Below are 72,089 nucleotides of genomic sequence, written 5' to 3' on the forward strand. Positions count from 1 at the left end.
CTTATATTAACCAAACCAGACAGCACACATTTGTTATGTTATTTTTATTGACGGATAGCCAGGGGCACACGCCAACAGTCAGACATAATTTACAAACGAAGCATTTGTGTTTAGAGTCCGTCAGATCAGATGCAGTAGGGATGACCAGGGATGTTCTCTTGATAAGTGTGAAAATAGGACCATTTTCCTGTCAAAATGTAACGAGTACTTTTGGGTGTCAGGAAAAATGTATGGAGTAAAAGTACATTATTTTGTTTAGGAATGTAGTGAAGTAAAAGTTGCCAAAAATATCAATATTAAAGTAGAAATACAAAACAAAAACTACTTCAGTAGTACTTCAAAATATTTTTATTTAAATACTTTACAACACTGCCCAGAAGTGAGGAGTTTTGTATGGAGGTCAATGAGCATCTTATTTGGTAAAAAAAAATACAAATGTAATTGCTCATTTGCTACTTGAGGTTTATTTGATTTAATAGATGTTTGGAATGGTTAGTTTGTTATAAATGCACTGAGTGGCTGCCCATGCTGTCACAGACGCTATAACAACACCGATACAAATGAGTCCTCTATATATCTCTATGGCTCAGTCACCTTTTGGCAACTTACCCAAAAACAAACTTATCAGAGTTGTCATCAGCCTGTTGTCATTGAGACTAAATGACAGATAATGCATTTTAGCATGGACATTGCCAGAGGGCTTCCACCATTTTAAAGTAGTCAACTGGGTGGGGATTCCTGAGTTGAGCACAGTCAATGATGAAAATGGACTACTTTAAAATGGCCCTTGCAAATAGGTCCTAGACTTCCTGACACCGCACCCACCCCCCTCAACGGTCAATTACAATAACGGCTTACCGGGGCAGAGTGGGTTGGAACTGCCTTGTTCAGGGGCAGAATTACAGATTTTTACCTTGTCAACTCAGGGATTCGATCCAGCAACCTTGCGGTTACTTGCCCAACTCTCTAACCACTAGGCTACCTGCCGCCCCAGGGGATGTGAGGCATTTTGGTTAAATTGTGACTGAGCTACAAATAATTAATAGTTCTTTATGATGCAAGGCAATCTGTAGTTCAGTCAGTCGGCAATCACATAGGGCGGAGCACAATTGGCCCAGCATCGTCCGGGTTAGGGTGTGGCCGGTGTAGGCCATCCTTGTAAATAACAATGTTCTTAACAGACTTGCCTAGAAACATTTAAAAACTGATGTTTTATTTTTTTTTTTTTTTAAATCACCTGCAATGTTGAAATGCAAACATATCTAAAATGATACCAAGAAGCACATTTGACACATTAAAAAAAAAAAAAAGTGTATTTTTTCCTTTATTACGTTCATCAATATTTTACAAGCAAAAGAACTTAATAAAGGCCCAAATTAAATATCACACATTATACGAGGCAAAGACAAAGTACAAGGTTCCCAGAGAGTCCCAGAGAGACAACAGCAGCCCAGAGAGTCCCAGAGACAACAGCAGCCCAGAGAAAACTAGAGGAAAATAAAAAATTCTGTTAAACAGGCCTGGACATGTGTAAGCAATATTGCTGCATTTCCACCAGGCCTATCTAAGGGTAATATACACAATGGAGCATCACCATACTGCTTACACCTATCCAATCTTCTCAGATCTATACATTTAGTCTTCAATGGGTGAAGGACTATCTTTGGGCAAATTGACAGCAAATAAATATAACACATTTTCAGTGCGGCTCTTCAGACCTAGTTTGTTTTATGCTCTGACTATCTAGCTTTTATTTCAGTGATGATCAGCGAGCTGGACACAGTAAAAATAATAATTATAATTTCTACACCAGTTTCAATTCGGTTTTAGTTATTTTAAAGCATATTGAGTTTGTCCCCCCCCCCCCCCAAATACAAATATTATTTAAAATGACAAACAAAACGTGTGCCGATTAGACCCTCCGCGGGCTGAATGTTTGACACCCCTGGCCTAGTCCTGTAGGGGTTCATTTGGGATTCAGGGTATAAAGACTGTTATAAACTGGGTGGTTCGAATGCTGATTGGCTGACAGCCAGTATATCAGACCGTATACCACGGGTATGACAAAACATTTTCTATTTATTTTTGCTCCAATTATGTTGGTAACCAGTTTATAATAGCAATAAGGCACCTTGGGGGTTTGTGGTGTATGGCCAATATACCACACCCCCTCGGCCCTTATTGCTTAGACAGTGCATGTCCATTGGATACCTACCCATCTATACTTAGTCCATGCCAAGCTCTTCAGGTGTAGAGATACCAAGCTCATCTAGTGTTGGTCGCAGCTCCTGAATTAAGTATGGGTAGATTTTTTTGTGGGGGCCAGATTTGTCCTGGGGAAAGAACATAAACCAACTGCTTTAAGAAAAATGACAGGGAAGATGTGTGGCAAAACATGATATATAAAGAGGTGCTGCAGCTTTTATGTTTTGCTTATTTCGGAGCAGAATGATTACAAAAAATATATATAAAAAATAAATAAAAATGTCCAGAGTAAAAATACAGAAAGGGGATAGACTAGTGACTAGGCCAGTCAAAGGGGTCATGCTGAAACATTGCCATTCAACAGGTGTTCTTCTAGCACTGATCGTTATCATTTTAAATGTTCAGAGGAGCATCCTCCAACTCACCTTGACAGCCTCCAGGATACGGATGGCACTAGCCAGGTCATTTAACCTGCGGCAGGCTCGGAGGGCTGCTTCCAGGATCTTAGGCTCAGGCACCAGGTCGTACCCAATCAGCGTGTTCATCCCTGGACAAACAACGTCAGGTTAGTTACCACACAGCATGATGGAAAAGGTCTACTTTTAACAACAGTTGCTTATTTAAAACTAATGACGGCAAGTCACTTGGTCTGTGAGACTCCAAAAGGATAGATTTGTTTACTCAAATCATTCCTTTAAAGAAATATTACTCATCTAGGGTGCTGGTTCTGGCATACTACCATTACCCCCGGGGAAGACTCAGGGCAGAGGAAAATATGATTGGGGTTCAGTAACCAGAACAGGTTGAGCATAGGGCTGGCATGGTGACCATCTTACCACCACATCGGCAGTCACATGTCATGACCGTTGAGTCATGGCAACAAGGCTTCTTCAAAATGCTCGGATGTCGCTGATGGTCATTCACAGCCTACAAAAATGTGCTAATGGCCTGGTACTCAGTGCTCTATTGTCCCTCTTATCTCTGACATCAATGCTAATGCGATCGAAAAACAAATTAAAACACAGAGCCCTGGCATTGAGTTGGAGCGTAATAGGAACACCTGTTCAGCGAGAGCCAGCTCCTCACTGCTGGTTGATGATTTAAAATAACTTTCTATTAAAGCCATGTTGTACAACTTTTCTATAGGCTACGCATTTCAGTGAGAAAGTTGATGATCTTTTTAATACAGGCCATTTCAGCGTTCTATAGGCAAGGCCTATTTATTTATTTATCAACTTTGCTAATATTAATATCGCGTCGCTTCACGACAAGAGTAGCGTACCTGGCTGGCATGAAAATGAACTGCATGAAGGGAGTCCTCTATCTGCTATTCAAGTGCATACCTGTATTTTAGAAAAATGTTCCATCCCGAGAATAAATCATTTTACTCCTGGGTAACCCAGGAGTTCCCACCAAAACCATAAGTGTCATTCAAAACTATATAAATATGTCTGGATTTGATTATAGATTTGATATAAAATTCAAGCCTGATGCTACATATAGCTAGCTACATCTAGGGGCTTTTACTGTATATTTTTCTGTCGTTGTGTAATGTGCAGTAGCCTTTATCATATGTATTGGATAACGGCGCAATCATTTGGGCTTCCTTGAGCTCATTAAATGTATTTATTTGTATTTTTATGTAGTACTCCTAAAATGTATGGCTCGTTAGGCGCCTAACGAGCCATACATTAAATACATTTTAGGAGTACTACATAAAAAAATAAATAAAATACATTTAATGAGCTCAAGGAAGCCCAAATGATTGCGCCGTTATCCAATACATATGATAAAGGCTACTGCACATTACACAACGACAGAAAAATATACAGTAAAAGCCCATAGCTGTAGCTAGCTATATGCTCTCTTGGGTAAATCAATGAAACTAGTTCCAGTAGGCTAATCTTTTTTAGTGGGAACTGTATTACTATACTGTATTATACAGACTGGAATCATTTAAACCATGATAAAGCAAGTAGAAGCTAGCGAATTTGATTTTACATTTTGAAAAAAATAGGGCCTATTTGTATAACTTCTTATGGATGGTGGCAGTATTGAGTCGCTTGGATGACTGACGTGCCCAGAGTAAACTGCCTCCTACTCACTCCCAGAAACTAAGAAATCCATATTATTAGTAGATTTGGATAGAAAACACTCGGAAGTTTCTAAAACTGTTTGAATGATGTCTGAGTATAACAGAACTCATATGGCAGGCAAAAACCTGAGAAAAAAATCCAACCAGGGAGTGATTTGAAGTTTTTCTATCTAATCCCTGTTCAAACTACAGTGTCTGTGGGGTCATTTTGCACTTCCTAAGGCTTCCATTGGCTGTCAACAGCCTATAGAAACTTGTTTAATGCGTCTCCTGTTACTGGGCAGAGAATAGGAGCTCAGTCAATGAGTGGACTGCCTGGGAGCAGTGAGTTGTTTACTGCGCGGGCACGTTTGGCACGCCGCTCATTCTTTTTCTTCTGTAATGAATACGCTATCGTATGGTTGGAATATTATCTACGTTTTATGTTCAAAAGACCCTAAGGATTGATTGTAAACATCGTTTCACATGTTTCTACGAATGGTAATGGAACTATTTGGCTTTTTGTCTGTTATTTTACGCTCACGCGTTATGCCTTTGGATAGTGATCTGAACGCACGAACAAAACGGAGGTATTTGGATATAAATATGGAGTATTTCGAACAAAAAGAACATTTCTTGTGGAAGTAGGAGTCCTGGTAGTGCATTCCGACCAAGATCAGCAAAGGTAAGGGAAAATGTATAATACTAATTCTTTGTTTAGTTGACTCCAGAACTTGGCGGGTAACTGTATAGCTTGCTTTGATGGCTGAGCTGTGTACTCAGAATATTGAAAAATATGCTTTTGCCGAAAAGCTATTTTAAAATCTGACACAGCGGTTGCATTAAGGAGTAGTATATCTATAATTCTTTCTATAACTGTTGTACATTTTATCAATGTTTATGATGAGTATTTTTGTAAATTGATGTGCTCATTCACATCATAAACCCCATTTTACGCGCCAATGTAAAATGGGGTTTATGGATATAAATAAGAACAAAACATACATGTATTTTGTAACATTGAGTCCTGGGAGTGTCATCTGATGAAGATCATCAAAGGTTAGTAATTAATTTTAGCTGACTTTCTGGTTTTTGTGACACCTCTCCTTGCTTGGAAAATGGCTGTGTGGTTTTTCTTGTTTAGGTGCTGTCCTAACATAATCTAATGTTTTGCTTTCGCCGTAAAGCCTTTTTGAAATTGGACACTGTGGTTAGATTAAGGAGAATCTTATCTTTAAAATGTATGTTTGAGAAATTTTAATTATGAGATTTTTGTTGTTTTGAATTTGCCGCCGTGCACTTTCACTGGCTGTCGTCATATCGATCCCACTAACGGGATTCAAGCCATAAGAAGATAATTAGTAGGCTGACATGTTTACAGTGCATTCGGAAAGTAATCAGACGCCTTGACTTTTTACCCATATTGTTACATTACAGCCTTATTCTAAAATAAATTACATGCATTTCCCCCCCCTCTGTCTACACACAATACCCCCTAAATGACAAATCGAAAACAGGTTTAGAAATGTTTGCCCATTAATAAAAACTAAACAGACATATTTTATTTACTTAAGCATTCAGACCCTTTGCTATGAGACTCGAAATTGAGCTCAAGTGCATCCTGTTTCAATTGATCATCCTTGAGATATTTCTACAACTAGGAGTCCACCTGTGGTAAATTCAATTGATTAGACAATTTGGAAAGGCACACACCTGTCTATACAAGGTCCCACAGTTGACAGTGCATGTCAGAGCAAAAACCAAGCCACGAGGTCGAAGGAATTGTCCGTAGAGCACAGAGACAGGATTGTGTCGAGGCACAGATCTGGGGAAGGGTACCAACATTTCTGCAGCATCGAAGGTCCCCAAGAACACAGTGGCCTCCATCATTCTTAAATGGAAATTTGGAACCACCAAGACTCTTCCTAGAGCTGGCCGCCTGGCCAAACTGAGCAATCGGGAGAGAAGGGTCTTGGTCAGGGAGGTGACCAAGAACCCGATGGGCACTCTGACAGAGCTCCAGAGTTCCTCTGTGGAGATGGGAGAACATTTCAGAAGGACAACCATCTCTGCAGCACTCTACCCATCAGGACTTAATAGTAGTGGCCAGACAGAAGCCACACTTCAGTAAAAGGCTATGACAGCCCGCTTGGAATTTGCCGAAAGGCACCTAAAGGACTCTCAGACCATGAAACAAGATTCTCTGGTCTGATGAAACCAAGATGAACTATTTGGCCTGAATGCCAAGCATCACGCCTGGAGGAAACCTGGCACCATCCCTACGATGAAGCATGGTGGTGAAAGCATCATGCTGTAGGGATGTTTTCAGCGGCAGCGACTGGGAGACTAGTGTAGGATCGAGGGAAAGATGAATGGAGCAAGGTACAGAGAGATCCTTGATGAAAACCTCCAGAGCACTAAGGACCTCAGACTGGGGCAAGTCTCTGAATGTCCTTGAGTGGCCCAGCCAGAGCCTGGACTTGAACCCGATCAAACATCTCTGGAGACCTGAAAATAGCTGTGCAGCGAAGCTCCTCATCCAACTTGACAGAGCTTGAGAGTATCTGCAGAGAAGAAACTGGGAAAAACTCCAAATACAGGTGTGCCAAGCATGTAGTGTTATACCCAAGAAGACTCCAGGCTGTAATCGCTGCTTCAACAAAGTACTGAGTAAAGGGTCTGAATACTTATGTAAATGTATTATAAGTTTGTTAATAAATTAGCAAAAACGTCCAAAACAATTTTTTTTTTAATAAAAAATTCTGGTTATATGTAAATACCAAATTAAAAATGGAGAATAGTCTGATGGTGAGAATAATATCAAGTCCTTGTCACATTATGAATGAGAGACTGATTGTGTGTAGCCTGACCAATTAACTGAGCAGAGGTCATGCCTTTCATGCAACTTTTTTCAAAACATATTTAGTTGCATGTCATGCAGCCTTAGAATGTATTAGAAACCAAAACATATAGCCTAAGGTCTGTATCACAACTAAAGTTGCATATAAAAAATTAACTTTAAAATAAAGCACCTGTTTCAAATAATAATTTTGTTAACCGTTCAACTCCTCCGGAAATCATTTGGTGAAAATATATTTTATATTTTATTTCAGCCACGTTCAATTGTATTAGTCTTACTATAAAATAATCATAAGCAAATCTTGTCTGCTAAATGAATTAGTGTAGCCTACAGCCAATGGCATAACCAGATCAGGGCCCAACATAAGGACGACTCAGAAAACGGTATTCTGTTCTTCTGAAATAGACATTTTCACAATGCGTTTTTTTAAACCTTTCTTTAGTATGTCGGTCTGTAATAAAGCCCTTTTGTGGGGAAAAGCATATTCTGATTGGCTGAGCCTGGCTCCCCAGTGGGTGGGCCTATGCCCTCCCAGGCCCATCCATGGCTGTGCCCCTGCCCAGTCACGTGAAATCCATACATTAGGGCCTAATTCATTTATTTCAATTGACTGAACCTTATATGAACTGTAATTAAGCCAAATATTTTATATTGGTGGATTTTTATTTTTGTTCAGTATAAATTGATTTATTCGACTTTCAATTGTAGATGTTCCAAAGGTCCGCATCAGTGGCTTGCAGGCTATTTTTGTTAATTAACGGTCAATTACCATGAGACCAGCAGTTATTTGCATGACAGTTACCGGCTGACAAAATGCCATGACTGCCACAACCCTAGTTGAGAACTACTGATATCTAGTCAACTGTAAATCTCTCTCATTCATTCATTCATACATTCATACATATATATAAATAAAACACATACATACACTGTAAATCTCTCATATACACACCTCTCTTCCAAGTAATCAATGCAGCTGTGCACTATGCTCCTCATCATAATCGTAGGGCTGACCATGTGATTTCCTCGCCACTCACCTTTCCTCAGCTCCCATGCATCAATATCTGCCTTGTTAAAATAGGTTACCCAGCGGGCATCAAACTCCTCGTCCGATTCCAGCTTCCCACCATGGGAGTAACACCTCTGGGCCAGGGGAGCTGCAGGAAAAGATACATGGATTATTAAATAAAATGTCATCAGCACCTGTCTTATACCACCATGGATTTTGGGAGTCAGCCCCCCCCCCCTTTTCTTTGGGGAATAGAGAGCCTATAGTCTGACTAGAGCATCACCTCAGACTCTAGTCAGGGCCACAGAGCACTTTCATTATTCAGATCCCAGTTCAAAACATGGGAGGGGCTGAGTATCCATTGCAAAAACACTTTGGCTGCTCAGCTACTCGCTGTTTATTATCTATGCATAGTCACTTTACCCCTACCTACATGTACAAATTACCTCAACTTAACTGTACCCCCGCGCATTAACTCGGTACTCCCTGTATATCATTATAGTTATTTTATTGTTACTTTATTTGGTAGATATTTTCTTAACTCTATTTCTTGAACTGCATTGTTGGTTAAGGGCTTGTAAGTAAGCATTTCATGGTAAGATCTACACTGGTTGTAATTTGGCGCATATAACTAAAAAAAATTTTTTAACTACTCTAAACTCCGATAAAACGCGAACATTTTGTGAAATAATTTGTCTTATACTTGATGAGGTTGAAGCACTTCTGACACCATGTTATGATTTTAGACAGATATGACTTTACAAGCAGAGCGCTCTGCTTCAAAATGATCCATTTAGTGATAACCAAGCCCTGCCCGTACCCAAGTTATTGATGGGGATTTTTATTTTATTTTAAACAGGCCCTACCCAGCCCTAACCTGATGTATAATGTCAGGTAGCAGAGCCATCACTAGTAAAGTGTATTTAGCTACATCTACTAGGGCTGTAGATGTAAATAAGTAAAAACTGACATTTTTCCCATCAATTGGTATTTTGACCAATCACATCAGATCTTTCTGCAAGCTGATCAAAAGACCAATTAGTGAAAAAGATCAGAATAGGGCTGCTTGTGTAAATCCAGCCCTAGAGTACTTGGAAAGGTTGTGGAGTCCAGTTGGATTGTTGCCAGTGTACTTGCATGACCTAGCTAGATGGCAGTCATGGCACCATTACCACTTAAACTGTTCACAGTCCAACAGGACATTCAGGGTGAGGGAATGGAAGCCAGGTTTGACGGCGCAGTAAATTATAGCCTGACGACTGACTAAATTCTTCCGCCGCTCTGTCGTTCATCATTTGTGGTGATGAGGGGTGTTGTACAAAGTAATCAGCAATTGGATCGTCTAACCAATCAGAGTATCAAAGCCAATTATTCTGGTCCAACCAATCGGTTTCTGGACCAATCCGACAGCCCCAAATGTGGGAGCTTTCAGTGAAAGGTCAGGGAGGTACCCAGACTCATTGTGGAGAATATAATAACATCTGTTGGGCATGGTGTAGCGTTTATCCGGAGCTAGGGTAGCCAGGCAAAGTAGGTTATGCTTTCTAAGACCCAAACATATTCCAATATATGTTGAGAAAATATAGCTAACAAGTTATGCCAGTAATGGCATTTGCTATGGCTTGAGCTATGCAGTGCACTGCAGCACATAGCTCTAGAAAACCCTTGTTAATTTAACAATAGGGGTTTCATGGGTTAGCGTCGCTGTGTTAACGTTTAAAGTCAATAATCTTACTTGATAAATGGTTTTCAAACCATATACTGATATGCCCCTTATCTTTCATATCAGCGAGAAATAGTCTAAAAAAACACTTACATTTGCTCACATTGTATATAGACATATTTTTCTACTGTATGTTTGTTTTACTCCACGTGTAACTCTGTGTTGTTGTATGTGTCGAACTGCTTTGCTTTATCTTGACCAGGTCGCAATTGTAAATGAGAACTTGTTCTCAACTTGCCTACCTGGTTAAATAAAGGTTAAATTTAAAAAAATGTAAAACAATACTGTAGCAGCTTTGCACATATCCATAAAGTGAGTGCCTCCAGTTGAAGTGAACGACACTTCCTCCCCAGTTAATAAGGCGTCTGCATGCTTCCCAGCCGAAACAGTTGGTACATTTGACTTCGGTAAGGGGTTTTTCGGCTGTCCGGGCACAAATGATCGAGGCAAACGGAAGTACGGAGCCGAAGTCTACACCCCTTCATCGGTGATTGGTCAACAGTTGGGCTTCTTCAATAAAATTATTTGTTATTCAACGAGAGACTACTAGTTTATGACCATTTTCTCATTGAGAAATACTGCAACTAAGATATCTGCAAAAACAAATTATTGACCGATTTCAGTTCTTAGATGAATTCGGAATATTGAGGAAGTGGATACTGGCTTCAAATTTCTGAATGGACAAACAGTACTATTGGCGAAGGTATTTTAAGGGAGTAATATACACGGTTAGCTAAAGTCGGCTAGGCACCAGCCAAACCGGTGTTTGGAGCACGCTAGCTAGCACAGGTAGGCGCCCAGGTTCAGAACGAACTTCAGGGATCTTAAAATACCCCTGGCCATAATATACCATCATCAGTAGGCACCAAAGCAGTGAGCGTCTATTAATGGGTTATGCAGCATGCACTATTAACCAGCAGTTCTGAGCAGTAACGTTAGTTAGCCGAGCTGGTTTGCTAGCTAGAGTTGCTGCCTGTTAGTACTAGCCCTTCCTTTATAAGCACAATCTAGCATCTCGAGTTGAACAACCATTCCAGTCTATATGCACGTAAAGTAGTTAACTAGAACCTTTAACTAGCTAGACATGGCTGGCAAGACATCTGCTATCCAGTGCTAATTCGCTAGTTAGCATTAGACAAATACAGGCCATGGTTATGGCATTAGCTAGTTAACTTGCTAGCTAGTTACAGGCCTAAGCCTCACTCAAGCAGTCGGTCATTGCAAGGACATCAATAAAAACAAAGCCACTTGAATATTACAAAGCGCTTTTAAACATTACTTGTTTTAAGGATTGAAGTGATATAGCTCATCTAACACGTCTACCACTTGTAGTTAACCGAAAACGTGTATTTTGTCGTTATCAATCCGCAACTGATTGTGCTAGTAACAACATGCTAACGTTAGCTAGCCAGCCAATAACGACTGCCGACAGTGATTTCCGCATGAACGTCGCAAACTACGAAATTAGGTGATAACACAATAATACCTGTACGTCCGAGCTGCGGCCGTGTCAAACTCCGGGCACCGGACACTGAAAGTCGGACGGCGGCTCGAAACATGATGCAGGGACAGTCAGCTAACGTTACGGAGAAGCAGATATTGATGGGATCAGACTTTGACTCAAGGATGTTAGCTAGTAGCTCAATACCAAGCTCCCACGGCGCATGTGCAAGGTTATAAACGTAACTCCACTCACATTTGTAATACATAGTGCCTTCGGGAAGTATTCACACCCCTTGACTTTTTATTTTTTCCCCAACACTGGTTGTGTTACAGCCCGAATTTAAAGATTGATCAATTGATATTGTGCCACTGATCTACACAATAACCCACAATGTCAAAGGGGAATTTTGTTTAAATAATTTTAATTTGTAAAAATGTCTAAAGCTGAAAATGTTGAGTCAATAACTACTTGTAAGTGAGCGGATCAAGAGTAGCCAAGGGAGGTGATAGGTCAGAATGAGGATCCATCATTGTACAAAAACAATACTTGCAATTTATTAGAGATGCTGAATTTCAGGATACATGGCTTGTCACAGTTGTCCATAACAGCAACAGTCAGGAAAAGAAAATTCACAAAAATGACATAACTGTGTCTAAAGCACAGCCCCTCAATTGGGTTCCTGCTGCAGCTAAAACTTGGCCTAAATGCTAAACAGCATAACTAGGGATTACCCCTTTTCCAGTTCTAAACAAAGCCTAACTCTCCCCTTACTGGGACTAAAGAGAGTCTACAAGAACAGCCTAAAGCAGGGCTGCCCAACCCTCTTCCTGGAGATCTACAGTCCTGTTGGTTTTCAGTCCAACCCTGATTTAAAACACACCCGATTCTACTAATTAGCTGCTCAACAAGACCTTAACTAGCTGAATCAGATACATTTTTACATTTTAGTCATTTAGCAGACGCTCTTATCCAGAGCGACTTACAGTAGTGAATGCATACATTTCATACATTTTACTAAAAATTTATATTACTAAAAAACATTGCTGCCCTTTTTGGGGTTGATTTCATCCTCACGAGAGGCTGAGTTGGCTTCCTCGCTTTCCATTTTGGTGGAACTCTTACCGCCGCTACACTTCTCCAGCGTGGTTACAATTTGTGAAAGGCTGTCTAGGGTTGTGATTGGTGGGTAACCTCTGTGCATGTGTTGTCAAGCAATTGGGACATGATTCAACACTGGGCTGACAGAGAAGAGACAGTGAGATGCTGCATTTGTAAATCGTCACAACATTATAACAGAACCTCGATTCTTGCGATACAGGCATTTTCCATATCGCGCAAAACAAACTCGATTATATTGAAAAAACTCAATATAATCGCCCAGCTCTAATTGAAAGGGGATAGAATGTGGTAGGACCATCAGATAATTGGCATATACATTACTCTTACTGAATTTCCACGTGGGCGAGGATATTGGAAATTGAATAAAAGCCTATTGGATGATAACTTGTTTTTAACTAGGACAGAGGAATTTATAACTGAATTTTTCCCGACATAACATAGGTACAGCAAATCCGCTTATTGTATGGGACACTTTTAAATGTGCATTTAGAGGTCATGGAATTCAGTACTCATCTCTAAAACAAAAGCAAGTTAGGTCAAAGGAGTCCATACTTACAAAGGAAATAGAAGATCTAACAGAACAGATTGATAGCAATAAAAATTGTACCATAGAGGCTCAGAGTAAGTTAGAGGAAAAACCAAAAAAAATGGAGGAAAGATCGTAATTAATTTACCAGAATTATACACAATTATGACATAACATTGAAAGTTGTGCAATGTAACAGCAATATTTAGACTTAGGGTTGCCACCCGTTCGATAAAATACGGAACGATTCTGTATTTCACTCAAAAAGTAAGGAACTTGTCTGTCGGCCCTAGATTTTTGACGTACGGATTCCATGGCACATGGTTTATGAACTGATACGCAAAACGACGCCGGATTCAAAACGTAGAATTTTTCAATATCAATTATAATACGGAATTCCTGCAACCAACAGAACGTTATTTATATGGGGGATACAACCTTCCCAGCTCTGCAGATTTTGCTGCGAAGAGGCAGAAACATTAGATCATTTGTTTTGGTATTGTCCATATATAGCTTGTTTTTGGTCACAGGTCCAGGAATGGCTGAAGAATTGCAATATTTACCTGGAGCTAACCCTGCAGATAGCACTAATGGGCGATATAATACTTTTAGCAAAGAAAAATATTTTCAATTTACAATCTGTAGAAACAATGAGAATGGAAAGTTTCAGAGCTTCTGTGAAACATCACAGCACAGTTGAAAAACATGGCAAATAGAAATCCAATATGGATAGTGTTAAGAGATAGATGGGAGGGGTTGAATGAAGCTGAAGGTTGGGACTAATAACAACAAGATAACTAATGTGTACTGTGCCCGTAAAACGTATATAGGTTAGGAAATTGTTTGGCAAAAGGAAATCAAACCGGATGGACATCATAAATATATGGGAGAGGTTGAGGGTAGAGGAAGGACAAGAGTTAAAAACAAACAAAATAAAACTATTGTAAAATAGACTGTCCATAAAATGCATATAGTATGTATAAGCTGGAGGTAAAGGCCTAAAGCATTGTTGTTGACTAGTTTGCTCCAATTGGGGGAGGGTAGGTAGGGTAATATAGAAAATATATATTTTTTAAAGGTGTGTGTGTGTGTATATATATATAAATAAATAAAAAAAGAAACGTCCTCTCACTGTCACCTGTGTTAATTTTCAGCAAATTTAAAATGTGCAAATATTTTCATGAACATAAGATTCAACAACTGAGAAAACCTGAACAAGTTCCACAGACATGTGACTAACAGAAATGGAATGATGTGTCCCTGAACAAAGGTGGGGTCAAAATCAAAAGTAACAGTAAGTATCTGGTGTGGCCACCAGCTGCATTAAGTACTAAGTACTGCAGTGCATCCTCCTCATGGACTGCACCAGATTTGCCAGTTCTTGCTGTGAGATGTTACCCCACTCTTCCACCTGCAAGTTCCCGAACATTTCTGGGTGGAATGGCCCTAGCCCTCACCCCCCGATCCAACAGGTCCTAGACGTGCTCAATGTGGTTGAGATCCGGGCTCTGGTGCACTTCACAAAATATATGGCATCATGAGAAAGGAAAATGTAGATATATTGAAGCAACATCTCAAGACATCAGTCAGGAAGGTGATGCTTGGTCGCAAATAGGTCTTCCAAATTGACAATGACCCCAAGCATACTTCCAAAGTTGTGGCAAAATGGCTTAAGGACAACAAAGTCAAGGTATTGGAGTGGCCATCACAAAGCCCTGACCTCAATCCCATAGAACATTTGTGGGCAGAACTGAAAAAGCATGTGTGAGCAAGGAGGCCTACAAACCTGACTCAGTTACACCAGCTCTGTCAGGAGGAATGGGCCAAATTTCACCCAACTTATTATGGGAAGCTTGTGGAAGGATACCCTAAACATTTGACCCAGGTTAAACAATTTAAAGGCAATACACTCAATTAGTATTTGGTAGCATGCAACCTTTTGACCCATTGGGAATGTGATGAAAGATATTTAAAAAAATTAAATAAATCAGTCTCTCTACTATTAAATCAGGATATTTTCTGCCTGCAGGCTGTAATGTTTTTATTTGTTGGCTTTAATGTAGGCTATTTTTACATAGATGGCAATATAAGTTATTTTAGGTTTGAATCATTTTCATTTGGATCTAATTTTGATTAAACACTACCAGGGGCGGAAATCCCGGGGGGGACGGGGGGGACATGACCCCCCCATCCTGGGAAAAATATGATTTGTCCCCCCCAATATATCACTGAAACATAACTATGCAATTTAAATAATATTAATAATACGCAACGAAAGCAATTGTGCAGATTATAGACACTTAATAGCGCATTTTTAAGTTTCAAAAGATTGCAACCCCCCCACCCTTGCCTCACAATGGTTTGGTCCACTGCCAGTTCCTTAGCTTGCTCCGTAACAGAGAGGTCGTATCTACTGTCTGAAAGGCACTCAATGCACGTAACTGACGTGAGGTTAATCCAGTCAATCGCGCACACACACTAGCAGAATATGCAGAGCTAGCGCGCAAATATTAACTATTAAGCTAGCTAGTACCTATTCCATTTATGTGGCGTCGTCAAAAATGGAATCAGCATGCAGATGATGTAAGTTAGTGCTTCAAAGTCCCTGTGATAAGGTTAGCGATAAACTGAAATCCAAACTGAACAGAACTACACTCTCTTCTACCATTGTCTTAAATATATTTAATGGTCTCGTTGCAAAAGCTAAATTGTCGCAAGTGAACTTTTATTTATTTATTTTATTTCACCTTTATTTAACCCGGGTAGCAAAGATTATAGCAAACACCACTGAAACTGAATTGGTGCTCGCTAGCTTTGCAAATTCAGCTATTGTTGGAAGCCAGCCAATATGAAACAAACTATTAAAATTACAAAAGGTTGCAGCATATGTTGTGTAAATTGTGAACTCATACAGCTGTCAACTCTTGTCATTTTAATCCGTTTCACATTTGCTAGCTACCTTTTAGATCGAAGCCCAAATAGAATGATTGAAGATGATAGAAGCCCATCTCCTACTGTAAATAACCTACGCACTGTGTGTGTAGCCAGCCAGCCAGCCAGGTAGAAAAATGGCAGAAAAATAAAAGACGGACATCAGAGTATTTTTCAATACACCAAAACGCATAGTAAGAACCCTAGTAGCCTAATATCTCAAAGACTAGTTGATAAAATGTTCATAAGAAAGAAATTAAATTCTAATGGAAATGTTTCACAATGATATCATTAGGCAGAGCAGGCAACAGATGGCACATAGACAGCAGAGTTGGGGACAGATATGCAGGGACAGACTGGCAGAGACAGGGAGTCTCAGGTAAGTTTGTTGAGTCTTTGTTTGGCAACATTATGAAAGGTTCTCAATTTTTTTGACTTGTAAAATAGGAACATAATTGGAAAATGCCATGGATACCCCCACTCTCAACTTAAACTGGTGACTGAACTAAGATTTGTTAAAGGCAATGGTATTGCTGTTGTGATTAGTTGTGTAGTTTTGGGTACCGGTAGTTAGGAGTACGGCAAACACCTTATTTCTTTGGTTCCTCAATATACATTTACCATATTACAATGTAGGCTATGTTTTACAGCACTACTTTTGGTGTCCCCCTCAGGAATTGCTCTTGAGAAAATTTCATGTAATTGTCCCCTCCAAAGTTGATATCAGATTTTCGCCAATGAACACGACAATGATTTTGAGATACGAAGACGTCATTATAAAATAAACTGTTCCATGAAAATGTGCATATGAAAACCATAATTGGAACGCAGATCAGTGGAAATGGTAAGATACATTGGCATTCCATGTGAGAAAAAGTTGCCGACTACTCGTGTAGCTTATTACCAGCAACTTCAGGAGTGTAACGTTAGAAAGCCAGCAGGAGAAGGATGATTGGGTCAGGTTAAGGATTTTTTTTCTTCTGGTTATCTTGATCCCTGGCTCCCTCTTTTGAGTCATGTGTGTCTTATTTCATCACACAGTGCGCTTAAACCCTCAGACAAGCTCAATGCATATAGTTGAGTTTATTAAAGGTGTGTCTACATAAGGAAAAATACACCTTAGATTGGTCGAAAGAACAGACAACTTTCGGTCGACCAAGATCCAATTATTTTCCAGTGACAGCCCAACACTAAACATATTTTTTTTCTTCTCACCTTTATTTAACTAGGCAAGTCAGTTAAGAACAAATTCTTATTTACAATGACGGCCTACCCCAGCAAAACCTGGACGACGCTGGGCCAATTGTGCGACGCCCTATGGGACTCCCAATCACGGCCGGATGTGATACAGCCTGGATCGTAAAAGGGATACTTTGTGATTTTGGCAATTAGGCCATTTACAGTGGCAAGAAAAAGTATGTAAACCCTTTGGATTTCTGAAAGAAATTGTTCATGAAATTTGATCTGATCTTCATCTAGGTCACAACAACAGACAGTCTGCTTAAACTAATAACACATAAACAATTATACGTTTTCATGTCTTTATTAAATCACACAGTGTAAACACTTCCAGTGCAGAGTGGAAAAAGTATATGTGAACTCTTGGATTTAATAACTGGTTGACCCTCCTTTGGCAGCAATAACCTCAAGCAAACATTTTCTGTAGTTGCGGATCAGACCTGCACAACGGTCAGGAGGAATTTTTTGACCATTCCTCTATACAAAACAGTTTAGCAATATTCTTGGGATGTCTGGTGTGAATGGCTCTCAAGGTTATGCCACAGCATCTCAAATCGGGTTGAGGTCAGGACTACTGTGTTTTGGGTCATTGTCCTGTTGCATCACCCATCTGTCGAGCTTCAACTGGCGGACAGATATCAATACATTTTGCAGGAGAATGTTAGGATAAACATGGGAATTCATTTTTCCGTCGATGATAGCAAGCTGTCCAGGCCCTGGGGCAGCAAAGCAGACCAAACCATGATGTTCCCTCCACCATACTTTACAGTTGGGATGGGGTTTTAATGTTGGTGTGCTGTGCCTTTTTTCTCTCCACACATAGTATTGTGTGTTCCTTCCAAACAACTCAACTTTAGTTTAATCCGGCCACAGAATATTTTGCCAGTGGCACTGTAGAACATTCAGGTGCACTTTTGAAAACTTCAGATACACAGCAATGTTTTTTTTTTGAGAGCAGTGGCTTCTTCTGTGGTGTCCTCCCATGAACACCATTCTTGTTAAGTGTTTTACGAATCGTAGACTCGTCAACAGAGATGTTAGCATGTTCCAGAGATTTCTTTAAGTCTTTAGCTGACACTAGGATTCTTCTTAACCTCATTGAGCTTTTAGTCATACTTTTGTAACCCTTCCAAGCTTTATGCAAGTCAACAATTCTTAATCTTAGGTCTTCCGAGATCTCTTTTGTTTGAGGCATGGTTCACATCAGGCAATGCTTCTTGTGAATAGCAAACTCAGATTTTGTAAGTGTTTTTTATAGGGCAAGGCAGCTCTAACCAACATCTCCAATCTCGTCTCATTGATTAGACTCCAGGTTAGTTGACTCCTGACTCCAATTAGCTTTGAGAACTCATTAGCCTAGAGGTTCACATACTTTTTCCAACCTACACTGTGAATGTTTAAATTATGTAAATTATGTGTGTTATTTTAAGCACTCTAGGTTTGTCTATTGTTGTGACTTAGATGAAGATCAGATCAAATTTAACGACCAATTTATGCAGAAATCCAGGTAATTCCAAAGAGTTCACATACAGTGGCAAGAAAAAGTATCTACTACCCAAGTCAGAAAAACTCATACGCTATTAGGGTTGGACTGAAAACCTACAGGACAGAAGATCTCCAGGAAGAGGATTGGGCAGACCTGGCCTAAAGCAACTGTCTGTACATACAGGACACAACAAACTGCTATTGAGCACATTGTTAAAACCCTGAGCTGGATGAAAAGGACAGAATTTAACCCTTTTCTCCTCAACCCCAACCACACTTATTAACCAATGACAATAAGGATTTAATTAGAACAACTTTACTTTGCTAATTAGACCAGGTAACGCTATGCAGGGTTTCCCAAACTCTGTCATCAGGACCCCAAAGGGTGCAAGTTTTGCTTTTTGCCCCAGCACTACACAACTGATTCAAATAATCAACTAATCATCAAGCATTGATCATTTGAATCAGCATTGTAGTGTTAAGGCAAAAAACAACACATGCAACCTTTGGGGTCTTGAGGACCAAGTTTGGGAAACGCTGCACTATACTGTTTTACCCACTTCATGTATATACTGTATTCTATTCAAGGCCATCCTATTCAACTAATGCTGTACATGTACTATTCTATCCTACGTATTCTATAGATATACTACATGTTCTATCCACATACTGTCCATAATGTCTATACATCCCATCACACACACACATATATATATGCTCAAAAAAATAAAGGGAACACTAAAATAACACATCCTAGATCTGAATGAATGAAATAATCTTATTAAATACTTTTTTCTTTACATAGTTGAATGTGCTGACAACAAAATCACACAAAAATAATCAATGGAAATCCAATTTATCAACCCATGGAGGTCTGGATTTGGAGTCACACTCAAAATTAAAGTGGAAAACCACACTACAGGCTGATCCAACTTTGATGTAATGTCCTTAAAACAACTCAAAATGAGGCTCAGTAGTGTGTGTGGCCTCCACGTGCCTGTATGACCTCCCTACAACGCCTGGGCATGCTCCTGATGAGGTGGCGGATGGTCTCCTGAGGGATCTCCTCCCAGACCTGGACTAAAGCATCTGCCAACTCCTGGACAGTCTGTGGTGCAACGTGGCGTTGGTGGATGGAGCGAGACATGATGTCCCAGATGTGCTCAATTGGATTCAGGTCTGGGGAACAGGCGGGCCAGTCCATAGCATCAATGCCTTCCTCTTGCAGGAACTGCTGACACACTCCAGCCACATGAGGTCTAGCATTGTCTTGCATTAGGAGGAACCCAGGGCCAACCGCACCAGCATATGGTCTCACAACATTTACATTACATTTTAGTCATTTAGCAGACGCTCTTATCCAGAGCGACTTACAGTAGTGAATGCATACATTTCATACAATTTCATACATTTTTTTTTTGTCTGTGCTGGCACCCCGTGGGAATCGAACCCACAACCCAGACAAGGGGTCTGAGGGTCTCATCTCGGTACCTAATGGCAGTCAGGCTACCTCTGGCGAGCACATGGAGGGCTGTGCGGCCCCCCAAAGAAATGCCACCCCACACCATGACTGACCCACCGCCAAACCGGTCATGCTGGAGGATGTTGCAGGCAGCAGAACGTTCTCCACGGCGTCTCCAGAGTGTCACGTCTGTCACATGTGCTCAGTGTGAACCTGCTTTCATCTGTGAAGAGCACAGGGCACCAGTGGCGAATTTGCCAATCTTCTCTGGCAAATGCCAAACGTCCTGCACGGTGTTGGGCTGTAAGCACAACCCCCACCTGTGGACGTCGGGCCCTCATACCACCCTCATGGAGTCTGTTTCTGACCGTTTGAGCAGACACATGCACATTTGTGGCCTGCTGGAGGTCATTTTGCAGGGCTCTGGCAGTGCTCCTCCTGCTCCTCCTTGCCCAAAGGCGGAGGTAGCGGTCCTGCTGCTGGGTTGTTGCCCTCCTACGGCCTCCTCCACATCTCCTGATGTACTGGCCTGTCTCCTGGTAGCGCCTCCATGCTCTGGACACTACGCTGACAGACACAGCAAACCTTCTTGCCACAGCTCGCATTGATGTGCCATCCTGGATGAGCTGCACTACCTGAGCCACTTGTGTGAGTTGTAGACTCCGTCTCATGCTACCACTAGAGTGAAAGCACCGCCAGCATTCAAAAGTGACCAAAACATCAGCCAGGAAGCATAGATACTGAGAAGTGGTCTGTGGTTACCATCTGCAGAACCACTCCTTTATTGGGGGTGTCTTGCTAATTGCCTATAATTTCCACCTGTTGTCTATTCCATTTGCACAACAGCATGTGAAATTTATTGTCAATCAGTGTTGCTTCCTAAGTGGACAGTTTGATTTCACAGAAGTGTGATTGACTTGGATTTACATTGTGTTGTTTAAGTGTTCCCTTTATTTTTTTGAGCAGTATATATATATACACACACACACAGTGCCAGTCAAAAGTTTGGACACAACTTCTCATTTAAGGGTTTTTCTTTATTTTGACTATTTTCTACATTGTAGAAGACATCAAAACTATGAAATAATACATGTGGAATCATGTAGTAACCAAAAAAGTGTTAAACAAATCAAAATATATTTTATATTTGAGATTCTTCAAAGTAGCCCCCCTTTGCCTTGATGACAGCTTTGCACATTCTTGGCATTCTCTCAACCAGTTTCATGAGGTAGTCACCTGGAATGCATTTCAATTAACAGGCGTGCCTTGTTAAAAGTTAATTTATGGAAATGAATGCGTTTGAGCCAATCAGTTGTATTGTGACAAGGTAGGGTTGGTATACAGAAGATAGCCCTATTTAGTAAAAGACCAAGTCTATATTAGGTCAGGAACAGCTCAAATAAGCAAAGAGAAACGACAGTCCATCATTACTTTAAAACATGAAGGTAAGTCAATACGGAAAATTTCAATAACTTTTAAAGTTTCTTCAAGTGCAGTCGCAAAAACCATCAAGCGCTATGATGAAACAGGCTTTCAGGACCACCACAGGAAAGGAAGACCCAGAGTTACCTCTGCTGCAGAGAATACATTTGGGACACTTAGAAATGTCCTTGTTTTTGAAAGAAAAGCTAATTTTTTGTCCATTAAAATAACATCAAATTGATCAGAAATACAGTGTAGACATTGTTAATGTTGTAAACGACTATTGTAGCTAGAAACGGGGTATGTACATACGGTCACTGTGAGGATGACATCATCGATGCACATCGATTGATGAAGCCTGTGACTGATGTGTTGTACTCCTCAATGCCATCGGAGGAATCCCGGAACATATTCCAGTCTGTGTACCCAAATAATGCAGGGTTTCTGGTTCTAGCAAAATAGTCCTGTAACTTAGCATCTGCTTCCTCTGACTACTTTTTTATTGATCTAGTGTGAGGTCAAGCCCTGGTCAGGATGGAATATGAATTTTGTCAGATAGGGTAATTTGGGGCTTAAACCGAAGAGGTTGGTACCCTGGGTGCTGGTACCCAAAATCATGCAGGATTTCTGTTCTAGCAAAACAGTCCTGTAGCTTAGCATCTGCTTCCTCTGACCACTTTTTTTATTGATCTAGTCACTGGTGCTTCCTGCTTTAATTTTTCCTTGTAAGCAGGAATCAGGAGGATAGAATTATGGTCAGATTTGCCAAATGGAGGACGAGGGAGAGCTTTGTATGTGTCTCTGTGTGGAGTAAAGGTGGTCCAGAGTTCCTTTACCTCTGGTTGCACATTTAACATGCTGATAGAAATTTGGTAAAATGGATTTAAGTTTCCCTGCATTAAATTCCCCGGCTACTAGGAGTGCCGCCTCTGGGTGAGCGTTTTCTTGTTTGCTTATGGTGGAATACCATGCTGTCAGCCTCTGACTGTGGTGGTATGTAAACAGCTACAAAGAATGCAGATGAAAACTCTCTCGGTAGGTACTGTGAGATACTCTACCTCAGGTGAGCAGTAGCTCGAGACTTCCTTAGATGTCATGCACCAGCTGTTGTTTACAAAAATACACAGATCGCCACCCCTTGTCTTACCAGATGCCGCTGTTCTATCCTGCCGGTGCATCATATAACCAGCCACCTACCTGTATGTTGAGGTTGTCGTTGTTCAGCCACAACTCCATGAAGCATAAGATGTTACAGTTTTTAATGTCCTGTTGGTAGTTTAATCTTCCGCAGAACTCGTCGATTTTATTGTCCAAAGATTGCACGTTTGCTAGCAGAATGGAGAGAAGTGGGGGTTTATTTGATCGCCTAGAAATTCTCAGAAGGCAGCCCGACCTTTGGCCCCTCTTTCTCCGTGTCCTTTTCACGCAGATCACGGGGATTGGGGCCTGTTCCCGAGGAAGCAGTATATCATTCACGTCAGGCTCGTCAGACTCGTGAAAGGAAAAAGAGGATTCTGCCAGTCCGTGGTGAGTAATCGCAGTCCTGATGTCTAGAAGTTATTTTCGGTCATAAGAGACGGTAGTGGCAACATTATGTACAAAATAAGTAAAAAAATAAGTTATAAACAAACAAAAAAACACAATTGGGAGCACGTAAAACGTCTGCCATCTTCTCCAGCGTCATCTTACAAGGTGTTTAATAGTGTTTTATCAAAGACAATGTATTTTTTCAGTTTCTCTGTTGTGTCTAAAGGGAGTTTGTGTTTCACAATGACCAATCATAGTGTGGGAGTCGAGGGGAACACAATGCGGCCTTCCAGACAGGCTCTCTTGGCGCCAAAAGGTAGCAAACCTAACGTAGCAGGCGTAAAAGAAATGCCTGAAAATATATCTCCTATAAAAACAGCACTGTTTAACCAATCCAGTATATGTGGAGGAGGAGTTGAGATGGAGTGTCGCCTTGTTAACGTCCAAAATCGGAAGTCGCATCACAGGCTCACTTTCCATTTCCCCTGACAACCGGAACATCTGGTTGTTGGGGACTCGGCAGACGGTAACCAGAGACTTTGGTGAGATATATTTTTCCCTCCAGCTAGGGGAGCTCTTTCCCTGTCCCTCTACCCAGGGAGTGTATGTAGGTGTAGTGAATGGCTAAGCACATCACTAGTGCTTTTCTGAGACCTAGAAGTACTGTCACCCCAAGATCGAGAAAATGCTTTTGCTTTTCTGGGTCAGTGGTATTAACGGTGCTTCATGAGTATGTTGTGTTACGGTGTAGAGGGTTGTGAGTTCAAGCCCTGGTCAGGATGGAATTTCTACTTTGTCTTATAGGGTCATTTGGGGCTTGAACCCAAGTGGTTGGTACCCTGAGTGCTGGTACCCAAAATCATGCAGGGTTTCTGGTGGCTGATACCCAGGCTCGCGTTGGTCCAGTGGGTCTATACACAGCAGTAAACTGATAGTAGGGACATTAATCCTGGACCTGGGAGTTACCTTGGACATATGCTGCAGTCCTCCCAGTTTATGCTTCAGGAACTCAACACAAGTTATGGTCTCGGTAATCCCCTTGCCTGACCCAGTAAAACTACCTGTCTCACTCTAAGCCCTGTACGGCTCAGACGATCACTATCCATGATTCCCTGTCCTTGCCTAAGCCCCGGCAGGATTGTACCTACATCCAAGAATCCTTTTCCCTGCATCAAATCAAATCAAAGTTTATTTGTCACGTGTGCTGAATACAACAGGTGTAGACCTTACAGTGAAATGCTTACTTACTGCACCAACCAATAGTGCAAAATAGGTATTAGATGAGCAATAGGTAAGTAAAGAAATAAAACAACAGTAAAAAGACAGGCTATATACAGTAGCGAGGCTATAAAAGTAGCGAGGCTACATACAGACACCGGTGAGTCAAGCTGATTGAGGTAGTATGTACATGTAGGTATGGTTAAAGTGACTATGTATATATGATGAACAGAGAGTAGCAGTAGCGTAAAAGAGGGGTTGGCGGGTGGTGGGTGGGACACAATGCAGATCTCCCGCACATTGGCTAACCGGGCTCACTGGTTGGTCGGCCCAATTGAGGTAGTATGTACATGTCGTCCTCTCACTGTCCTCAGCCATGTCATCTGACCACTGTCCAAGAGTCCCTCTTCCTCTCACTGTCCTCAGCCTTGTCATCTGACCACTGTCCAAGAGTCCCTCTTCCTCTCACTGTCCTCAGCCATGTCGTCCGACCAATGTCCAAGAGTCCCTCTTCCTCTCACTGTCCTCAGCCTTGTCGTCCGACCACTGTCCAAGAGTCCCTCTTCCTCTCACTGTCCTCAGCCTTGTCATCCGACCACTGTCCAAGAGTCCCTCTTCCTCTCACTGTCCTCAGCCTTGTCATCTGACCACTGTCCAAGAGTCCCTCTTAATCTCCCTGCATGTGAGCCATGGCGAATCTCAAGAAGTTTCAGAACTTGCTCCCCTCCTTCACTCGCATTTCAAGAATGCCTGCTGCCAGTCCAGGGATAGTACATGGATAGTACAGGGATAGTACAGGGATAGTACAGGGGTAATACAGGGATCGTACAGGGATCGTACAGGGATAATACAGGGATAGTACAGGGATAGTACGTAGTCATTTATTACAAAGTCTCTCAAACGGAGTGTCAAAAGATATACACAGACACCTGGCTGGAGGAACCTGAAATTGATTAGTTAAAGGCAAGTTCAGAGGCATTGTGTATTTCCTTTTCACAGGTTTGGCAGCAAGATAACATAAGATCATTTTGGATTTAGACAACATTTTGTATCGAGGCCGTTATTAATATCAACAGCCCACATAGCCTATGGCTAGTAGGTCTACTTGTTTCCTGAGAGAGGGCCATCTGGTGTTGGGGAAATGGCTGTTTGGAGGCTGTGTTTTTTAAGGGGAGGGGGACGCAAGGTGAGCGTGGTGAATAACTCAGTAGTCCCCATCTTCATCACACCTCATGTCCCTCACTGTGTGAGTGACCCAGAAAAGGAAAGGGATTTGGCACATTATCAATTAGTAAGATGATTGTACTCAAGTTCTTTGTTTTACTTGGTTAGTAGTAAGAGGCCGGAAAAACATAGACAGATATTTGTCAGAACATTCGAGTCTTCCATACTTCTCTTTTCTGGTGAGGAACCACACTCTTAGAAATAAAAGGTACTAAGTAGAATCAGACAGGGTTCTTGAATTTGTCCCCATATGGCAACCATTTTTGCTGCTGGGTAGAATCTAGAATCCTCTATGTAGGGTTCTTCAAAGAACCCCCTGTATATAAATCTACCTAGAACACTCTATGAAGGATTCTACCAAGAACCATTTTATCATCTACATTTACATTTGACATTTTAGTCATTTAGCAGACGCTCTTATCCAGAGCGACTTACAGTAGTGAATGCATACATTTCAATTCATTTCATACATTATTATATTATTATTATTTATTTTTTTCTTCCTAGAACCCTCTATGAACGGTTCCACCAGCCTTATTAGCCTTTACATTTTAATTATTTATGACAATACATTACATGTATCATAAGGCCTTTATTTGAGGGCCTAATTATACCCCAACACAGGTGTTAGGAAACTCCTGGTTAACAGGTCACATCAGGCCTGCAAGTCACATTATACTGGCTTGCAAAGTGATGTGTAATTCCTATTGGAATCCAGACAGAGTTAGGATATCCAACAAGTGGAATTGTTAATCACCGGCGACCTGTATCCAGAATGACTGGCAGGGAAGGGAAGATTTAATACTGAGACTACTGTACCTCAATCATCTAAACTGGAACAACCATCTCAGTAACAGGTGCAATAAGTCCAATTACTAGCAGATGGAGTAGTTTAGAAAAAGTTATTTATCTTTATGAAGCATAAAATGTATCAACCAATAAATGTACATGCAAAAACACAGATATTAAAGTAAAACAAACAATTCTGGTAATCTCCCTGCAATAGAGCATGCTGGGAAATATTACGAATGGTTCTTTGTAGAACCCTTCTTGTCTTCCAAAAATGGTTCTTAGGATGTTAAAGGTTCTAGGTAGAACCTGTTGCCTTACAGAGAACCCTTGATCAAAATATGTATTTGTAGAACCCTGTCCCTCCGCTGTCACGTCCTGACCAGTAAAGGGGTTATTTGTTATTATTGTTTGGTCAGGACGTGGCAGGGGGGATTTGTTTTATGTGGTTCAGGGTGTGTTTGAGTATGTGTTTATGTAGAGGGGTGTTTGATTTATTAGTCCGGGGTTTTTTGGTTAAGTTCTATGTTGTATAGTTCTATGTCGGTTCTAGGGTGTTTAATTTTATGTTTAGGTATTTGGGATTGGGGCCTTCAATTGGAGGCAGCTGTTTATCGTTGCCTCTGACTGAAGGTCCTATAATTAGGAGTATGTTTGTTTTGGGAATTGTGGGAGGTTGTTCTTTGTACGGCTGTGTGAGCCTACAAGACTGGTTGTTTGTTTATTAGTCGTGTTCACAATAAAAGTTAAGATGACCACTCAACCCGCTGCGCCTTGGTCCAATTACTACGACGAGCGTGACATCCGCAAAGAACCTTTTTGTTTCTAAGAGTTCAGCTATCACTTTACCTTTAAGGGCACTGTTCTATAGCACAGCCAGAAAATTCATAAATGTTATGTTTCCACTTAAAACCCATTTAATGTGTTTATCTACAATATAGCCAAGCTATTGTTCTGCCTCCTTATCCAAGAGTATGCAACACTCGCTAGAGTAGTAGAGGGATTTGACATGAAGCAGTTGCTGTGGCCCTCATATGGAAAAGGTACAGTGTTATAATGCTGAAATTATGTGTGTGTTTACAGCCTGCAGTGTGTAGCAGGGAACTGTGTGTGTTTACAGCCTGCAGTGTGTAGCAGGGAACTGTGTGTGTTTACAGCCTGCAGTGTGTAGCAGGGAACTGTGTGTGTTTACAGCCTGCAGTGTGTAGCAGGGAACTGTGTGTGTTTACAGACTGCAGTGTGTAGCAGGGAACTGTGTGTGTTTACAGCCTGCAGTGTGTAGCAGGGAACTGTGTGTGTTTACAGCCTGCAGTGTGTAGCAGGGAACTGTGTGTGTTTACAGCCTGCAGTGTGTAGCAGGGAACTGTGTGTGTTTACAGCCTGCAGTGTGTAGCAGGGAACTGTGTGTGTTTACAGCCTGCAGTGTGTAGCAGGGAACTGTGTGTGTTTACAGCCTGCAGTGTGTAGCAGGGAACTGTGTGTGTTTACAGCCTGCAGTGTGTAGCAGGGAACTGTGTGTGTTTACAGCCTGCAGTGTGTAGCAGGGAACTGTGTGTGTTTACAGCCAGCAGTGTGTAGCAGGGAACTGTGTGTGTTTACAGCCTGCAGTGTGTAGCGGGGAACTGTGTGTGTTTTCTTTCTACACCTTGGGAGTGATGGCAGGAGCTGCAGAGGAGGTGTCGAATGGAGCAGAGGTAAGACAGACACACACACACACACACACACACACACACACATATACATTGACACACACATATACATGCACACACACACACATACAGACATGCATACAAACACGCACACACCAAAGACATTAAAAGGCATACACACCCACATGCACACACATGGACACATTCTCTCTCACACACACACACACACACACACACACACACACACACACACACACACACACACACACACACACACACGGCTAACTACGTGTCTGTATCTCCTCCTTGTGGACATTGATGACACTCCACTGTCCTGTGAAATGGGAGCACCTGGCATATGGCACGTACTGTACAGTATCTGCATGACAGCCTGCAGTGCTGAGCATCCCCACCTTGTGGCAGAGCACTGAAATGGTTCAGTCCATAGGTTAGACCAGTGGTTCTCATTCCTGGTCCTGGGGACCCAAAGGGGTGCACATTTTTGTTTTTACCCTAGCACTACACAACCTGATTCAAATCATCAAAGCCTTTTGATGAGTTGATGATTTCAAATCAGCTGTGTAGTGTTAGGGCAAAAACTTAAATGTGCACCCCTTTGGGTCCCCAGGACCAGGATTGAGAGAGACTGGGTCTGAGTAGTGATTAAATGGTTCAGTCCGTAGGTCAGAGAGACTGGGTCTGAGTAGTGATTAAATGGTTCAGTCCATAGGTTAGAGAGACTGGGTCTGGGTAGTGATTAAATGGTTCAGTCCATAGGTTAGAGAGACTGGGACTGGGTAGTGATTAAATGGTTCAGTCCATAGGTTAGAGAGACTGGGTCTGGGTAGTGATTAAATGGTTCAGTCCATAGGTTAGAGAGACTGGATAGTGTATATGGATTTTCACTGATTTAACAAGTAATGGTTAAACAATCCGCCAAACTTTAATACAAAAATATGGTCATAAGAATTGATTATAAAAGCATTGCACAAGATTATAAAAGCATTGCACAAGAATAGTCATATTCTTATATAAACAGTCTCTCTGATAACAAACCACTGTTTACTGTATTGTGATATATGTTTTAAAGGCAAGTCAAATCCATTGTTTTTTTTAGAGGCAGTTGCATGATGACCAATGTGTAAAGCCTAATCGTGTTATAATCACATTATAATATTCATAAGAGAAAATCCCTCCACATCTGTCACATAGCAAATCCTATTGCCTCTAATGACAATGAAAGATGACATTCCCTTGGAGGTCAATAGTGATCAGGTCTCCACGTGAAATTGTGTGACTGCCTTTGTAAGGACACCTTTCTTTCTTACTGTGTGGAGTTCCCTATTGGTCCATGCAATATTCTGAGGTCTCCCAATTGGTCCATACGATGTTCCAAGTTCCCCATTGGTCCATACAATATTCCAAGTTCCCCATTGGTTCATATGACATTCAGAGATCCCCATTGGTCCATGTGATATTCAGGGTTGGTCCATACGATGTTCCAAGTTCCCCATTGGACCATATATGATATTCAATGTACCCCATTGGTCCATACGATATTCAGATACCTGATTTATGTGGTCCATGTGTAACCAGGCCAGTGCAGCACAGCCCTGCGGCTCGGCTTTGTAATAGTGTTTCAGTAGTGTTTAATTGGTAAGAGTTGCCTATCCTCCCTGGGGCCATCTGTGTTTCCCCAGCCAGACCCATACTGTACATATAGCTGTGTTTCCCCAGCCAGACCCATACTGTACATATAGCTGTGTTTCCCCAGCCAGACCCATACTGTACATATAGCTGTGTTTCCCCAGCCAGACCCATACTGTACATATAGCTGTGTTTCCCCAGCCAGACCCATACTGTACATATAGCTGTGTTTCCCCAGCCAGACCCATACTGTACATATAGCTGTGTTTCCCCAGCCAGACCCATACTGTACATATAGCTGTGTTTCCCCAGCCAGACCCATACTGTACATATAGCTGTGTTTCCCCAGCCAGACCCATACTGTACATATAGCTGTGTTACCCCAGCCAGACCCATACTGTACATATAGCTGTGTTTCCCCAGCCAGACCCATACTGTACATATAGCTGTGTTTCCCCAGCCAGACCCATACTGTACATATAGCTGTGTTTCCCCAGCCAGACCCATACTGTACATATAGCTGTGTTTCCCCAGCCAGACCCATACTGTACATATAGCTGTGTTTCCCCAGCCAGACCCATACTGTACATATAGCTGTGTTTCCCCAGCCAGACCCATACTGTACATATAGCTGTGTTTCCCCAGCCAGACCCATACTGTACATATAGCTGTGTTTCCCCAGCCAGACCCATACTGTACATATAGCTGTGTTTCCCCAGCCAGACCCATACTGTACATATAGCTGTGTTTCCCCAGCCAGAGCCATACTGTACATATAGCTGTGTTTCCCCAGCCAGACCCATACTGTACATATAGCTGTGTTTCCCCAGACAGACCCATACTGTACATATAGCTGTGTTTCCCCAGCCAGAGCTATACTGTACATATAGCTGTGTTTCCCCAGCCAGACCCATACTGTACATATAGCTGTGTTTCCCCAGCCAGACCCATACTGTACATATAGCTGTGTTTCCCCAGCCAGACCCATACTGTACATATAGCTGTGTTTCCCCAGCCAGACCCATACTGTACATATAGCTGTGTTTCCCCAGCCAGACCCATACTGTACATATAGCTGTGTTTCCCCAGCCAGACCCATACTGTACATATAGCTGTGTTTCCCCAGCCAGACCCATACTGTACATATAGCTGTGTTTCCCCAGCCAGACCCATACTGTACATATAGCTGTGTTTCCCCAGCCAGACCCATACTGTACATATAGCTGTGTTTCCCCAGCCAGAGCTATACTGTACATATAGCTGTGTTTCCCCAGCCAGATCCATACTGTACATATAGCTGTGTTTCCCCAGCCAGACCCATAATGTACATAGAGCTGTGTTTCCCCAGCCAGACCCATACTGTACATATAGCTGTGTTTCCCCAGCCAGAGCCATACTGTACATATAGCTGTGTTTCCATACTGTACATATAGCTGTGTTTCCCCAGCCAGACCCATACTGTACATATAGCTGTGTTTCCCCAGCCAGACCCATACTGTACATATAGCTGTGTTTCCCCAGCCAGACCCATACTGTACATATAGCTGTGTTTCCCCAGCCAGACCCATACTGTACATATAGCTGTGTTTCCCCAGCCAGACCCATACTGTACATAGAGCTGTGTTTCCCCAGCCAGACCCATACTGTACATATAGCTGTGTTTCCCCAGCCAGACCCATACTGTACATATAGCTGTGTTTCCCCAGCCAGACCCATACTGTACATATAGCTGTGTTTCCCCAGCCAGAGCTATACTGTACATATAGCTGTCTCCAGCCATACTGTACTTAAAGCTCTGTCTCACATGTCCTCCTCAGATAGGCTTAGTCCCAATCACCCGTATTATCTCTTGCTCAATCCTTATGTCCTGGGTGTTGATGTCGGCATCTCCCACTTGGCCGTTCTCATACCTAGAGAGAGATAGAAAGAGAGAGAGAGATTTTGGGTTGTGTACATTAGGGCACGAAACATTTTAAAACATTTTTAAACAGAAAATGTCCATGGTAGTCGCTCCCTGTTTCAGTCTGTTTTCTTTCATTTGGTGTCTAATAAACACAACCCTGATGTATGTAGTCCTAATAGCTGTGTTGTGTTTCAGTGAAAGGTGATTGAAAGGTCAGTGAAAGGTCAGTGAAAGGGAATTTTGTTTTCGTGTTTAGTTTACTGAAGCTTCATACTCACACGAAGAAGAATCGTGTACAGACGTGGTCGGATATTGGACACACCCATGTGTCCCCATGTTTCTGAAGGTCCTTTGACGTTATCACTGAGGAAACAATAATCTATCAGTCAATCGATTGCTTTATACATTTTATAGACCAGGGTTTCCCAAACTTTGTCCTGGGGAACCCAAGGGGTGCACGTTTAGTTTTTCTCCCTAGCACTACACAGATGATTCAAATAACCAACTCATCAGCAAGCTTTGATTATTGGAATCTGCTTGTGTAGTGCTAATGCAAAATCCAAAACGTGCACCCAGGGGGAGGGGGGACCGCCACGACAGGGTAATGGGAAAAACCTGATTTATAGACCAACCAAATAAGCTTCAGGCTACAAATGCAGGACAGTCATGTCTGTTTATTTTGATATCATAATGATAAGTTGTACTGGAAGGTGAAAGAATTGTTTTCTGTACCTTCACAAAGTGCGATGCAGTTTAAATTCCTGCTCTGAAGAAATCTGGACTGGCCCTGTCTTTCCTGGAAGGACAAAGAGTTACTATAAAACACATTCAATATAACTTGGAACAAAGTAATTTCTTTACTTAGATGTGCCTGTATGTAATTGTGTTCCAGTAGTGTGTTTTGTTGTACAGTATGTAAAAATGTATTTTTTGAATTGTACCTGTTGTATGGTGTTGATGCGGTTGTAACGTTCCACCAGCTCCTGTTTGGTGGTCACGTGGTGCTGTCCTTTACCCATTCCTGAGTATCCATATGAGACGCCAGAGACAGGACTCAGGTAGACACCCTTCCCATACGCAGCACCATGCAGCTTGTACAGGACATTTCAACAAAGAGTGAACTGAAGGTACACCATTTTATCAGAGTTGAAGGAAAAATAGCTTTAAAAAAAATAAAAAAATAAACGTTTTAAAAGACTACCATATCAGATAGACAGGAGATCTAAAATTGTTGTCCCTTGGTACAATTATCTAAGATTACATTTTAGAAATGAATGCGTTTGTTATTTTGAGTGTTACATACCTGCAGTTTTGTGCATGAGGCGTTGACAAGTCCATTTCTCAGAATAGAGTGCCAGTTCTCTATGTGGGAACCACTGGAGAAACAGAATGACAGAGATGTTCGAGTGACTATAGAATGGCGTGTGTATGTGTGTGTGTGTGAGTGAGACTCTTACTGGAATGCGAAGGTGCTGCCATGTAGTTTCCTAGCATCCCGGAAGCGTGCTTCTTTAGCAGGAGGGCTGCTGGTCAACAGGAACTGATGTGGAGTGTGCATGAACTTCAGTTGCTATGTGGGAGACGGAACGAAAATAATTAGGGAAAAGAAAAAACGCATGAGAGAATGTCCAGTGTATAAGGGTGAAGCTGGACATGTGGTCGACACTTTGAGCAGAACAAAATGTGACTGGAGCACAGTCAGGGGAGCAACTTTCACTGGGGACATGTCCCCCCACCCCATATTCTGAAATTGCATTTTTTTGTCCCCCCCCCCAGTTTTATCATTGGAATGTGATACAAAACGAGGCAACGGTGTGCTTTAGGACCATGCGGACGCCTCCGAGTGGTCGGGTAGGCTGTTTAGAGTGTTTATCCGAAGATATGTCCCCCTCACTTCTAAAATCAAAGTTGCGCCCCTGGGTACAGTAAACCAAAAAAGTTGAGAACCACTGATTACAAAAAAAAACTAGGCACTGACAGCCTTTTTTGTTTTTTAACACTGTTTTCCACATATTATCAGCTGCTACCTCCAGGAAGTGAATGAACAGCGGTATTGTTCCAGCCTACCCTGTTCAGCGGTAGCTTGACAATATGTGATCTGTTGCTTGATGTGATCCATTGCAGCAGAGGGTGAGCAAGAGGATCTATGGTGTCCATCTGTTTCTTGATTGATGAATATGGACCCTGAAAAAGTTTGTGATCGTACATAGTAAGTGAATGAGTCGGTAAATGAAGAGACATTTGAAAACGTTTGAATGTATGATTTCATTGGTTGCGTTAGTCACCTGGGTCATCTCCCTGATGGTCATGATGCTGTCCAGAGCTTTCTGCAGTCGATCGTAACTCTTCTTCTGTGACAGAAGAAAACACGTTATACAGGTTAGTTTCAGTAAAAAGGAAGCCCTGTAAGAGATACTAAAGTCTGATTTATCAGCCAGGTCTCACACCACTGTAAAGTCTGATGTATCAGCCAGGTCTCACACCACTGTAAAGTCTGCTATATCAGCCATGTCTCACACCACTGTAAAGTCTTCTTCATCAGCCAGGTCTCACACCACTGTAAAGTCTGCTTCATCAGCCAGGTCTCACACCACTGTAAAGTCTTCTATATCAGCCATGTCTCACACCACTGTAAAGTCTGCTATATCAGCCAGGTCTCACACCACTGACTACATCAAATAATGCAGTGAGTTGATGAGTTCATGTGACCTGAACAGCGTGCTAGTCCAGTACCTTGGGACTGAAGGCCAGAGACTTGGGGTTGTATGGGTCGACCACAGTACCTTGGGACTGAAGGCCAGAGACTTGGGGTTGTATGGGTCGACCACAGAGGGGTATGGCTCGAAGATGATGCTCTTTCGGGAGGACTCCAGAGCTGCCCGGCACATGGCTACCAACAAGTCCACTACCTGGAGGTCAAAACCCAGTAAGGTAGTTATAATCACTGGTGTGTGTGTGTGTGTGTGTGTGTGTGTGTGTGTGTGTGTGTGTGTGTGTGTGCATGTGGGTGTGTATGCCTTTTAATGTCTTTGGTGTGTGCGTGTTTGTATGCATGTCTGTATGTGTGTGTGTGTGCATGTATATGTGTGTGTCAATGTGTGTGTGTGTGTGTGTGTGTGTGTGTGTGTGTGTGTGTGTGTGTGTGTGTCTGTCTTACCTCTGCTCCATTCGACACCTCCTCTGCAGCTCCTGCCATCACTCCCAAGGTGTAGAAAGAAAACACACACAGTTCCCTGCTACACACTGCAGGCTGTAAACACACACAGTTCCCTGCTACACACTGCAGGCTGTAAACACACACAGTTCCCTGCTACACACTGCAGGCTGTAAACACACACAGTTCCCTGCTACACACTGCAGGCTGTAAACACACACAGTTCCCTGCTACACACTGCAGGCTGTAAACACACACAGTTCCCTGCTACACACTGCAGGCTGTAAACACACACAGTTCCCTGCTTACACACTGCAGGCTGTAAACACACACAGTTCCCTGCTACACACTGCAGGCTGTAAACACACACAGTTCCCTGCTACACACTGCAGGCTGTAAACACACACAGTTCCCTGCTACACACTGCAGGCTGTAAACACACACAGTTCCCTGCTACACACTGCAGGCTGTAAACACACACAGTTCCCTGCTACACACTGCAGGCTGTAAACACACACAGTTCCCTGCTACACACTGCAGGCTGTAAACACACACAGTTACCTGCTACACACTGCAGGCTGTAAACACACACAGTTCCCTGCTTACACACTGCAGGCTGTAAACACACACAGTTCCCTGCTACACACTGCAGGCTGTAAACACACACAGTTCCCTGCTACACACTGCAGGCTGTAAACACACACAGTTCCCTGCTACACACTGCAGGCTGTAAACACACACAGTTCCCTGCTACACACTGCAGGCTGTAAACACACACAGTTCCCTGCTACACACTGCAGGCTGTAAACACACACAGTTCTCTGCTACACACTGCAGGCTGTAAACACACACAGTTCCCTGCTTACACACTGCTGGCTGTAAACACACACAGTTCCCTGCTTACACACTGCTGGCTGTAAACACACACAGTTCCCTGCTACACACTGCAGGCTGTAAACACACACAGTTCCTTGCTACACACTGCAGGCTGTAAACACACACAGTTCCCTGCTACACACTGCAGGCTGTAAACACACACAGTTCCCTGCTTACACACTGCTGGCTGTAAACACACACAGTTCCCTGCTACACACTGCAGGCTGTAAACACACACAGTTCCTTGCTACACACTGCAGGCTGTAAACACACACAGTTCCCCGCTACACACTGCAGGCTGTAAACACACACAGTTCCCCGCTACACACTGCAGGCTGTAAACACACACAGTTCCCTGCTTACACACTGCAGGCTGTAAACACACACAGTTCCCTGCTACACACTGCAGGCTGTAAACACACACAGTTCCCTTGCTACACACTGCAGGCTGTAAACACACACAGTTCCCCGCTTACACACTGCAGGCTGTAAGCACACACAGTTCCCTGCTACACACTGCAGGCTGTAAACACACACAGTTCCCTGCTTACACACTGCAGGCTGTAAACACACACAGTTCCCTGCTACACACTGCAGGCTGTAAACACACACAGTTCCCTGCTACACACTGCAGGCTGTAAACACACACAGTTCCCTGCTACACACTGCAGGCTGTAAACACACACAGTTCCCTGCTTACACACTGCAGGCTATAAACACACACAGTTCCCTGCTTACACACTGCAGGCTGTAAACACACACAGTTCCCTGCTTACACACTGCAGGCTGTAAACACACACAGTTCCCTGCTACACACTGCAGGCTGTAAACACACACAGTTCCCTGCTACACACTGCAGGCTGTAAACACACACAGTTCCCTGCTACACACTGCAGGCTGTAAACACACACAGTTCCCTGCTACACACTGCAGGCTGTAAACACACACAGTTCCCTGCTACACACTGCACTACACACTGCAGGCTGTAAACACACACAGTTCCCTGCTTACACACTGCAGGCTGTAAACACACACAGTTCCCTGCTACATACTGCACTACACACTGCAGGCTGTAAACACACACAGTTCCCTGCTTACACACCGCAGGCTGTAAACACACACAGTTCCCTGCTACATACTGCACTACACACTGCAGGCTGTAAACACACACAGTTCCCTGCTTACACACCACACCGCAGGCTGTAAACACACACAGTTCCCTGCTACACACTGCAGGCTGTAAACACTCAGAGAAAATCCAACTATTTTAGTAACTACTATATTTCTGTAGTAAAGCCATCCAGTTAACAGAATATTTCATATCACTTTACTTATATACTGCATGTATAATTCCTTGTTATGTGGTTGTAGTAAGCATGTACTGTCTCCTAATAATGTCTCAGAATTATCCGGACTAAATAACAGACGTTTTAAGAGAGCAGACCTTCAACATAGAGGCGTATTGAAAGACGTGTCGTTCGTCACAGACCACACAGTATTCATTCAGAGTGGGGATCCTCTGTTCTGCGTATTTCATTACCTACAATCCACACAGAAAGGAATCAGTCAATGTTATGACGTATTACTACAGCAGATGAGACAATAATAGACTTGCCTCAAGCCGTTCAAGGTTTTGTTTTGCCGTATGGCAAAATGAGATTAACCTGGATACTGTATAAAACCTGAGGTTAACCTGGATACTGTATAAAACTAATCTGGATACTGTATAAGACCTGAAATTAACCTGTATACTGTATAAAACCTGAGATTAACCTGGATACTGTATAAAACCTGAGATTAACCTGGATACTGTATAAAACATGAGATTAACCTGGATACTGTATATAACCTGAGATTAACCTGGATACTGTTTAAAACCTGAGATTAACCTGAATACTGTATATAACCTGAGATTAACCTGGATACTGTTTAAAACCTGAGATTAACCTGAATACTGTATAAAACACAATATTAACCTGGATACTGTTTAAAACCTGAGATTAACCTGGATACTGTTTAAAACCTGAGATTAACCTGGATACTGTATAAAACCTGAGATTAACCTGGATACTGTATAAAACACAAGATTAACCTGGATACTGTTTAAAACCTGAGATTAACCTGGATACTGTATAAAACCAGAGATGAACCTGGATACTGTATAAAACCTGAGATTAACCTGGATACTGTATAAAACCTGAGATTTACCTGGATACTGTATATAACCTGAGATTAATCTGGATACTGTTTAAAACCTGAGATTAACCTGAATACTGTATAAAACACAAGATTAACCTGGATACTGTTTAAAACCTGAGATTAACCTGGATACTGTATAAAACACAAGATTAACCTGGATACTGTTTAAAACCTGAGATTAACCTGGATACTGTATAAAACCTGAGATTAACCTGGATACTGTATAAAACCTGAGATTAACCTGGATACTGTATAAAACCTGAGATTTACCTGGATACTGTATATAACCTGAGATTAACCTGGATACTGTATAAAACATGAGATTAACATGGATACTGTATAAATGCTCTCAACAAAGTTTCAACAAGAGCTCATTACACCAATCACTCACTCACTGGGGCGGCAGGTAGCCTAGTGGTTAGAGAGTTGGACTAGTAACCGAAAGGTTGCAAGATTGAATCCCCGAGCTGACAAGGTAAAAATGGGTTATTCTGCCCCTGAACAAGGCAGTTAACCCACTGTTCCTAGGCCGTCATTGAAAATAAGAATTTGTTCTTAACTGACTTGCCTAGTAAAATAAAGGTAAAAAATATAAAATTCACTAAATTTGCTGACAGTTCAGGAAGAATAGCATATTATGTTAGTAAGGGAAAGGTTATTAGTCCTTACCTGTACTAAGAACCCATGTTGCAGGGTGGGGGCTGACTTGCAGTGAATAAAGGCTTGGGATGAGAACAGCAGCTCAATCAGCTGTTTAGTTGTGATGTGAGCCGGAGACTTGACAGTAGACACCGCCACCCTCTGAGGAGAGAAGAGAGGACGTGATGTCACATGGATGGATAGAAACCAAAACATGAGAAAATAATGTTCACACTGAAGATGGCTAATTTGAATGAGCAAACAAGTTACATCAATTTCAAGCATTTTAGTAACCATATATGGCATTAGCTCGGTTCTGGATTTATTTGTGTTTTGTTGCCACAGCAATCATAGGAGTACAGAAACCAGGCTAACATGGCATTAATGAGACCTGCACTCTTAGAAAAAAGGGGCTATCTAGAACCTAAAAAGGTTCTTCAGCTGTCCCAATAGGAGAACCCTTAGAATAACCCTTTTTGGTTCCAGAACGCTTTTGGTTCCAGGTAGAACCCTTTTGGGTTCCATGTAGAACCCTTTCCACAGAGGGTTCTACACGGAACTTAAAAGGGTTCTACCTAGAATCAATAAGGGTCCTACCTGGAACCAAACATGGGTTATCCAAAGGGTTCTCCTATGGGGACAGCAGAATAACCTTTTTGGTAACCTTTTCTTGTGTGTGGTTTACGGTAGGTAGCTAGGTAGGTAGGTAGGTAGGTAGGTAGGTAGGTAGGTAGGTAGGTAGCTAGGTTGGGTAGGTAATCAGGTAATTAGGTAGGTAACTAGGTAATTAGGTTGGTAGGTAATTAGGTTGGTTGGTTGGTAGCTAGGTAGCTAGGTAGCTAGGTTGGTAGGTAGGTAGGTAGGTAGGTAGGTAGGTAGGTAGGTATTAGGTAATTAGGTAGGTAACTAGGTAATTAGGTTGGTAGGTAATTAGGTTGGTGGCGTGGTTGGTTGGCAGCAGGCAGCCAGGGGCAGGCAGGCAGGCAGGCAGGCAGGCAGGCAGGCAGGCAGGCAGGCAGGGCAGGCAGGCAGGCAGGCAGGCAGGCAGGCAGGCAGGCAGCAGGCAGGCAGGCCACCAGGCAGGCAGCAGGCAGCCAGGCTGGCAGGCAATCAGGTGGCTGGCTGGCAGCCAGGCAGCGCAGGCAGCCAGGCTGGCAGGCAGGCAGGCAGGCAGGCGGCAGGCAGGCAGGCAGGCAGGCAGGCAGGCAGGCAGGCAGGCAGGCAGGCAGGCAGGCAGGCAGCAGGCAGGCAGGGCAGGCAACCAGGCTGGCAGGCAACAGGGGGTGGCAGGCAGGCAGGCAGCTGGCAGGCAGGCAGGCAGGCAGGCAGGCAGGCAGCCAGGCAGGCAGGCAGGCAGGCAGGCAGGCAGGGCAGGCAGGCAGGCAGGCAGTGGCAGGCAGGCAGGCAGGCAGGCAGGCAGGCAGGCAGGCAGGCAGGCAGGCAGGCAGGCAGGAGGCAGGCAGGCAGGCAGGCAGGCAGGCAGGCAGGCAGGCAGGCACGGCAGGCAGGCAGGCAGGCAGGCAGGCAGGCAGGCAGGCAGGCAGGCAGGCAGGCAGGCAGGCAGCAGGCAGGCAGGCAGGCAGGCAGGCAGGCAGGCACCGGTGGCAGGCAGGCAGGCAGGCAGGCAGGCAGGCAGGCAGGCAGGCAGGCAGGCAGGCAGGCAGGCAGGCAGGCAGGCAGCCAGGCAGGCAGGCAGGCAGGCAGGCAGGCAGGCAGGCAGGCAGGCAGGCAGGCAGGCAGGCAGGTAGGTAGGTAGGTAGGTAGGTAGGTAGGTAGGTGAGGATAGCTGAGGATAGCTGATGATAGGTCCTGGCCATACTAGGTAGGTAGTTGAGGATAGCTGATGATACGTCCTGGCCATACTAGGTAGGTAGTTGAGGATAGCTGATGATAGGTCCTGGCCATACTAGGTAGGTAGTTGAGGATAGCTGAGGATAGGTCCTGGCCATACCTTGCCATTAGTTGTGTAAGTGAGGAGTTCTCCTCTGGTGTTCTTGATGGTGTAAGCCATTGTCCTATTCATAAGGCGATTCACTTTCAGCTCTGGTCCAATCATCTTCACCTTCAGAACATGCTCCTGGCCACTGGACCTGGGTCACACAGGGAAGGGAACAGAGATTGTGATGACACTGAGAACGAAAGATCCATGAAACTACAAGCCTATGGAGAAACAACCCTTAGACCTAACATTAACCACTCTTGTATATCTGAGGATTTGATAGGTTTGTGAAATTTGGTAATTCCTTCACCTTTAAGCAATATGGCATCAATTCCACCCAACCTATTAGAAGATAGGTTGGGTGGAATTGATGCCATATTGCTTAAACTTATTCAGAATACACCACTAGGCTAATGATACAGAAGTGGACTAAGGCTGAGTGTGTGCTGCAGCAGTGTACTTGGACATGGGTGAGATGATGCCGAGTCCAGCCCTGAACCTCTTGATGGTTCCTCCAGGTTTGAACCAAGTGTGTCTGGTCTTCTGTTGGGCTGTGAGGGCTTCATTACTCAGGTACTTCCACTGCTGGGACACAAAGCTAGAGATGACCCTGAGAGAGAGGAGGAGGAGGAGGAGGAGGAGGAGGAGGAGAGAGAGAGAGAGAGAGAGAGAGAGGAGGAGGAGGAGGAGACAGAGGAGGAGACAGAGGAGAGAGAGGAGGAGGAGGAGGAGGAGGAGGAGGAGGAGGAGGAGGAGAGAGAGGAGGAGGAGGAGGAGAGAGAGGAGGAGGAGGAGGAGGAGGAGGAGAGAGAGAGGTCATCACTCACGTCCATTGCTTTGCTTTTTGTTCTGTCCACTCCATTGCCTCCATTGATTTATCTTTTCACATTCTTAGTACTTTTAATATTAAAACCTATGTAGCAGAGGTGATTTGAAATCACACTCTGGTGATGGGGGGGGGGGGTCGCCCTGCCTAAATGTTCCTTTGGGACATAACAATAGTCCTTCCAGACAGATATTATAGCATGTATAATAGCGTAGTTATAATGCTTTCCAGTGAATGGTTTGAGCAGAAAATGCCACTTCTACTGTGTTGGTGAGATATAGACTAAACTAAACTAAACTAGACTAGACTAGACTAAACTAATCTAATCTAGACTAATCTAAACTAGAATAGACTAGACTAATCTAAACTAGACTAATCCAAACTACACTATTCTAAATTAGACTAGACTAAACTAAACTAAACTAGACTAATCTAGACTAGACTAATCTAAACTACACTATTCTAAATTAGATTAGACTAAACTAAACTAGACTAATCTAGAGTAGAATAGAACTCTAGGTCTATAGTCAGAGGGGAGTCTTTTGATGCTCACTTCTGCAGCTGTAGTCCCAGGCTAAATCCTTCTCTGTTAGAAGGTTGGAACACCTCCACAGAGGGTGCTGGCCCATTCAGGTATTGGGACAGTGAGAAGCGCAGCCGGACGATAATAGGCTCTGTTGGGATGATCTTCCAGGCCCTGGCTACTTCATCCTGGAAACAAGAGAGCAAACTGTGTCAGAAACATGGGAAGATGCTCAGGGACATTCTAGACAGCATGGGAAGATCCCCAGGGACATCATATAGAACTTAAAATATATACTTGTATGTGATACATATCATGGTGAGTAGTGTAGTCGACTCACATCCAGGAAGCTGACATTGATTAGCATGTCAACGTCCACATCGTCAATGGACCCATGCTCTCTGGAGAGGAGGAAGAAGAAGACAGAAAGAAAGTCATGAGTTATTTACACTCTAGTCATTTAGCAGACGTTCTTATCCAGACATCTGTGTATTTTCGTACTGTTTCATACTTTTCCATACGTGTGAAATGATAACAAGCATTTCATTGAGAGCAGATGCCTTCTCATTGTACCCCCTTTAACTCAAACCACATCCTACTATCTCTGTCAGTAAGTGAAGCAAACCAATGTTTGTCATTAACTGGTCGTACCTGACGGAGACAGCCGTGTCAGCGTAGATGGCCTTCACCGAATCTATGTCCATGTCCAGCTGAGGACATCTGTAGAGGTCAGTAGCATAGCCCTCCTACAGAGAGACAACACATGTACCTTAGAGACAAACCCTGTCAGTTAACTACCTTAAACTCAGGATTAAACAGTACTAGACAGAATAGCTTCAAAAAGAACAGAGAGAGAGAGAGAGACAAAACAACCAGTTAACGCCACAGCATTGACACACAACCACACAACATATTTACCTAACGAACAAAATCAGATGGCCATGACAGAGAGTAAAATAGAATATTATGCTGTTCACAATACCTTCAAATACAACAGGAAGTACAACAGAGAGTACAACAGAGAGTACAACATACAACAGAGAGCACAACATACAACAGAGAGCACAACATACAACAGAGAGTACAACATACAACAGAAAGCACAACATACAACAGAGAGTACAACATACAACAGAGAGTATAACAGAAAGTACACCAGAGAGTACAACAGAGAGTACAACATACAACAGAGAGCACAACATACAACAGAGAGTACAACAGGAAGTACACCAGAGATTACACCATACAACAGGAAGTACACCAGAGAGTACAACAGAGAGTACACCAGAGAGTAAAACATACAACAAAGAGTACACCAGGGAGTACAACAGGAAGTACAGCAGAGAGTACACCAGAGATTACACTAGAGAGTACACCAGAGAGTACAACAACATACAACAGAGAGTACACCAGAGATTACACTAGAGAGTACACCAGAGAGTACAACATACAACAGAGAGTACACCAGGAAGTACACCAGAGATTACACCAGAGAGTACAACAGGGAGTACACCAGAGAGAACACCAGAGAGTACAACAGGAAGTACACCAGAGAGTACACCAGAGAGTACAACAGGAAGTACACCAGAGAGAACACCAGAGAGTACAACAGGAAGTACACCAGAGAGTACACCAGAGAGTACACCAGGGAGTACAACAGGAAGTACAGCAGAGATTACACCAGGAAGTACACCAGAGAGTATACCAGAGAGTACAACATACAACAGAGAGTACAACAGGAAGTACAACAGAGAGTACAACAGGGAGTACAACAGAGAGTACAACAGGGAGTACACAACATGCCACTAATGCGTTACAGTCCATTGGAAGTTCTGATCAGATGTTTCACGGGGTCAGTGCTCTATTATGTGGAGTCTGGCCTCCTAACAAACCTACAAAACAACGAAGCAGGCTACTTGTGTTTCCTTTCCTGTGGCTGATTTAGTACGTATGTCGAAGAACATTTAGCTTGTAAGGATTATGATATGTGGTTATTTTCGCTACTTTAGCTGAATGCACTGATTGTGAGCGTCCTGCTAAATGACTAAAATATGCAAGTTGTCACGTCTGCTCCCGCTCTTCCCTCCCCCTGGCGCTTGAGGGCGCCAGATTACCCTGCATCACGCACTCCTGCCATCCATCACCCACACCTGCCTTCCCTCGTCACTCGCTTCAGCGTTATTGGACGCACCTGGACTCACTTATCACATGTTAATTTCCTCTCCTATATTTGTCTGTTCCTTTGCTCTGTTACCCGCTGCTGCATTGATTGTTTTTTGTATTTTTTTTTCTGTCTGCTGACGCTGTTCCTGTCTCGTCTCTGTCCGTTATAGTTAAATGTTTTACTCCCCGTACCTGCTTCGACTCTCCAGCGTCAACTCATGTGACACATGTACTCTGAGGAGAGCAAGGGGGCTCTCTCATTGCTCCTCTTTATGTGGTGTGAGGAGTGTTACCGTGGCATTACTCTGAGTTGAGTCAAGGGGCTGTACTGTAGGATCAGCTGGTTAATGGAGTCCAGGGGCTGTACTGTAGGATCAGCTGGTTAATGGAGTCCAGGGGCTGTACTGTAGGATCAGCTGGTTAATGGAGTCCAGGGGCTGTACTGTAGGATCAGCTGGTTAATGGAGTCCAGGAGCTGTACTGTAGGATCAGCTGGCTAATGGAGTCCAGGGGCTGTACTGTAGGATCAGCTGGTTAATGGAGTCCAGGGGCTGTACTGTAGGATCAGCTGGCTAATGGAGTCCAGGGGCTGTACTGTAGGATTAGCTGGCTAATGGAGTCCAGGGGCTGTACTGTAGGATCAGCTGGCTAATGGAGTCCAGGGGCTGTACTGTAGGATCAGCTGGCTAATGGAGTCCAGGGGCTGTACTGTAGGATCAGCTGGCTAATGGAGTCCAGGGGCTGTACTGTAGGATCAGCTGGCTAATGGAGTCCAGGGGCTGTACTGTAGGATCAACTGGTGGCTATATGTTAGCCTTGCTCTCCGTGAATCATTGCTAATCCCCACACAGTGAGTCTCAACACATGGATAGAACCATTTCTAATCCCCACACAGTGAGTCTCAACACATGGATAGAACCATTGCTAATCCCCACACAGTGAGTCTCAACACATGGATAGAATCATTGCTAATCCCCACACAGTGAGTCTCAACACATGGCTAGAACCATTGCTAATCCCCACACAGTGAGTCTCAACACATGGATATAATCATTGCTAATCCCCACACAGTGAGTCTCAACACATGGCTAGAACCATTGCTAATCCCCACACAGTGAGTCTCAACACATGGATAGAACCGTTCAGAGCCAAGGATATACACTGTACACATACATTGTACCAGCGAAGTTGCTTTGGGTCTCTGCTACATACTGTATAGCCCAATGGTGCTTGTGTTAGGACTTGTTTTGAAATAGGAACTCTGTTGTATACAAACCAGATTACAGAGCTGTCAAAAGAGATGTTCTCTACTTTACATATTTCTGAAATGTAATGTTATCAGATCTTCAACCAAAACCTATTATTAGATAAAGGGAACCTGAGTGAACAAATAAAACAACAATTACATACTTATTTCATTCCTTTCATAAAGTTATGCAACACCCCAATTCTCCCTGTGTGAGAAAGTAATTTCCCCCTTACACTCAATAACTGGTTGTGTCACCTTTAGCTGTAATGACTGCAACCAAACACTTCCTGTAGTTGTTGATCAGTCTCTCACATCGCTGTGGAGGAATTTTATCCCACTCTTCCATGCTGAACTGTTTAAACTCTGTGACATTTGTGGGTTTTCAAGCATGAACTGCTTGTTTCAAGTCCTGCCACAACATCTCAATTGAGATTAGGTGTGGACTTTAACTAGGCCAAAACTTCACGTGTTGCTTTTTAGTCATTTTCATGTGGACTTGATTGTGTGTTTTGGATCATTGTCTTGCTGCATGACCCAGCTGCACTCCAGCTTCAGCTCACAGACTGATGGCCTGACATTCTCCTGTAGAATTCTCTGATACAGAGCAGAATTCATGGTTCCATCTATTTAGGCAAGTCATCCAGGTCCTGAGGCAGTAAAGCATCCCCAAACCATCACACTACCACCACCATGCTTGACTGTTGGTATGGGCGGCAGGGTAGCTTAGTGGTTAGAGTGTTGGACTAGTAACCGGAAGGTTGCAAGATCAAATCCCCCGAGCCGACAAGGTAAAAATCTGCCATTCTGCCCCTGAACCAGGCAGTTAACCCACTGTTCCTAGGCTGTCATTGTAAATAACATTTTGTCCTTAATGGACTTGCCTAGTTTAAATAAAGGTAAAATACAAAATGAGGTTCTTACTGTGGAATGCAGTGTTTGCTTTTCACCAGGCATAATGGGACCTGTGTCGTCCATAAAGTTATAATTTTCACTCATCTGTCCATAGAACATTCTTCCAAGAGTCTTGATGATCATCCAGGTGCTTTTTGGAAAACTGGAGTCAACATTTGGACGAGATGGGTCCCATTATGTCTGGTGAAAACCAGTCACTACAGCTAAAGGTGGCACAACCAGTTATTGAGTGTACGGGGGCATTATAACATTCTCACACAGGGGAATAGGGTGTTGCATAACTTTGTTAATGATTTTTTTTTTCACAGGGAAATTGTTTTTTTTTAAACCAAGTATACATGTTGTGGAGTTATTTGTAAACAAAGGTTCCCTTTGATCTAATATCAGGTTCTTTATCTAATATCAGGTTCTTTATCTAATATCAGGTTCTTTATCTAGTATCAGGTTCTTTATCTAATATCAGGTTCTTTATCTAATATCAGGTTCTTTATCTAATATCAGGTTCTTTATCTAATATCAGGTTCTTTATCTAGTATCAGGTTCTTTATCTAATATCAGGTTCTTTATCTAATATCAGGTTCTTTATCTAATATCAGGTTCTTTATCTAATATCAGGTTCTTTATCTAATATCAGGTCCTTTATCTAATATCAGGTTCTTTATCTAATATCAGGTTCTTTATCTAATATCAGGTTCTTTATCTAATATCAGGTCCTTTATCTAATATCAGGTTCTTTATCTAATATCAGGTTCTTTATCTAATATCAGGTCCTTTATCTAATATCAGGTTCTTTATCTAATATCAGGTTCTTTATCTAATATCAGGTCCTTTATCTAATATCAGGGTCTTTATCTAATATCAGGTTCTTTATCTAATATCAGGTTATTTATCTAATATCAGGTTCTTTATCTAATATCAGGTCCTTTATCTAATATCAGGTTCTTTATCTAATATCAGGTTCTTTATCTAATATCAGGTTCTTTATCTAATATCAGGTTCTTTATCTAATATCAGGTTCTTTATCTAATATCAGGTTCTTTATCTAATATCAGGTCCTTTATCTAATATCAGGTTCTTTATCTAATATCAGGTTCTTTATCTAATATCAGGTTCCCTTTATCTAATATCAGGTTCTTTATCTAATATCAGGTTCTTTATCTAATATCAGGTTCTTTATCTAATATCAGGTTCTTTATCTAATATCAGGTTCTTTATCTAATATCAGGTTCCCTTTATCTAATATCAGGTTCTTTATCTAATATCAGGTTCTTTATCTAATATCAGGTTCCCTTTATCTAATATCAGGTTCTTTATCTAATATCAGGTTCTTTATCTAATATCAGGTCCTTTATCTAATATCAGGTCCTTTATCTAATATCAGGTTCTTTATCTAATATCAGGTTCTTTATCTAATATCAGGTTCTTTATCTAATATCAGGTTCTTTATCTAATATCAGGTTATTTATCTAATATCAGGTTCTTTATCTAATATCAGGGTCTTTATCTAATATCAGGTTCTTTATCTAATATCAGTCCTTTATCTAATATCAGGTTCTTTATCTAATATCAGGTTCTTTATCTAATATCAGGTTCTTTAATATCAGGTCCTTTATCTAATATCAGGTTCTTTATCTAATATCAGGTTTTGGTTGAAGATCTGGTACAACCCATACAGCTCCATTGAGAGCTACTGTACATCAACCCATACAGCTCCATTGAGAGCTACTGTACATCAACCCATACAGCTCCATTGAGAGCTACTGTATGAACATTTTTACATGGATTTCGCATAAGAACTCCTCCAACTCCTCAGTGCAACTCTCCACTTCATCCGATTGGTTGTCCGTCCAGTCACACTCTTCCGATTGGTTGTCAGTACAGTGGCACTCATCGGATTGGTTGTTGGTCCAGCGCTGACACTCAACGTCCTGTTGTTGGTCAAAAATGGAAGGATGCTATAAGTCATACAGGTTAACTGTACTGTAGTCACACAGACCAACTGAACTGTAGTCATACAGGTTAACTGTACTGTAGTCACACAGACCAACTGTACTGTAGTCATACAGGTTAACTGTACTGTAGTCATACAGGTTAACTGTACTGTAGTCACACAGACCAATTGTACTGTAGTCATACAGGTTAACTGTACTGTAGTCACACAGACCAACTGAACTGTAGTCATACAGGTTAACAACTGTACTGTAGTCACACAGACCAACTGTACTGTAGTCATACAGGTTAACTGTACTGTAGTCACACAGACCAATTGTACTGTAGTCATACAGGTTAACTGTACTGTAGTCACACAGACCAACTGTACTGTAGTCATACAGGTTAACTGTAGCCCTACAGGTTAACTGTGCTGTAGTCACACAGGTTAACTGTAGCCCTGTAGTCATACAGGTTAACTGTACTGTAATCATACAGACCAACTGTACTGTAGTCACACAGACCAACTGTACTGTAGTCATACAGGTTAACTGTACTGTAGTCATACAGGCCAACTGTACTGTAGTCATACAGGTTAACTGTACTGTAGTCATACAGGTTAACTGTACTGTAGTCATACAGGTTAACTGTAGCCCTGTAGTCATACAGGTTAACTGTAGCCCTGTAGCCATACAGGCCAACTGTACTGTAGTCATACAGGTTAACTGTACTGTAGTCTGTACTGTAGTCATACAGACCAACTGTACTGTAGTCATACAGACCAACTGTACTGTAGTCATACAGACCAACTGTACTGTAGTCATACAGGCCAACTGTACTGTAGTCATACAGGTTAACTGTACTGTAGTCATATAGGTGAACTGTACTGTAGTCATACAGGCCAACTGTACTGTAGTCATACAGGTTAACTGTACTGTAGTCATACAGGCCAACTCTACTGTAGTCATACAGGTTAACTGTACTGTAGTCATACAGGTTAACTGTACTGTAGTCATACAGGTTAACTGTACTGTAGTCATACAGGCCAACTGTACTGTAGTCATACAGGTTAACTCTACTGTAGTCTGCACTGTAGTCATACAGGCCAACTGTACTGTAGTCATACAGGCCAACTGTACTGTAGTCATACAGGTTAACTGTACTGTAGTCTATACTGTAGTCATACAGATGGAAAGAGGGAGGAAGAACGAGAAAGAAACAGACAGAGAGAGGAGGCTAGAAACATGGACTCGCCATCTGGTCAGTTGTTGGCTCCTCTTCAACGACAGTCTTTACTATCCAGTCCAGTAGTGATCGATGAAGTAAAACCACAGGTTGTTCTGGTGGTCACCACATATGATCTGAAACACTTTACCTGGCCCCATGGTGATCTCATCTGTAACAATAAACAAGTGTACATTAGTTCCCTCAGTACACAGAGTGTTTCCTGGTAGTCTTTAACAAATCTACTTTGAAATAAAAGTAAACACCTCACACACATGGATATGGGCTTAAAGAAGAGAAGACACCTGGAACAAGTCAGATATAGAGAAATGTATTACATTTTGAGTTTGTATTACATCACAGAAGACTGAAATATAACAAAACTATTTTGACATAGAAACTCTGGATTTTTGGTGTAATTTTTCATTTTTTTATATTAATTATGAAATTATGAAACATATGAATAACATTCCACCCATGAGGCCACTAGGTCATTTGATTGCAGGAAATGGCAGAAGGATTTTTAAGCCTTGAGACCTGGATTGTGTACGTGTGCCATCCAGAGGGGGAATGGGCAAGACAAAATATTGAATTGCCTTTGAACAGGTACCCGGACAGCTGATGAAACTGAGGAGTATTTCTGTCTGTAATAAAGCCCTTTTGTGGGGAAAAACTCATTCTGATTGGCTGGGCCTGGCTCCCCAGTGGGTGGGCCTATGTCCTCCCAGGCCCAATCATGGCTGCGCCCCTGCTCAGTCATGTGAAATACATAGATTAGGGCCTAATGAATTTATTTCAATTGACTGATGTTCCTTTTTGTTCAGTATACAATATTTTGTTTGTTTTTTAAAGTAAATATATTTTATTGCGGTTTAGATGGTACACTTGCTACACTTGCTTGTTTTGTCACATAAAGTGAATTTTGGCAACCAGGAATTGGCAGAGCGATTTCAGCATTTTGACGATTTCCCTCTGTGACTTCTAGGAAGATTTTAACCCACTAAACCCTCCAAAACATTTCTCCAAGTTTCACCATCATTGTAAAGCCCTAGTTATTTTGTATCTTTGACAAAGTTATTTATGTCGATTATTATGTATTTGATGTGATTAGTGATTCAACATTGTTACGTGAACTGAACTCTTATTTTAATACGGTAAAACTTTATTTTTATATATACCGCTCAAAAAATAAAGGGAACACTTAAACAACACAATGTAACTCCAAGTCAATCACACTTCTGTGAAATCAAACTGTCCACTTAGGAAGCAACACTGATTGACAATAAATTTCACATGCTGTTGTGCAAATGGAATAGACAACAGGTGGAAATTACAGGCAATTAGCAAGACACCCCCAATAAAGGAGTGGTTCTGCAGGTGGTGACCACAGACCACTTCTCAGTTCCTATGCTTCCTGGCTGATGTTTTGGTCACTTTTGAATGCTGGCGGTGCTTTCACTCTAGTGGTAGCATGAGACAGAGTCTACAACCCACACAAGTGGCTCAGGTAGTGCAGCTCATCCAGGATGGCACATCAATGCGAGCTGTGGCAAGAAGGTTTGCTGTGTCTGTCAGCGTAGTGTCCAGAGCATGGAGGCGCTACCAGGAGACAGGCATGTACATCAGGAGACGTGGAGGAGGCCGTAGTAGGGCAACAACCCAGCAGCGGACCGCTACCTCCACCTTTGTGCAAGGAGGAGCAGGAGGAGCACTGCCAGAGCCCTGCAAAATGACCTCCAGCAGGCCACAAATGTGCATGTGTCTGCTCAAACGGTCAGAAACAGACTCCATGAGGGTGGTATGAGGGCCCGGCGGCCACAGGTGGGGGTTGTGCTTACAGCCCAACACCGTGCAGGACGTTTGGCATTTGCCAGAGAACACCAAGATTGGCAAATTCGCCACTGGCGCCCTGTGCTCTTCACAGATGAAAGCAGGTTCACACTGAGCACGTGACAGACGTGACAGAGTCTGGAGACGCCGTGGAGAACGTTCTGCTGCCTGCAACATCCTCCAGCATGACCGGTTTGGCGGTGGGTCAGTCATGGTGTGGGGTGGCATTTCTTTGGGGGGCCGCACAGCCCTCCATGTGCTCGCCAGAGGTAGCCTGACTGCCATTAGGTACCGAGATGAGATCCTCAGACCCCTTGTGAGACCATATGCTGGTGCGGTTGGCCCTGGGTTCCTCCTAATGCAAGACAATGCTAGACCTCATGTGGCTGGAGTGTGTCAGCAGTTCCTGCAAGAGGAAGGCATTGATGCTATGGACTGGCCCGCCCGTTCCCCAGACCTGAATACAATTGAGCACATCTGGGACATCATGTCTCGCTCCATCCACCAACGCCACGTTGCACCACAGACTGTCCAGGAGTTGGCGGATGCTTTAGTCCAGGTTTGGGAGGAGATCCCTCAGGAGACCATCCGCCACCTCATCAGGAGCATGCCCAGGCGTTGTAGGGAGGTCATACAGGCACGTGGAGGCCACACATACTACTGAGCCTCATTTTGACTTGTTTTAAGGACATTACATCAAAGTTGGATCAGCCTGTAGTGTGGTTTTCCACTTTAATTTTGAGTGTGACTCCAAATCCAGACCTCCATGGATTGATAAATTGGATTTCCATTGATTATTTTTGTGTGATTTTGTTGTCAGCACATTCAACTATGTAAAGAAAAAAGTATTTAATAAGATTATTTATTTCATTCAGATCTAGAATGTGTTGTTTAAGTGTTCCCTTTATTTTTTTGAGCAGTGTATATATTTATTTCAAAAGAAACATTGAACATCTAATAGTCAATTCTGGTGTTTTGTGGGTAAAAACTGAACGCGCTGACCTTAACACATCAACCCTTTTACCCTGTTAGAATGGCTAGAAATGTATTAACAATGTAATTTCTTTTTTTGTGTGTGAATCTTACATTCAATTGTAGTATTTTTAACCTCTTGAGATGGAAACTTGCTTTTTTATGAAGTTGAACATTTGCTCTTTATGACAGAATGTTAAAATGAGATGAAATCAAACTTTAAAAAATTTTTTACTCACCATTCACAATCCAAATTATACCACTGCCAAAGTTTTGGCTTTGTGGCCCCCCAAAACTTCTCCACTGATCAATACATAAAGCAATACCTAAAAAGGTCATTTAAGAAGCCGAATGAGGAACTACTTTGGCCATCCTGTAGACTAGATGTTATAGCCAGGCATTTCTGGAATACTGTCAGGCATTTTATGCATTTGAGCAAAGATGGAAATGTATCTACATGTATTTGAAATACATTTTACGCAACGTTTTTTCCCGTACGGGATACCTAGGCTTAGTTCACCTGTTGATTCTGCTAATGGCTCTAATGTACTTCACATATGTACAAACAGGAAGATGTGATCAAGAAATGCCAGGATTTAGCCTCCCGAATGGCCTGGAGTCCCATAGGATGATGCACAATTGGGCCAGCGTCGTCCGGGTTAGGGGAGGGTTTGGCCTGGGAGACCTTACTTGGCTCATCACACTCTAGCGCCTCCTTGTGGAGGGCCGGGCGCCTGCAGGCTGACCCCGATCGCCAGTTGAACGGTGTTTCCTCCGACACATTGGTGCGGCTGGATTTGGTGTTAAGCAGCGCGGTTAGGCGGGTCATGTTTCTGGAGGACACATGACTCCACCTTTGTCTCTCCCAAGCCTGTTGGGGAGTTGCAGCGATGAGATAAGATTGAAATTGGGGAGAAAAAGGATGGGTAAAATATCCCACAATAAAAATAAAAGACATGCCAGGATATAATATGAAAGACAAGATAAACAGTCTACTGTCACTGCGGTGCACTTAAGGAATTATAGATTTTTATACAACCGGTTACCAACCTATTCAAATAAGGATGAATTTATTCACTGGTTTTAACCAATCAGCATTCAGGATTAGACCCACCCGTTGTATAAATAACAATAATTCCATTCTTACCTTTTCGAGAACCAGGAGAACCAGGAGAACCAGCAGTGTCCAATGGGTTAATTTATAAAAAGTCGCTGGAACTCCAATGTAAAAAAGAAAAAGGAAAGAAAAACAGAAATAGGAAAAAAAGGACAAAAAGAAAAGGCAAAGAAAAGTAATATGAACAGGATCCAATCAAAAGGAGTAAACCTTAAAACATTTGTAAAGGCATCTGTTCCATTGTTCATAGGAAGCAGGTTCCAGTCCGTATGGAGCGACTGTCGGCGTGCAGTAATCCACGTAATCCACACTAAACTGTATCTGTGTCTCCCAATGGTAATGCGAAAGGTCTGTGGGTGTCTGTCGGTCTGCTTGCTTGCCTGCCTGCCCTGCCTGCCTGTCTGTCTGCTCATCTGTCTGTCTGCTTCCTTGCCTGCCTGCCCTGCCTGCCTGCTCATCTGTCTGTCTGCTTGCTTGCCTGCCTGCCCTGCCTGCCCTGCCTGCCTGTCTGTCTGTCTGTCTGTCTGTCTGTCTGTCTGTCTGTCTGTCTGTCTGTCTGTCTGTCTGTCTGTCTGTCTGTCTGTCTGTCTGTCTGTGTCAGCTGTAGGTCCTGTAGGAGGCTGATCACAAAAACCTGATCCATGAGGAGAGGAGAGGAGAGGAGAGGAGAGGAGAGGAGAGGAGAGGAGAGGAGAGGAGAGGAGAGGAGAGGAGAGGAGAGGAGAGGAGAGGAGAGGAGAGGAGAGGAGAGGAGATGGTTATTAGGGAGATTGAGGTATCAAGAGAAAATAGATCTAACAACATCAAAACACTTTAGGTCTCTCTGTCTCTGTTATTCTATTAAAGTCATAGTTAGTTTATTGTAAGGTTAGGCTAGAATACAATTTCAACACATACCTTCAATTTGGTTCAACGTGATTTTTATGTGCCATATCGGAGACCTTCGTGTACTATAAATAATTTACAGAATGAGGGGTAGTCTGGTAGCCTGTAGCCTGGTCCCAAATCTGTTTGTGTTATCTTGCCAACCGGGAGGGGCCAATACATGAATAGACACTGACCAGTTACTAAGACACCACAAACAGATCTGGGACCAGGCTAGGGCAGCTACAGTGTGGTGGGGAGGGGCGTGAAGAAACAGAGACAGATGCAGCCTCCAGTCTTAGTCTCCTTGGAGCTGATTGGTACTGTATCATGCTAATCTCAAAGGGCTGGCCACTGTTACAAGAGACACCACACAGTCAACTCAAAATAACATACAAAAATACTTAGAATCATCTCAGACTTACAAAGCTAAAGTAATTCCACTGCCTAATAGTAAAGCACCCTTTGCTTGCTCTAACGGCCATCCAATCAGTTTGCTACCTGTTCTTAGTAAACTGATGGAGAGGATTGTGTTTGACCAAATACAGAGAACAAGTGAACTACTTCATTTCAGCATGCATATAGAGAAGGACACTCAACTTGTACTGCACTGACTCAGATGACTGATGATTGGTTAAAAGAAATGTATAGTAAGATGATAGTTGGAGCTGTATTGTTAGATTCCAGTGCAGCCTTTGATGTTATTGATGAGACATTGTTATTGTTACTTGTTATGGCTTTAGATCACATGCCATCACATGGTTGGAGATGTATTTATCCAATAGAACCCAGAATGTTCTTCAGCGGAAGCTTCTCTAACATCAGATATGTACAGTGCGGTCACAGATTTCACAGGATGTATAAATGTGAAGCATCCGGTTGGCGTTTCCACTCACTACCAAATATGGTGATGGGAGGAAGCCCACTGGCCAGCAGTGGGAGAAGATGGAGCGAGATGGATTTTGGCTGACATTCTGCTAATTTTCTCATCGATTAAACATTTGATCTCCATACAGTTTTTAGTTTCCAAATCTAGAATCTGTAACAAACTGAGTGGACTTGCGCTTTGTAGACTTTTCCCATTGGCATATTTTCAAAATAATTTGAGTGCAAGGGCGATTTGGAATTATTAGCACACTCGCACGTCACAGAGCAGGCGTTCCCTAACGGAAATATGCAAATAAATGCTTGAACGCGCCAATAGGATCTTACTCACTCGTGCTTGGCTCTGCCCACCTCCTTGGTTGTTCTGCCCACTCTGATTAATTTGCTCCTGTTGGAAATGACAGGCTCTGGCCTATCTTGGTTTATAATAAAAACTCTTTGGTGAGGTGTCCCTCAGGGCACTTTCCTTGGTCCGTTAACTCTTCTCTATTTTTAAAAATGATTTGTCACTGGTCTTACACGAAGCTAGAATGACTATGTATGCAGATGATCCCACACTCTACATGTCAGCACCCAAATAAGGAGTTACAGTCAGTACCAGAATGGTTGATTAATAATAAACTGGTCTTAAATACATCTACAACTAAAATAATTGTATTTAGTTCAAAACATTCTCTAAGACCTAAACCTCAACTGGAGTTGTACATAAAGGGTGTGACGGTTGCACATCCAGACCTAATATCCGCAACAACATGCCAGTCTTTCCTGGTTGAGGGTTGATGAGAGATCAACTGCTTCTCTTCTAGTTCTTTATGAGAAATATTACTGTGACAAAAATTCCAGATTGTCTGCATAAATCAAAATAACATTCAGCTCACACACCCATACATACTCCACAAGACATGCCACCAGGGGTCTCTTCAGGCACCCATACATACTCCACAAGACATGCCACCAGGGGTCTCTTCAGAGTCCCAAAGTTCGAAAACGAATTCACGGCAGCAACGCACAGTTTTATACAGAGGCATGGTGGTATGGAACTCCTTTCCGTCTCCAATTACTCAAATAAACAGCAAAATGATGTTTAAAAACGCATTTAAAAACAACTCATGGAACAGAAGGGACTGTGAAACGACGCACACATAGACACAATCTAACACACACATTATTTGGAAGTTGAATTGTTTGCATTATTTTTTTAGTTGCATTGTTTTGTGTATCATTGTATTTTACATTTGGGTAACTGTCCTTCAGTGAACCAGTGTTTTTGTTACTTGTCATGATTTGTGTTTTTTTTTCTTGTGTGGACCCCAAGAAGATTAGCTGCTGCTGCTTCTGCAAAAGCTAATGGAGATCCTAATAAACACACAATAAATATAGTACTGAACTCTGGCGCTTACAGCTACATCATCTGAATACAACATGTGCTACAGAGTCTCAGTAATAGCGCTTGTGTATAAAACCAGGAAGAGTCCTAAGTAACTACTCGAAGGGACTCATTTTCGATTCCCCACCAGAAAATAATAAAGAAAGTGTCCCGGGCTGTGGCTGTGATTGCTTCCCAAATGGCACCCTGTTGTCTTTATAGTGCACTACCTTTGACCAGGGCCAATAGAGCTCTAGTCAAAAGTAGTGCACTTCCTTTGACCAGGGACAATAGAGCTCTAGTCAAAAGTAGTGCACGTCAAAGAATAGGGTGCCATTTGGGACCCAAGCACCCTGACCTTAATTAGCATTAGCCCTGTTAGCCGGTCGCCACCTGCTGTTGTTCTGATGCTCTGAGGGCTGACCAGCTTACGGACACTTCCATGACTGCATTGACCTGTGACCTGCAAACAGGCACTCTTTCCAAAGCCTTCTATAGTACCAACAACTAGTGTCTTCAATGTAGGCCTAATCTACTTACTCCTGTGTGTGGGGGAGTAGTTCCCATTCAGTTCTCAGTAAAGGTGTTTCCAAACGACACTTTAAACTGGATTGCCATTGGACTGGATTGACATTGAATTCCCTTGGTTTGATTGCTGTTATTTTGTCATTTAACATTTTAGGATGGAATAGAATATATTAAAATGGAATATAATAAAATATAATATAATATAATGGAATATAATAAAATGGAATATATTAAAATAGAGTATAATAAAATGGAATATATTAAAATGGAATATATTAAAATGGAATATATTAAAATAGAATATATTAAAATGGAATATAATAAAATGGAATATAATAAAATGGAATATAATAAAATATAATAAAATAGAATTTAATAAAATGGAATATATTAAAATAGAATATAATAAAATAGAATATAATAAAATGGAATATATTAAAATGGAATATATTAAAATAGAATAGAATAAAATATAATATAATAAAATGGAATAGAATAAAATGGAATATAATAAAATAGAATATAATAGAATAGAATAAAACAGAATAGAATAGAATAGAATAAAATATATAATAAAATAAAATAGAATAAAATAGAATTTAATCAAATGGAATATATTAAAATAGAATATAATAAAATGGAATATAATAAAATAAAATAGAATATAATAGAATATATAATAAAATAAAATATAATAAAATATAATATAATAAAATAGAATAGAATAGAATAGAATACAATATAATATAGTAAAATACAATAAATAGAATATAAGAAAATAAGAACAGAGCCTTGCTCTACTTGTGCTGTTGCTGTCCGTATTAGTTTATTATTTTAAGAGGTGATTTTGCATTTTTATTAGATAGGACAGTGAAAGACTGACAGGAAAAGTAGGAGGAGAAGGTATGCCAGAGGCTTGGATTTGAACCCACACTCAAAACAGGTATTTTGAGGGCAGCCACTTAGACCACTAGACCATCCCAGTGTATTACCATTTTAAGGCTCGTTGAATTTTTCTGATGCCAACTGTTTTAGATAGCTGCTTAGACCATTAACAGAGCTCTTTGCTGCAGAGTACACTGGAGAAAAACAACACAGCGCACTCTATTCATATGTGTCCATCAGTAGCATATATCAAAATAACTGCAATTTTAAAGTGATGGGACTAAATCTGGCTTTTTTTTTTTACATGATTAATGAACAACATATGGTTTGGTTTTAAATTATACGAAGCTCTAAGGCTCAAACGATACAAGGACATGTATGGACATAGGACAACCATTTCTTATCTGTTGGAGGAGACTGGTGAAATCAACCAGACTGGGATGTAATACAATGCAGACTACACATTATTCACTTATAGAGACTTGCCGTAGCCTACATTAGACAAAGCTGTGTCCACTACAACACAATGGTTTGTCCCTGATGACGGGTATGCACATCATCCACTAGAGAGAGACACTAACCAGCTTTCCATCCGACCTTTTTATGGGCCTAAAGTACGTCGGATAAAAAGTATATACAATGACAGGCCTGATGGAAACAGAAGATTTGTCGGTAAAATTTCCAATTGTCGACAAAATAAAATACGCTCGTCAAGGTGGGATATTTTTGTGTTGTTAAAATGAATTATGCGATAAATGTCGATGAAAACGCTTTTATGCTCAACTATTGATATAATAACCATCATGTCGAAGTAAATTTGGGGTCACGTGATGATATGTTGTGTGGTCCTCCCACTACGACTCATCGGGAAACATACAGTTTATTAGGATACAGATGAAATAAGTTATGATGAACTTCACAGAGGTGGTGAAAGTGCAAGGTGATACATTTTTACATTTTAGTTATTTAGCAGACGCTCTTATCCAGAGCGACTTACAGTAGTGAATACATACATTTCATTTTTTTTTTGTACTGGCCCCCCGTGGGAATCGAATCCACAACCCTGGCGTTGCAAACACCGTGCTGGCGTTGCAAACACCATGCTCTACCAACTGAGCCACAGGGAACGTCAAGTGATCAGCTTGATGCTCCTTTCCAATAAATATCGATGGTCTTATTCTGGTGACATGATGATCGATGCTTGGCTGCCGTTTGACAAATACAAATCATTTCGCTCTTTTGTCCATAATAATCTAAGCTTGTTGGTTATCCTACCTGCACTGTATCTGCGAGCTGTTGGCTAGAGCACACTCGCTATTTAACGCACATTTCTTTGTGAGAAAACCGTCAGTGGAGGGAAAATACGACGGAAACCCATTTAACTTGTATTTTTTAAAATTCTGTACAAGGAAATGTAACCGCTAAAGTTATTTTTATGTACACTAAGGCATCACGCAAAGCCTTTTATCTACAACAAGTCAATTTAATGGAAACAACCCCGGGTGGGAAAATGTGATTTTAAGCGGATTTAAGAATATTGGAATGAAAATCCCCAATTGGATGGAAACCTAGCTAATGTCTCTGCAAGTCTTAGTGCTGGAGAGAAAGTAGGATTGGTCTATAATATTGGTAACACTTTACACTAATATATACTTTATAATGAATGTATAATTAGTATAGACTGTTAATCATTAGTTATAATAGTAATCAGTAGTAAAAAGTTAATAAACATTTTTATTTATTTTGTGATCTACCAGGTAGAAACATGTGTGTTAACGGCTTAAAGAACATTGAGGAAACACTGTAGAACCTACATCCACCCCTAACCTCATCCACCCCTATCCTCATCCACCCCTAACCTCATCCACCCCTATCCTCATCCACCCCATCCTCATCCACCCCTATCCTCATCCAGCCCTATCCTCATCCACCCCTATCCTCATCCACCCCTATCCTCATCCACCCCATCCTCATCCACCCCTATCCTCATCCACCCCTAACCTCATCCACCCCTAACCTCATCCACCCCATCCTCATCCACCCCTATCCTCATCCACCCCTAACCTCATCCACCCCATCCTCATCCACCCCTATCCTCATCCACCCCATCCTCATCCACCCCTAACCTCATCCACCCCTAACCTCATCCACCCCTATCCTCATCCACCCCTATCCTCATCCACCCCTATCCTCATCCACCCCATCCTCATCCACCCCTATCCTCATCCACCCCTAACCTCATCCACCCCTATCCTCATCCACCCCTATCCTCATCCACCCCTATCCTCATCCACCCCATCCTCATCCACCCCTATCCTCATCCACCCCTATCCTCATCCACCCCTATCCTCATCCACCCCATCCTCATCCACCCCTATCCTCATCCACCCCTATCCTCATCCACCCCATCCTCATCCACCCCTATCCTCATCCACCCCTATCCTCATCCACCCCATCCTCATCCACCCCTATCCTCATCCACCCCTATCCTCATCCACCCCATCCTCATCCACCCCTATCCTCATCCACCCCTATCCTCATCCATCCCTAACCTCATCCATCCCTAACCTCATCCACCCCTATCCTCATCCACCCCTATCCTCATCCACCCCTATCCTCATCCCCCATCCTCATCCACCCCTAACCTCATCCATCCCTATCCTCATCCACCCTCTAACCTCATCCATCCCTAACCTCATCCACCCCTAACCTCATCCATCCCTATCCTCATCCATCCCTATCCTCATCCACCCCTATCCTCATCCACCCCTATCCTCATCCACCCCTAACCTCATCCACCCCATCCTCATCCACCACTAATCTCATCCATCCCTATCCTCATCCACCCTCTAACCTCATCCATCCCTAACCTCATCCACCCCTAATCTCATCCACCCCTATCCTCATCCACCCCATCCTCATCCACCCCTATCCTCATCCATCCCTAACCTCATCCACCCCTAACCTCATCAACCCCTAACCTCATCCACCCCTAACCTCATCCACCCCTATCCTCATCCACCCCTAACCTCATCCACCCCTATCCTCATCCACCCCTAACCTCATCCACCCCTAACCTCATCCACCCCTAACCTCATCCACCCTCTAACCTCATCCACCCTCTAACCTCATCCACCCCTAACCTCATTCACCCCTAACCTCATCCACCCCCTATCCTCATCCACCCCTAACCTCATCCACCCTCTAACCTCATCCATCCCTATCCTTATCCACCCCTAACCTCATCCACCCTCTAACCTCATCCACCCTAACCTCATCCATCCCTATCCTCATCCACCCCTAACCTCATCCACCCTCTAACCTCATCCACCCTCTAACCTCATCCACCCCTAACCTCATCCACCCCAAAACTCATCCACCCTCTAACCTCATCCACCCTCTAACCTCATCCACATTCTAACCTCATCCACCCCTAACCTAATCCATCCCTATCCTCATCCACCCTCTAACCTCATCCACCCCTAACCTCATCCACCCTCTAACCTCATCCATTCCTAACCTCATCCACCCCTAACCTCATCCACCCTCTAACCTCATCCACCCTCTAACCTCATCCACCCCTAACCTCATCTATCCCTATCCTCATCCACCCCATCCTCATCCACCCCTAACCTCATCCACCCCTAACCTCATCCACCCTCTAACCTCATCCATCCCTAACCTCATCCATCCCTATCCTCATCCACCCTCTATCCTCATCCACCCCTAACCTCATCCACCCTCTAACCTCATCCACCCCTAACCTCATCCACCCCTAACCTCATCCACCCTTATCCTCATCCACCCTTATCCTCATCCATCCCTATCCTCATCCACCCCTAACCCCATCCACCCCCTAACTTCATCCACCCCTAACCTCATCCACCCTTATCCTCATCCATCCCTATCCTCATCCACCCTCTACCCTCACCCACCCCTAACCTCATCCATCCCTAACCTCATCCACCCCTAACCCCATCCACCCCCTAACTTCATCCACCCCTAACCTCATCCACCCCATCCTCATCCACCCTCTACCCTCACCCTCACCCACCCCTAACCTCATCCACCCTTAACCTCATCCACCCCTATCCTCATCCACACCTATCCTCATCCACCCCTAACCTCATCCACACCTATCTTCATCCACCCCTAACCTCATCCACCCCTAACTTCATCCACCCCTAACCTCATCCACCCCATCCTCATCCACCCTCTACCCTCATCCACCCCTAACCTCATCCACACCTAACCTCATCCACACCTATCCTCATCCACCCCTATCCTCATCCACACCTATCCTCATCCACCCCTATCCTCATCCACTCCCTAACCTCATCCACTCCTAACTTGTAGGCTAAGTGTATAATCTTTTAATGTAAGGATTTTTATCGTAGTTTCTGAAATAAAACCTTAAAAACCCACTTACCACCGAAAACAGATGGTTCCAACGTTGGCAGTTTTATAATTCCTCATAATTCTTATTTTTTGTGTGGATTTTAAATGGAAATCATCCCCCCAGCAGTGGTGCACACACTGCTGGGGGTACAGGAGAGGGGTAAGGGGGAGGGGTTATAGGTACAGGAGAGGGGTAAGGGGGAGGGGTTATAGGTACAGGAGATGGGGTAAGGGGGAGGGGTTACAGGAACATGGGAGAGGTAAAGGGGAGGGGTTATAGGAACATGGAGAGGTAAAGGGGAGGGGTTATAGGAACATAGGAGGGTAAAGGGGAGGGGTTATAGGAACATGGAGAGGTAAAGGGGAGGGGTTATAGGAACATAGGAGGGATAAAGGGGAGGGGTTATAGGACCAGGAGAGAGGTAAAGAGGAGGGGTTATAGGAACATGGGAGAGGTAAAGGGGAGGGGTTATAGGAACATGGGAGGGATAAAGGGGAGGGGTTATAGGACCAGGAGAGAGGTAAAGAGGAGGGGTTATAGGAACATGGGAGAGGTAAAGGGGAGGGGTTATAGGAACAGGAGAGAGGTAAAGGGGGGGTTATAGGAACAGGAGAGAGGTAAAGGGGAGGGGTTATAGGAACAGGAGAGAGGTAAAGGGGAGGGGTTATAGGAACAGGAGAGAGGTAAAGGGGAGGGGTTATAGGAACAGGAGAGAGGTAAAGGGGAGGGGTTTAGGAACAGGAGAGAGGTAAAGGGGAGTGGTTTAGGAACAGGAGAGAGGTAAAGGGGAGGGGTTATAGGAACAGGAGAGAGGTAAAGGGGAGGGGTTATAGGAACAGGAGAGAGGTAAAGGGGAGGGGTTATAGGAACAGGAGAGAGGTAAAGGGGAGTGGTAATGTAATTTGAGGTAGTTCAAGGAACAAGCACAATGCACATGGTGTTGGTCTAGCCAGAGCCTGGACACCAGCCGGTCACAACAATGACCACATCTCCAGACAGAGAGGTGTTAATGGTACTACAGACAGAGAGGTGTTAATGGTACTACAGACAGAGAGGTGTTAATAGTACTACAGACAGAGAGGTGTTAATGGTACTACAGACAGAGAGGTGTTAATGGTACTACAGACAGAGAGAGGTGTTAATGGTACTACAGACAGAGAGGTGTTAATGGTACTACAGACAGAGAGAGGTGTTAATGGTACTACAGACAGAGAGGTGTTAATGGTACTACAGACAGAGAGGTGTTAATGGTACTACAGACAGAGAGGTGTTAATGGTACTACAGACAGAAAGGTGTTAATGGTACTACAGACAGAGAGGTGTTAATGGTACTAGTGACAGAGAGAGGTGTTAATGGTACTAGAGGCAGAGAGGTGTTAATGGTACTACAGACAGAGAGGTGTTAATGGTACTACAGACAGAGAGGTGTTAATGGTACTACAGACAGAGAGGTGTTAATGGTACTACAGACAGAGAGGTGTTAATGGTACTAGTGACAGAGAAAGTTGTTAATGGTACTAGAGGCAGAGAGGTGTTAATGGTACTACAGACAGAGAGGTGTTAATGGTACTACAGACAGAGAGGTGTTAATGGTACTACAGACAGAGAGATGTTAATGGTACTACAGACAGAGAGAGGTGTTAATGGTACTACAGACAGAGAGGTGTTAATGGTACTACAGACAGAGAGGTGTTAATGGTACTACAGACAGAGAGAGGTGTTAATGGTACTACAGACAGAGAGAGGTGTTAATGGTACTACAGACAGAGAGAGGTGTTAATGGTACTACAGACAGAGAGGTGTTAATGGTACTACAGACAGAGAGAGGTGTTAATGGTACTACAGACAGAGAGGTGTTAATGGTACTACAGACAGAGAGGTGTTAATGGTACTACAGACAGAGAGAGGTGTTAATGGTACTACAGACAGAGAGGTGTTAATGGTACTACAGACAGAGAGGTGTTAATGGTACTACAGACAGAGAGAGGTGTTAATGGTACTACAGACAGAGAGAGGTGTTAATGGTACTACAGACAGAGAGAGGTGTTAATGGTACTACAGACAGAGAGAGGTGTTAATGGTACTACAGACAGAGAGAGGTGTTAATGGTACTACAGACAGAGAGAGGTGTTAATGGTACTACAGACAGAGAGGTGTTAATGGTACTACAGACAGAGAGGTGTTAATGGTACTAGTGACAGAGAAAGTTGTTAATGGTACTAGAGGCAGAGAGGTGTTAATGGTACTACAGACAGAGAGGTGTTAATGGTACTACAGACAGAGAGGTGTTAATGGTACTACAGACAGAGAGATGTTAATGGTACTACAGACAGAGAGAGGTGTTAATGGTACTACAGACAGAGAGGTGTTAATGGTACTACAGACAGAGAGGTGTTAATGGTACTACAGACAGAGAGAGGTGTTAATGGTACTACAGACAGAGAGAGGTGTTAATGGTACTACAGACAGAGAGAGGTGTTAATGGTACTACAGACAGAGAGGTGTTAATGGTACTACAGACAGAGAGAGGTGTTAATGGTACTACAGACAGAGAGGTGTTAATGGTACTACAGACAGAGAGGTGTTAATGGTACTACAGACAGAGAGAGGTGTTAATGGTACTACAGACAGAGAGGTGTTAATGGTACTACAGACAGAGAGGTGTTAATGGTACTACAGACAGAGAGAGGTGTTAATGGTACTACAGACAGAGAGAGGTGTTAATGGTACTACAGACAGAGAGAGGTGTTAATGGTACTACAGACAGAGAGAGGTGTTAATGGTACTACAGACAGAGAGAGGTGTTAATGGTACTACAGACAGAGAGAGGTGTTAATGGTACTACAGACAGAGAGGTGTTAATGGTACTACAGACAGAGAGGTGTTAATGGTACTACAGACAGAGAGGTGTTAATGGTACTACAGACAGAGAGGTGTTAATGGTACTACAGACAGAGAGAGGTGTTAATGGTACTATAGACAGAGAGGTGTTAATGGTACTACAGACAGAGAGGTGTTAATGGTACTACAGACAGAGAGGTGTTAATGGTACTACAGACAGAAAGGTGTTAATGGTACTACAGACAGAGAGGTGTTAATGGTACTAGTGACAGAGAGAGGTGTTAATGGTACTAGAGGCAGAGAGGTGTTAATGGTACTACAGACAGAGAGGTGTTAATGGTACTACAGACAGAGAGGTGTTAATGGTACTACAGACAGAGAGGTGTTAATGGTACTACAGACAGAGAGGTGTTAATGGTACTACAGACAGAGAGAGGTGTTAATGGTACTACAGACAGAGAGGTGTTAATGGTACTACAGACAGAGAGAGGTGTTAATGGTACTACAGACAGAGAGGTGTTAATGGTACTACAGACAGAGAGGTGTTAATGGTACTACAGACAGAGAGAGGTGTTAATGGTACTACAGACAGAGAGGTGTTAATGGTACTACAGACAGAGAGAGGTGTTAATGGTACTACAGACAGAGAGGTGTTAATGGTACTACAGACAGAGAGAGGTGTTAATGGTACTACAGACAGAGAGGTGTTAATGGTACTACAGACAGAGAGGTGTTAATGGTACTACAGACAGAGAGAGGTGTTAATGGTACTACAGACAGAGAGAGGTGTTAATGGTACTACAGACAGAGAGAGGTATTAATGGTACTACAGACAGAGAGGTGTTAATGGTACTACAGACAGAGAGAGGTGTTAATGGTACTACAGACAGAGAGGTGTTAATGGTACTACAGACAGAGAGGTGTTAATGGTACTACAGACAGAGAGAGGTGTTAATGGTACTACAGACAGAGAGAGGTGTTAATGGTACTACAGACAGAGAGAGGTGTTAATGGTACTAGAGGCAGAGAGGTGTTAATGGTACTACAGACAGAGAGAGGTGTTAATGGTACTACAGACAGAGAGAGGTGTTAATGGTACTACAGACAGAGAGAGGTGTTAATGGTACTACAGACAGAGAGAGGTGTTAATGGTACTACAGACAGAGAGAGGTGTTAATGGTACTACAGACAGAGAGGTGTTAATGGTACTACAGACAGAGAGGTGTTAATGGTACTACAGACAGAGAGGTGTTAATGGTACTACAGACAAGAGAGGTGTTAATGGTACTACAGACAGAGAGAGGTGTTAATGGTACTATAGACAGAGAGGTGTTAATGGTACTACAGGCAGAGAGGTGTTAATGGTACTACAGACAGAGAGGTGTTAATTGTACTACAGACAGAGAGGTGTTAATGGTACTACAGACAGAGAGAGGTGTTAATGGTACTACAGACAGAGAGAGGTGTTAATGGTACTATAGACAGAGAGGTGTTAATGGTACTACAGACAGAGAGGTGTTAATGGTACTACAGACAGAGAGAGGTGTTAATGGTACTACAGACAGAGAGGTGTTAATGGTACTACAGACAGAGAGGGGTTAATGGTACTACAGACAGAGAGGTGTTAATGGTACTACAGACAGAGAGGTGTTAATGGTACTACAGACAGAGAGAGGTGTTAATGGTACTACAGACAGAGAGGTGTTAATGGTACTACAGACAGAGAGGTGTTAATGGTACTACAGACAGAGAGAGGTGTTAATGGTACTACAGACAGAGAGGTGTTAATGGTACTACAGACAGAGAGGTGTTAATGGTACTACAGACAGAGAGGTGCTAATGGTACTACAGACAGAGAGGTGTTAATGGTACTACAGACAGAGAGGTGTTAATGGTACTACAGACAGAGAGGTGCTAATGGTACTACAGACAGAGAGGTGTTAATGGTACTACAGACAGAGAGAGGTGTTAATGGTACTAGAGACAGTGCATTCAACTAAAGTAGGTAAAACAAGGATCCCCATCACTGCACGTAAGACCTTCCAGAGTCAGAGATAAGAACTGAACAGTGTTATTACTCACCTATCTCCAAGGTGAAGTTTACGCGGAGGTCGACATCCTCAGCCCAGACATCGTTAGCAGGCTTGGTGTACAGCACGGGGTAGATACCGCGGTACAGATGGGCCTGACGGGCGGTCTGGCCACAGCGGGTCACAGCGATGATGGGGGCACGGGGCCTGTACCTGGACAGCAGGTGGACGGATCTAGAACCAGACATAGGAAGGAACGACAGGTTAGAGTCCAGAATAAACACACACGCTTCATTCATACTCTGGACACAGCAGTGGAAGGTTGACAGTAATCATTCTCAATCAAAATGTGAAAATATCAGCCCATTTCAGCACAGAGCTGACTACTGCACAGAGCTGACTACTGTACAGAGCTGACTACTGTACAGAGCTGACTACTGCACAGAGCTGACTACTGCACAGAGCTGACTACTGTACAGAGCTGGCTACAGCACAGAGCTGACTACTGTACTGAGCTGACTACAGCACAGAGCTGACTACAGCACAGAGCTGACTACTGTACAGAGCTGACTACTGTACAGAGCTGACTACAGCACAGAGCTGACTACTGTACAGAGCTGACTACAGCACAGAGCTGACTACAGCACAGAGCTGACTACAGCACAGAGCTGACTACTGTACAGAGCTGACTACTGTACAGAGCTGACTACAGCACAGAGCTGACTACTGTACAGAGCTGACTACTGTACAGAGCTGACTACAGCACAGAGCTGACTACTGTACAGAGCTGACTACTGTACAGAGCTGACTACAGCACAGAGCTGACTACAGCACAGTGTGAGTATACTATATAGTGGTGTGGGGTGTTTCTGAACTTTGAGTGGAGGAAAGGAGTGGAGAGGGAGTGGAGAGGAGTGGAGAGGAGTGGAGAGGAATAGAGAGGAATGGAGAGGAGTGGAGAGGAATGGAGAGGAGTGAGAGGAATGGAGAGGAGTGGAGAGGAGTGGAGAGGAATGGAGAGGGACTGGAGAGGAATGGAGAGGAATGGAGAGGAGTAGATAGGAGTGGAGAGGAATGGAGAGGAATGGAGAGGAGTGGAGAGGAGTGGAGAGGAGTGGAAAGGAAAGGAATGGAGAGGAGTGGAGAGGAATGGAGAGGGAGTGGAGTGGAGTGGAGAGGAATGGAGAGGAGTGGAGAGGAGTGGAGAGGAGTGGAGAGGAGTGGAAAGGAATGGAGAGGAGTGGAGAGGAGTTGAGAGGAGTGGAGAGGAGTGGAGAGGAATGGAGAGAAGTGGAGAGGAGTGGAGGGGAATGGAGAGGAGTGGAGAGGGGTGGAGGAGGATGGAGGGAGAGTGAGGAAAGAGAGGGAGGAGTGGGGGAGAGGGGGGTGGAGGAGGAGGATGGAGGGGGAGGGGGAGGGGAAGAGTTGGGGAGAGGGGGTGGAGGAGGAGGATGGAGGGGGAGAGAGGAAAGAGAGGGAGGAGTGGGGGGAGAGTGGGTGGAGGAGGAGGATGGAGGGGGAGAAGGGGAGGAGGGGAGGAGTGGGGGGAGAGGGGGTGGAGGAGGAGGATGGAGGGGGGAGAAGGGGAGGAGTGGGGGGAGGGGGTGGAGGAGGAGGATGGAGGGGGAGAAGGGGAGGAGTGGGGGAGAGGGGGTGGAGGAGGATGGAGGGGGAGAGAGGAAAGAGAGGGAGGAGTGCGGGAGAGTGGGTGGAGGAGGAGGATGGAGGGGGAGGGGAAGAGTGGGGGAGAGGGGTGGAGGAGGAGGATGGAGGGGGAGGGGAATAGTGGGGGAGAGGGGGTGGAGGGGGCGGATGGAGGGGGAGAGTGGGAGGAGGGGAGGAGTGGGGGAGAGGTGGTGGAGGAGGAGGATGGAGGGGGAGAAGGGGAGGAGTGGGGGAGAGGGTGGAGGAGGAGGATGGAGGGGGAGAAGGGGAGGAGTGGGGGAGAGGGTGGAGGAGGAGGATGGAGGGGGAGAGTGGGAGGAGGAACACACAAAGCAAGTTACATGGTCAGTGTAAAATCCGTTAGTAGATCACAAGCCAACAAAACACAATACAAATATTATTACATGGTCTTAAATCATTGACAGGGTCATAAAGTGATGTTCTCTTTTTCAAGATTGTGTCTAAAAGGCATTCAGATATCATGTAGCTAGGCTGGTAGTATTTACATGGATTACTCATGCATTTTGGCTAAGTGACTCTAGACTAGGGGCCGAGGGCGGACATTGAGGAAGCTGACGTGCTGTGCTTGTGCAAGAATGGGGACAAGACCTGAGATCTCTTGGAGATCAACGCTAATAAACATACGGACGTTATTGTATGTTCAGGACCAGGCCTATAGAGGGCGCTCTTATCGATCATCTCACCTTGTCCTGTGTGCGGACAGCCTCCAGTGGGTAGTCTCCCTTGGTGGTCTCACCACTCAGCATGATGCAGTCGTTACCATCCAGAACGGCGTTGGCGACATCGGAACCCTCAGCACGAGTTGGGCGAGGCTTCTTAATCATACTCTCCAGCATCTGCAAGGGCAACGACAAGAAAGATTCATTATGGAAAGAGCTCTAATCCTCTGCTCTTTGCTAAAAGGTTTGGGAGGGGTGGGGTGTCCCATCCTGAACTTCTAATCAACCCTTTGCCACTAAAGGTTGGACAGTTGGAGATCTGAGACTGGATAAGCGTTTGCAGTATGGCAACAATTCCACATGTCCTTTCAGCAAGATGGAGCTAGCATCATATTGTTGACACCTATCCAATCCTCTCAGATCTATACACGTGTGTAGGGGGTAAAGGTTGATTTTGCTAGTCGGCTGATGACGTGTCTGACCTGTGTGATTTGCTTGCCGATCCTGTTGCAGCGTCCGGTCATCATCTTCTGGGCGATGAACACCTTCTCTGTTGGGATCTCAATACCCAGGTCACCACGAGTAACTATGATACCATCGCTAGCCTCCAGGATCTCATCGAATCTACGCATAGACAAATAATAACATAGTTTGAGTCAATATCAAGGAATTGTATTGGGCATCTGTTTTTTCCAAGCGACTAAACTAATGCTCAAGGGTAGGATCTTTCAAGTAGACATTTATTACTGTGCTCCACACCGAACTTTAGATCTTGGATGTCCTTCTCAGAGACCGCGGGCAGGTCCACAACAGCACCGGGCAAGTTCACACCCTTCTTGGAGCCCAGGGTACCACCGTTCTCAATCTCACAGTCCAGGAAGTCAGAGCCTGGGGAACCATAGACATATGTTAGAATACTATAATGTTTCGCCTTCTATGCTGTGGACACACACAGGAAGGACAAGCATGTGTGTCCATCTTCACCAACCAACCATGCACAGTAGAAAAAAAACAGTTTAATAAAACTTTTGTTTCAACAGGCACCTTTGTTACTATGGTGTGTAGCTACGTCCTCTAAAATGCCATGTTGTGAAGCTGTTATTGTGTTGCCACGGTAGGACGTTGCTAGGATACTCACCGACTTCCTTCACCTTCAGGGACATGAGGCCATCGTCGATGTAGACGTGACCTCCGACCTTCAGGATCTTGGTGATGTTCTTGTAGTCCAGCCACAGGTGCTTCTCGTCACAGTTGTCCTTGTACTTGTCATCCAGGGTCAACTTGATGTGACCTCCTTTCTTCAGCTCAACCTCAGCTTCGCCACTCTGTACAGGAGAAGAATCATATAATCACACAACTATTATTATTAGTAGTATTATTAGTAGTAGTATTCTGTACTGTATATCTCTACGGGGAACGACAGGGCATTCTGATGCTAGTAGTGTTCTACTGTACGACAGTACCATATCAGATTTCATTGCCGTTTTTTTAATTCTGTAGAACAAAATGACCAAAGACAGCCAGAAATCCACCCCCTGGCAGCCACAGGTCTGCTAGCCTCTTGTTGCTGCCCTGAATCTAGTGGTGTTGTACGTTGAGATTTCATTGCTGTATATGTTTATATTTCTTGCCATTTTTTTCATTCTGTTTTTATTTATAGAGATTTTGGTGTGTTAAGTAAAAAACTTGAACTAGTACATGCCTCTGTTCATCCATTTTGGCTTTTCGTAAAAGGTTCACAGTAAATAAATACTCACGCCCTTGATCAGTCCTGTCCTGATCTCAGGTCCCTTGGTGTCCAGAGCGATGGCCACTGGTCTGTACTCGAGGGTTCCATGTCCGAAGCTCTCGGTGGCGTCACGGACGTTCTTGATGGTCTCAGCATGGTACTGTAGGGGGTATCAGATCATTTAGAGACATCATGGGTGGTTTTAGAATGGTACTGTAGAATAAAAAAATTATAGGGGTCCAAGCACGGAACCTTGAGAAATGCCAAATTCAACTTTGGAGTGCTCAAATGGTTTAGTTAGTGAGCTGGACACATTTACATCACCCAGATAGGTATAGTGTATTGCAATTTTGTATACACTTTATGTTCCTGCCTTCCCTCATCACGCGCATCAGTGATTTATTGGACTCACCTGGACTCAATCACCTGTTTATAACCTCCCCAATATTTGTCAGTTCCCCAGCACTGTTCCCCGCTGCTGCATTGATTGTTTTACATCATACATACATTTTACACCCGATTCTGACGCTATTCTTGTCCTGTTCCATGTCTATTCCAATGAAATGTTGACTCCCCGTACCTGCTTCTCTACTCCAGCGTCGGTCCTCACATGCCCTTAAAATACACCCCAGGTCACTTGTAAAATGTCTCTATAATGTTACCTTGTTACTTTTGTTCTGGGTTCGGGTTTCTTTTCTGTATTCCACACTGAAATATATGGTCATACAGTGCATTCGGAAAGTATTCACACCCCTTCCCTTTTTCCACATTTTGTTTTGTTACAGCCTTATTCAAAAATGTATTTAAAAAAAATCTACACACAATATCCCATAATGACATCACAATACCCCATAATGACATCACAATACCCCATAATGACATCAAAATACCCCATAATGACAAAGCGATAACTGGTTTTTAGATTTTTTTTTCTCACATTTATTAAAAATGTATGTATTCAGACCCTTTGCTATGAGACATTTAAAAAAAAATATATATATATATATATATACAGTTGAAGTCAGAAGTTTACATACACCTTAGCCAAATACATTTAAACTCAATTTTTCACAATTCCTGACATTTAATCCTAGTAAAAATTCCCTGTTTTAGGTCAGTTAGGATCACCACTTTATTTTAAGCATGTGAAATGTCAGAATAATAGTAGCTTTATTTCTTTCATCACGTTCCCAGTGGGTCAGAAGTTTA

The 72,089-nt window shown here is 43.1% G+C and overlaps 2 protein-coding genes and 1 pseudogene across 2 annotated transcripts; all 3 read right to left on the minus strand.

Moving 5' to 3' along the window:
- Positions 1 to 1,311: 1,311 nt before the first annotated feature.
- Positions 1,312 to 11,556, minus strand: LOC106584709 (cytochrome c oxidase subunit 5A, mitochondrial). The gene is made up of 5 exons (XM_014170224.2): positions 11,358 to 11,556; positions 8,177 to 8,296; positions 2,631 to 2,752; positions 2,216 to 2,333; positions 1,312 to 1,487 (listed from the first exon to the last, which is right to left on the minus strand). Exons 1-4 carry the CDS (start codon positions 11,428 to 11,430, stop codon positions 2,226 to 2,228), a joined length of 423 nt encoding a protein of 140 aa, XP_014025699.1. The 5' UTR covers positions 11,431 to 11,556; the 3' UTR covers positions 1,312 to 1,487; positions 2,216 to 2,225.
- A 19,425-nt stretch (positions 11,557 to 30,981) lies between these two features.
- Positions 30,982 to 48,022, minus strand: LOC106584710 (protein mono-ADP-ribosyltransferase PARP6). The gene is made up of 19 exons (XM_045706195.1): positions 48,014 to 48,022; positions 47,715 to 47,864; positions 42,264 to 42,358; positions 41,953 to 42,013; positions 41,643 to 41,800; positions 40,724 to 40,873; positions 40,276 to 40,414; positions 38,355 to 38,486; positions 36,931 to 37,026; positions 34,614 to 34,706; positions 34,240 to 34,365; positions 33,742 to 33,807; positions 33,524 to 33,640; positions 32,914 to 33,026; positions 32,760 to 32,832; positions 32,398 to 32,547; positions 32,189 to 32,252; positions 31,735 to 31,819; positions 30,982 to 31,463 (listed from the first exon to the last, which is right to left on the minus strand). Exons 1-19 carry the CDS (start codon positions 48,020 to 48,022, stop codon positions 31,367 to 31,369), a joined length of 1,974 nt encoding a protein of 657 aa, XP_045562151.1. The 3' UTR covers positions 30,982 to 31,366.
- Positions 48,023 to 69,151: 21,129 nt separating this feature from the next.
- LOC106584697 (pyruvate kinase PKM-like) lies at positions 69,152 to 71,660 on the minus strand (annotated as a pseudogene).
- Between the last annotated feature and the right edge of the window lie 429 nt (positions 71,661 to 72,089).

Source organism: Salmo salar, chromosome ssa23 (genome assembly GCF_905237065.1).
Source record: "Salmo salar chromosome ssa23, Ssal_v3.1, whole genome shotgun sequence".
Taxonomy (NCBI): Eukaryota; Metazoa; Chordata; class Actinopteri; order Salmoniformes; family Salmonidae; genus Salmo; species Salmo salar.

Coding starts and splice junctions, on each gene's coding strand:
- LOC106584709 (XM_014170224.2), bottom strand. CDS start 11,430: ATGTTTCGAGCCGCCGTCCGACTTTCAGTGTCCGGTGCCCGGAGTTTG. Junction 2,753..8,176: donor TGCATGGGAGCTGAGGAAAG/GTGAGTGGCGAG, acceptor TTGTTTGTCCAG/GGATGAACACGCTGATTGGG. Junction 2,334..2,630: donor GTATCCTGGAGGCTGTCAAG/GTGAGTTGGAGG, acceptor TTCTTTCCCCAG/GACAAATCTGGCCCCCACAA.
- LOC106584710 (XM_045706195.1), bottom strand. Junction 38,487..40,275: donor CTTACACAACTAATGGCAAG/GTATGGCCAGGA, acceptor TTCTCTCCTCAG/AGGGTGGCGGTGTCTACTGT. Junction 31,464..31,734: donor TGTACACGATTCTTCTTCGT/GTGAGTATGAAG, acceptor ATCTCTCTCTAG/GTATGAGAACGGCCAAGTGG.